We start from the raw sequence: 70,147 nt of genomic DNA, 5'->3' as shown, positions 1-70,147 counted from the left end.
ATATATGTTTATGAATAAGTTAAATTTAGCAAATAAGAACAGCAAGGAATGATAGTAAATAGAGATTCAAAGAGAAAACTATACGAAGCTTACAGACGAAGACCAGCAGCAAGGCAGGCAGGAGCAATTGATCAAACAGGAGCCAAACACATGATATTAGTGTCTCATGTCTCTCCAAGCTTCTTTGTCTTTTTACTCTGTCTTTTGCTCTTTGGCAGAACCAGCTGAACTACGATAAGCAGATGGTGGTATTTGTTGCCTGACACCAGAGTAGGCTGGTCGAGGGGAGGTTCAGGTCCTCCAAGAAGAGGCAAGAGTTCACTCCAGGGTTGGAGAGTGTGAAGAGACACACACACTCACCTCCGCTTCACCACTTGCCCATTGGCCAGATTCTTGTTGCCTGATTGAGACTATTTTTGTCAGGCTCTGTTCCATCCATTGGAGACCCAAGAAGAAGGGGACTGGAACAGTGTCCAGATAGGATCTCATCCTGGAGGACTGCAGGAAAATCAGGCAGCGCATTATGGCCAATGCAACTGTTAGGCAACAGACCACCCTGCAGCTGGTGGATGTGAGCCACACACCCTTGGTTCAGTGGCACAATAAGAGAGGGTAAAAAGACAGGACAATGCATTAGTGATACAGGGGCTGGAACTGCCTTGCCGCTTGTCTGTGGTGGCTGACCCTCTACTCCCTGCCAATGTGCGCCCCCCGTCTGCATACACCCCACCCCCAACCAGGCCCGGCTCACCAGTACCACCTGCCCAATAACTCTTTGTGCCAGGTGCAGATGAAGAGGAAGATCCCTTTAGCCCCAGCGGATTCGTCACCAGTAGCTGAGAAACAGCAAAACCCAGCGGCAACTCTTCCCTGCTCCACCCCCAGGCACTCAACGGTGATGCTGACGGAAGTGGCCTCCAGAGTATGTAAGCTGAGTGGAGTGGGAGCGGAGCGAGGAGTGGAGCGGCGTGATTTTGAATGGAGCTAGGAGCAGATTTTTTTAAAGTCGGAGCGTTGTGGTTTTAACTCACTCTGAGTACACTCCATCATGAGTACAATTTAAAGACCCCTACTATAACTGCATTTTTACAAAGAATTCACAGCTTGATACATATGGATCACTCAAATCAGAAAGAATATGAAGGTTATGATGACGGCAATGGACACGAGTGGGAGGTTACGGTTCTCAAGGTATTTGTTTGTACCTTCTAGATAGGCAACAGAAAATGATCGGGGTGAAAGCACATTTTAAACAAGTAGCACTTAATCACACACGCAATCGCTCTCAGTAATACATTCAAACAAATGTAATCTTACAGTGCTACATTATCTGTATTTGATTTCGAATTAGCAGAAATCTGGAATAAATGTAGCGACTCGTAGATAAAATAACTGATGAAAACGTACTATTATTTTCATTTTTCAAAACAAAACTTGCACTGCAAAAAACGGCAACGATATTTAACTTTTAATGCTGACAACCATGTAATAACCTTAGTATGTCATAGCAGGAAAACATTTTTAACACTAGTGTTCCAATAAACCAAGTTGAAACTATTCTCCTAGTATTATTTATTTTTTCATTTAATATATGTTATGAACAGAACTTTTGTGAGATTTCAAAGCATACTTAAATACTTTAGCTGCAAATATACTCAGGGAGGGAAGTCGGGGCTGTGTTTCTGATATCAGTGAGCTAAGAGTGGAGCACTCCATTCACATACACTGATGGCCTTACAGGGGCCTGTACTGGTTGCTGCTTCATAGGCTACTGGGGTCAGTCTTTCCTCTGCCTCTCCTGCTTCTACTTATGCTCCAATTCAAAAACTGACTCGCAAAGTGCAACTTGAAGATCAGGATGGCGCCGTGGAGCTCTCCAATTTTTTTGTTGTTTTTGCTTGTTTGTTCTGTGTTTAGTCATTCGTCTTCTATAAGTTTAACCAGAGACAAACGTGCGGTTAGACTGGTTAAGCTCCACGATCACTGCTTTTGCATCTGTTCTGGACAACGCGCTATCTGCCGGGCTTCCAGCTATTTTGAGCATATCGCATCACAGAGTTAATGGGGATAACGAGAGGTGGTGGATTGTATTTCTAGATTAAATAAAGTTGGTGTTGATGTTGTCAGTCGCTCTTTATAAACAGAAAACCTTTCTACTTGCCGCGGGAGCTTTCCTCTTTAATTCTCGTGAATGTGTTCATACCCCCAGACACATATTTGAGCGCGGTGCTGCAACAGCTGGCTAAACAAATAACTGAAATGGAGCAAAGGTTGGTACGCAGTTTTAACCCTTTGACGCGTACGATCAAACCGGTGTGATCAGTCTTGGCTGGTCCCTGGAGCCTACGATCACACCAGTGTGATTAGAACGTTCAGTGAATCACGTGATCAACTGCTAAATTCAAAATTTCAAACTTTTGCTTTTACTGCTTTCCCGCTTTGACTGGCACTGAGCCAGAGACGGACGTGCACAGCTCTCATCATTATCACAACTGTTCAGAGTATTTTAATGTTTATTTTAGGTTTCATTCACTTTACATTACACAATTTACACTTTACATTACAAATTACATTACACAATAAATATATAGTTTATTATTACACACGAATATTTATAACAACAAAATAACCTTTTAAACATGATGTAATATTAATATTTATTCGAGTCAAACACACCTTGTAGAGAAAACGGCCTTTTCACACAGCAAGCGTCAGCGACGCGAGCAGCGCATTTTTTTTCGGCGTGCGTGCATGTTAATCAATGAGTGGATTCACACCAGGAGCAGCGCGTGAGCCTCAAGCAGGAGCGTCGCGTGAGATGCAGTGAAGCGGGGGTTACTGTCATATATTTCGGGAGACATGGATGATCTTGCATGTTGTAAATCCAGCAGGCTCTGAGTCCAACTCTCCATCAGTGTTGTAAACAAATAATGGCGGCGCCCATAGCCCGTATATCTTACCGATCAACTAACATGATCTTTTTTTCTCTAAGTATTAAAACCACATTAGGAGTTCCCTTACATATATTTAACGATGTTAATAACTACAAGTTTGTAAATATTTTGTATAATAAATAAAAAAAGATTTGAACTGTCATGCATTGCGAGTCTTTTTTTCCCTCTGACAAATGATGTAGTGCTGACGTCACCGTTACCTCACACTCGCCTTTGTTCTAATTTAAAGACACAACTTTAATCAAGCTCACCAACTTCAGAGAAAATGACAGAAAATTTATATAAAAGACGACAACTGACAAATGAGGAAATTGAGGACATTTTTTTTAATTCTGATGAGGAGATTTTTGACAGCGAGGCAGAGAGTGACAGCGATGAAGATCTTCCCCCAAACCTTGAAGCTCTTGACAACATTGCAGATGAAGAGACGACACCAGTCCCAAATGAGGTAGAAGAGGTAAACTCATTGTTATGGAAGGCAACCAACCTTTTTAATCCTCCTGGGCCAGGCAATTTTGACAACCAGCTCTGTGGTGTGCAAAATCCACCAGAATCACCCAGTGAGGTCAATTGTTTTAAATTGTTCCTCACAGAAGATGTCATGGGAGAAATTGTGGAGGAAACAAACCGCTATGCCTCTGACTTGCAAGAAAGGGAAATTAAAGGAAAGCTGGTTAAATGGGTTCCAACAAATATCCCTGAAATGTACACATTTTTAGTGGCAGTTCTCTTAATGGGGGTGATAAAAAAACCATCACTTCGTGATTACTGGAGCACAGACCCCATGCTCTTGACCCCATTTTTTGGGTCTCTGTTCTCACAGGATCGCTTCCTTCTGCTCCTCCGCTGTCTTCACTTCGCAAACAATGCGACAGCAGTTTCCAATGACCCGCTGAAAAAAATCAGACACATATTTACTGCTCTCACCTCCTCCTTTCGTCGCATTTTTGTGCCATACAGGGATCTGTGTGTGGATGAGTCTCTGATGTGGAAAGGCAGGCTGGCATTTCGTCAGTTCATTCCATCTAAACGGCACAGATTTGGGGTCAAGTTTTTTGTTTTGTGTGATGTGCTCACTGGTTATGTGGAGGACATGATAATTTACACCGGATCTACCACTGACATCCAACATTACCCAGGACTTGGGATTTCTGGGTCCGTTGTGATGACACTTCTAGCACCTTACCTAAAAAAATGTCATGTTCTTTATGTGGACAACTGGTACAGTAGTCCCACACTTTTCCAGCACCTCTTGTCACTTGGCACTGGAGCTTGTGGGACTGTGCGCGCAAACAGGAAAGGGATGCCAAAGTTCACCTGTAAAATGAAAAAAGGTGAGGTGGAATTCGAAGAGAATGGGTCACAGATGGCAGTAAAATGGCACGACAAGAGGGATGTACATGTCCTTACCACAGTCCACCCAACTGGTATGGCAGCCACAGGGAAGCTTGATCACATCACTGGGCAACCAAGGATGAAGCCAGTCTGTGTGCTGGAGTATAACGAAAAGATGGGGGCAGTTGACAAAGCTGATATGATGACTGGTTTCCATGAATGCACCAGAAAGTCTACCAAGTGGTACAAGAAGATATTTTTGCATGTACTTGACACTGTTTTACTCAACAGCCACGTCGTCTACCGGCATATTACTGGTGAGAAATGAATACAAATCATCTAATAATAAATATAAACAAGATAAAAAGTGATAACATTTTTAATTAATGTAATCTAAAGTGTTAACAAATTCACAATAATAAACAGACCACACTGTCACATACTATTCTATTCTCCTCACTCCCTCCCTATTGATGTGCTCTACTATGAGTAGGAAAGGAAATCACCTCCCTACAATTCAGGACGAACCTGATGAGAGGGCTGCTGGAGGAGTACAGCACATTGCGCGGTCCAACCAAAGGAGGGCGTCCTGCCATAGACACTCCTCTGCGCCTTACAGCCAGGCATTTCCCATCTGAAGTCCCTCAGACCACTTCCCAGGGCAGCAAGACCAGGCGGCACTGCAAGGTCTGCCTCTCCAGCACACGCAAGGGCAAGCAGAGGCGCCTCACCAAGCACATGTGTGTGCCATGCAACACTCCCTTGTGTGCTGTCCCATGTTTTGAGGAGTACCACACACTGAAGCATTATTAAGCCTGTAAAAAGTCAGAGTATATTAATTAATTTATGATGATACTATTTTAATTATTTTTTTATTGTAATTATATTATTAAGTATAAAGGTATGTATAATAGTTTGTTTTAAACAAAAACATTTATCAAAAGTCAGAGTATATTTATAGAATTTTTGTTTGTTTGTTTATGATGATACTATTTTTATATTCATTGTAAATCTGTTTTGTAATTATATTAGCAAGTATAAACGTATTGTGTTAAAAAAAACATTTAACTTACATTAAAATAGATTTAATAAAACATACATGAAATGTGTACATTTTGTGATTTCTTTTTAACAAATGTCATACGTTTGAATTCTATGAATAATGCTAAACTTATACTATACATATATCTCACTAGCAAAACAGAGAAAAGCTACATGGTATGACATCGTTAAAGGGATAGTTCACTTAAAATGAAAATTCTGTCATCATATACTCACCCTCAATTTGTTTCAAACCTGTATGAATTTCTTTCTTCTGCTGAACACAAAAGAAGATATTTTGAAGAATGTCAGTGACCAGACAGTTAAAGGTATAGCGGAGGATTTTCTTTTTCCGGGTGGGTAGCCTATACTATTGGTCCACCTAAGTGTCAATCATTCTGGTGATATGTTTACGTAAGGCCGTCGTACGTGCTCGTCCCTATGTAGTTTTCGCTTTCTGCGCATGCACACTTTCAGTTGTATTATGTGTGATGAGTTACGGTTTCAGCCATTCCTTTGAAAATGGCTGAGGGTTGAAAGAGAAAAAATGTATACGAAATGTATGATAAGAAGAGAAAGGCCGCAGGATATAGAAACAAGACCAGAGTGATTTTGGGTGAATATTTCACACGCTGGCGTGCGCTAAAAGCACAGGTTGGGCTTCCCACTGATGCCGCAGTCGCGAAGATTCTACTAGACAGGTAAAGTTTGTCATGCTATTTGGAGAAATCCATTTAAAATCACTGCTAGTAAAAGTTAATGTAAGCTATCATGCTCTCTCATGCACATGTTTAATAGGCATTCCCTCTCGGGAGGAAATAGAGTGTTGCGCATGTGCATTTTAAAAAAAAAATGGAGAGGGTGGGTCTTCTCTAAAATTCGGAAAGATCCTCCGCTATACCTTTAACTGGAGCCATTGACTTCCATAGTATATATTTTTTCCTACTATGGAAGTCAATGGCTCCAGTTATCGGTCTGGTTGCTGACATTCTTCAAAATATCTGCTTTTGTGTTCAGCAGAAGAAAGAAATTCATACAGGTTTGAAACAAATTGAGGGTGAGTATATGATGACAGAATTTTCATTTTAAAGTGAACTATCCCTTTAAATTATATTTCCAACAAACATTTGAGCAAGCTAATAAGTAAGGTGTGACCATATATAATTGTATATATGTATTTCACACAGCTTGCTCAAATGTTTTGTATATAGGAAAATATAATTCAACAATGTCATACCATGTAGCTTTTCTCTGCTTTGCTATAGAGAGATATAAAACTCAGTAACAATATTAACTAAAACAAACAAGAAAATCGATGTAAAGGATTTAACGGCAAATATGTGCTTTGGTATATTCATGTTATAAAGTATCAATTCAACTGAACCCCCGACTTTACCTCCTGAATGCACGGATTACTGAACATATTTATTTGCAATTTGCAATGTTTAAAACAGCGCGTTGACAGACAAACAAACCGTAATGACCACATTATTGAGCACTGTCCGTTTTACGTTCTTTATTCATATGTATTGCATGCTTGTAAATAATTCTAGATGCTTCAGAATACAATTAAAAACTAAAATATAGCCTAACGTTACTCACCGATTGTCACGCGGCTGTTGTGAGGGAGATGCAAAGAACCATGTGCAAGCGAAATTCAAAGCGGGGGGGGGGGGGGGGGGATAAACAAAACAATATCAACCATAGTCGGTACACGCTAACAAATTATTTGAGAGGTTTTGAATGAAAAATAAAGCGAAACATTCAAACTACTCACCTGCAGACGGTTATCCATCGTGTGCGCCATTGTGACTGCGAAATTTCACGTGACAAGGTTCATGCGTCTCCATGGAAATTAGAACGCGATTGATTACAAAATAACGGTCGCAGAAAAAAACTCACGCCAGGCTGCCAGTCTGACTATTTTAGAACGTACGTGCGAAAGGGTTAATAATTCTTGGGGATTTTAACAAAGCAAATCTCTCCCGTGAACTGCAAAAATACAGAGTGCACATTACATGCATGTTACACCTCAATAAAGAATGCATATCACTCTGTCCCAAGTGCAGCTTTGGGGCTCTCTGAATCTGATGACTGACTAGTTTATTGAATACCGGCCTACAGGTAAAAACTGAAATCAGCTAAACCTGTAACAAGGATTGTAAAAAGATAGACTAATGAGGCAGAGCGTGATTTACAACCCTGCTTTGATTGCACTGACTGGAATGTTTTTGAAGCTTCTACCACTGATCTGGATGAGCTCAGAGACTGTAACATCATACATCAGTTTCTGTGAGGATATTTGCATTCCTACCAAGACATTCTTATCATTCAGTAATGATAAACCATGGTTTACTGTGAAACTCAAACAGCTTCGTCATGCAAAGAGGATGCTTACAGAAGTGGGGTTAAAAATCGTGTATAACCAGCCTGAAACAGACTAACAAAGGAGATCAGAGTGGCTAAAAATAACCACTCTGAAAAGCTGAAAAAACAAGTCAGCTGAAGTCAACAACCTGGCGTCAGTCTGGACAGGCCTGAGGACAATCACAAAGTACAAGTCACCATCCCCCAATTTCTGGAGAATCAACAAATGGCTGAGGATCTAAATGCATTTTACTGCAGGTTTGAGAAGCCTATACTCACACCCCTGCTATGATCTGCACTTCACACATACATAAACATCTCCTGCAACCCCCCTGCTGCCATCCAACCTGTGCTTAAGGTTTGTGTGGAGGCGCCGAGTCTACAAAAAACAGAAGAATAGGAAAGCTTTAGAACCAGATGGTGTCTCACCTGCTTGTTTAAAAGCCTGCGCTGACCAACTGGCCCCAATCTTCACGCAGATCTTCAACAGATCACTGGAGCAGTGTGAAGTTCCCTGCTGCTTCAAACGCTCCACTATCAGTTCCCCCCAAAAAAACAAATCACTGGACTTAATGACTACAGACCTGTCGCTCTGACATCTGTAGTCATGATCTCATTTGAAAGACTGGAGTTAGCCTACCTGAAGAACATCACTGGACCCTTGCTGGACCCCCTGCAGGTTGCCTACAGAGCATGCATATCTATATTCAGCCTGAACAATTAAACTCTCATAACTGTGTATTTTTATAGCATTATTTAAATATTTTTTTCTTATATTATTGTTATATTTAATTTCTACCGTCTAATTCCTATGTCTGTCTGCACTATGTATGTACTTTCTTCTGCACTGGTAGCTCCTATAACCAAGACAAATTGTGTACACAAAATTGCCAAATAAAGCTAATTCTGATTCAGTTTCTGATTCTTACAACTTGTGCAAGAAATACAGGCAGTTCACGACAGTGGAGATAGCACAGCCAATACAAGGGCGTTATATACTGGCAATTCCAAAGGAGCAGATTGGAGTAGATTAAAAAAGAAATTACACTGGGCTTGTGTGTTCATGTCTGATAGAAAATAAGTAAATGCTTCTCTCCCTCATTTTTTTTAGTGGTTTGCTTTGCTAAAGTGTGTGAGTGCAAAAGTAATAGGCACTTGTGAAAAAATACGATGTGAGGATGTTTTCAAAAATAAATGTATAAAATAATATTTAGAAAATAACTGGAGCAGAAATAAACTTAAACGAAAAAAACGAAAAGTGCATAAACTATCTAATAATCAGATATAAAATATCTAGAATCAGAAATATATAATTAATTCAATGTTAATTTATATTGTAGTATGCCATAACATAATTAATTTCAGCAATGTGAAAAACAGTTATGTGATTTTATGATTAAAACATAATTCACAGCATAAAATAACAACCTTAATTTCTGGCAACAGTGGGATTTTAACCGGGAACCTTGTGATCAACTTTACTCCTATATAAAATAGAGGGGAAAAAAATAGACGTAGACTTTCAAAAACTTCATTGGTGTTGGAGGACACAAGTCATAAAAGATGTAATAATAGCAAATACATAATAGCAAATGGCCCTTGTGGCCCTACAGAGATGTGACCTCTATCCGCTATAAATGAAAATGAAAATGTGCTTTAATCAAGAGTGGGTGAAAGGTGCTTCTTTGGCCCTTGGGGATCTTCTTTGACCACTTCCCTATTTTCACTGCCTGTGTAGCAAGATCACATTCTCACAAAAATAATATGTCAGTGATGAAAGAGGAACAATGAGAACAAATGAAGAGGAATTTGTACTTACAGAAAGGAGGTAAGCTGTGTATGTTAACAACTCTGTGTACGTGTATGTTTATAAAATAAATAGATACAACAGCTCATGCAACTAGATCTAACAGTTGTAGTAGTAGTAGTAGATGCTTTTTGTGCATCAAAAATATTATTTCTTATATATATTTTCTATAATACATATTTTCTTAAATTATTTAACATTTTTTAATTACTTTTTCGATTTTGTTTATATATATATATATATATATATATATATATATATATATATACACAGAGAGAGAGAGAGAGTCTATTTTAAATTCTTTTTATCATTTTAAGGATTCAGATTTTAGAAGTAAAAAACTTGTTATCAATGAGAACAGAAAATGTTAGACATTGTTATGTGCAGAAATCTGGAATAAATCTAAATCTAAGACTCGTAGATAAAATAACTGATGAAAACTTACTATTATTTTCATTTTTCAAAACAAAATTTGCACTACAAAAAACAGCAATGATATTTAACTTTTAAAGCTGACAACCATGTAATGCACTTGGTATGTCGTAGGAAAACATTTTGAATGTGCACATTCACATCAGAAATAATTGAATAAACTTAGTTGCATGTGCTTCATTGCTCAGACTCCGTCTGGTTGTTTCAATGGTCAGACTTTGCCTGAATGTCTCAATGCTCAGACTTCGTCTGGATGTTTCAATACTCGGACCTCGTTTGCATGCACAAATCTAACAAGCCTTACCACAGCAAAAACTGGACTATTATTGCCCGTTTACTGCAATCATAAGATTATAAGACAATCATAAGATTGAACAACAAAACATTGCAAGAGCAAGTAAAATAAGTAATATAAAATGTAAAAACAAATGTAAAAACAATAGTAATGAATACATGATTAAATGATGAATCAAATGACTGTTTATGTATAATCATACATGATTACTCAGAATTCTTAGATCCTTCAACATTTAGGTTCAGGATTGTCATCATCATTACATTTGTAAAATGGAGATAAATAAAAGTACGGATCATGTAAAACCCTTGTGAAATGCCAGAAGGGCATGTCTTAGTTCTGCCTGTTGGACAGAAAATGTTCTGAGACAAGAGCCAGAGGGATGATGAGAAAGTCAAGGGAAATAAACTAAAAACGGAACAGTTGTTTCATTTTGTCTTCTTGTCAAATGGGCATTTGTTCACTGCACATTATAGATCGGGGTGTATCTCCAGCTGGCTGCCGTCCTGGTGTCCCACCTCACCCTCCCATCTTATAAAATCAGAAGACAGAATCCTGAAACGTAAGTATATATGTGTAAGTGTGTAACTCCTAAAAAGATTCTGATCTCCATACAAACTATTCAACATATTGTATTTTCAGCCATCAAAGTGAAGTTTACTCAAGGACATGTTCCAATTTCTTATGGCAACTACATTTGGACTCTGGGCTTTAATGAAACAGAGAGCTCATCTGACCTCTCAGCCTCTGGGGTTCAACGCCTTCAGGTTCCTTTAGTGCTACTACATGGTTTTGGGGGTGGAGTGGGTCTCTGGGTGAAAAACCTGTCTACCCTTGCAGGGGAAGGAAGGCCTGTGTACGCACTGGACATGCTGGGTTTTGGACGCAGCAGTCGACCAACCTTTGGCAGGGATGCCAAGGATGCAGAGGACCAGTTTGTAGAATCCGTGGAGGACTGGAGAAAGGCAGAAGGGTTGGAACATATGATTCTCCTGGGCCATGATTTTGGAGGATATGTGTCTACTGCCTATGCCCTGAAATATCCTCATAGGTAAATGTTTGTGTGTTTTTTAAGTAACGGATAAACCACAGCTATCTGTAGATTAAACTTGTTACCCCTTAAGCCCTAACTGTCCCACCCATGGGACACCATCCCAAGAAAAAAATTCATAATCAAATTACTAAGCAACCACTGAATGTAATAACACAAAATAGGTATCATTTTAAAGCTTAGAATCACAGCTTTTCAATGCACCTACATTCCAACGCACCCCACTTCCTTTTTATTCAACTAATAATTCAACTAATAACAACTCATTTGGTTTTCAACCAATTTTAATGGTGTCTATTTTTGGTGTATTTGGTTATAGCCTATAACCTCTGCTGTCTTGGTTTTGAGTTAAACGCCTAAGAAAAATTGGTCTTTGTTTTAATGGTGTCTTTGTTTTAATGGAATAGTCGATGCTGCCACGCCCCCATGTCGCGCCCGTGATGGAAAGTTCGGATCGTTTTACTGACTCTATTGTTCAATCTCGTTCATCAAAATTAACTAATCTTTTTTCTAGTCATTTCAGGGGCTTTACATATAAAAGGCAATTCCCCGAACACAATCCACCTACGCAATCTTGATCATATTCTGAATTAAGAAATCATTATAATGCAGTCAAAAATAATTTACAGGGAACATTAATAATTACTTGAACTTCCGAGTCTTTTGTTCATTCGGAAAAAAACACACGTGTTGAAAGGTTGTGAGTCCTCTAACTTAGATTCTATGCCCGAGCCCGAACTTGGCCCGACCCGGGCCGATATTTCCCGTCACTATCCTCGCGCCGGGCTCTTGATCTATAGACTGGCACTCCCAACGCAATAGAGTGCGTCGCGGGACTAGATTTGATGGCCGAGTGCGAGCGCGGGCGGTAATGCACTCACTCTGTGTGTGCGGGAGAATAAAACGATTCGCGGGACTCCCGTAAACTAGAAATATCTATGAATAAAACATATAAAAACTAATACATTTGTATTTATCTGTTGCAGAAAAGCAACAAGAACAACGAAAACAAAAATAGAAACGATTTACAGGCCAGAGTTTCTATTTATAACGGTTTGCAGCGTTGAGCGATTTAGCCAATCACAGACATATACGTGTTGATTTCTTGAACGCAATGGCCAATCAGAAGCATTTAAGATAGACTCAGCGCTCAAAACAGACTTTTTGTTCAGTGCTGAATTCTGTAAGCTGGCAAATCCTCTAATTATAAGAAACAAAGTGTAGGCTATATATTATGAAAGATTCATTGTGCAGCCAGTTTCATTGATAATAACAGAGATGTGTGAGATTGCGATGAACTGATGTCAGCTTTTTAGGAGCAACAGCAACCTGTGCTTAAAAAAAAAAAGAAGTAAAAATCGAGAATCGAATCGAACCGTGATCTTAGAATCGAAAATGTAATCGAATCGAGGATTTGGAGAATCGTGACACCCCTAATATGTAGAGGTGTAACGATATTCAAACCGAACCGAAAAACCGCGATACAGAACCCACGATACGTATCGCGGTTCTCTCATGGCGTACCGAATATGAATATATATATATGAATGGACACCTGAAGGTATGTTGTAAGATACAGTATACTAATTGAAAGGCATCATAACTCGTTTAATCGCTCAATCAGTGTTTCAGCAGCGGAAATACGTCAATAAAACAGCTTTGTCACAAAGCATTATATTTACCTCAGCAGGCTAGTCATAATTACAGTGTCCACAGCTTGTTGGTTCATAGAGAAATGAACTCTTGCACTAAATAAATGCACTATATTAGCCTACATATTAGGCTAGATTTTACTTAACCTGTTAATGATATCTTAATTATTTAATGTATGTTTAAAATATCTTTAATGAAAATGACAGAAACTTTGTAAATTATTATATTTCAATAACGAATTAGAGTAAAAACATAAGTTATGTAAAATGCAAAAACTGCCTTATGTTCAGTTTAAATTTTTTCATACAATGTGTTGGGTGATGATTATTATATCTAAAAAATAAATAGCATCTGAATTTAGGCTAAAAGTCTAGGCTCTTATGTTAACCTTTAATGTTATTGTAATGTGTTGGCTCCATATAGTTTACAGCATTAGCAGACCTTTTTTTAAAATCCTTGCAAAACGTTTAATTGTAAGTGAAATAATTTAAAGACAAAGACAATTTTTTCATTAAACCACTGTTTTAAAAAAGCAATTTTAGCTTTCTAAACCCACCCCACCGAACCGTACCGAACTGAGACGTCAAAACCGTGGGAAGAACCGAACCGTCAGTTTTGTGTATCGTTTCACCCCTAGTCATATGTCATTTGAAAGGTCTCATGGAGTAGATCACAACAAGCCCAATTGTTTTGGGCTTTGACTAAACTTGAGTGAGTTTTTGTAAGTTAAGCCCTGCAAGACCCATATGTAAATAATATACTGATGTGGCATTCACGTGGCGTTATTCACTCGTAACTTCATGAAACATGGAAAATTGCACATCCTTATTTAAAGCAGATTCTCACGATTAAAAATAGCCTAAAGACACCATAATCCGTCACTCAGATCTAAATATATTCCTCGTTATGTTATAACACACAGAAAACAGCACAGATGCACATGAGTAAAAAAGTTGCTTAGACTTGGCGTTTTTGCGGGTAACTTCATGAAACATGCTCCGATCGTTAAAAATGGCACATCCTTATTTACAACAGACTTTCACGATTAAAAAAAGACCAAAGTCACCAAAATCCGTCACTCAGATCTAAAGATATCCCTCATTGAGTTATGACACATGTAACCCCACAGGCGTAAATAAGCTAAGTAAAAATTTGTTTAACAAAGCTTAAAGTAGCATTTAGGCTTTTAACTTCATGAAACATTCTCCGATCGTTAAAAATGGCACATCCTTATTTACAGCAGACTCTCACGATTAACAAGAGACCAAAGTCACCATAATCCATTTTTCAGACCTAAAGATATCCCTCACAGAAATATAATACATATAACCTCACAGTCACACATATAAGCCAAGTAAACAAATATAGCTTTAAAAGAGTTTTTAGGCTGGTAACTTCATGAAACATACTACGATCGTTGAAAATGGCACATCCATATTTACAGCAGACTCTCACGATTAAAAAGAGATCATAATCCGTCGCTTAGATCTAAAGTTCTCTTACGAGAGTATCTCTCGTACTGCGTAATATCTTACGCTATGGGGAAAACCTCTTTTCCACGAGATATTGAAGCCAAAAATTATCCTTAATTTTGAATTAATGTAAAACGCTGTGCGGCAGTGTGCAGACATAGGCAAGACAGCTCGCGCGCCTATTGGCTGCCCTGCGGCAACAGCAGCAGCCTATCGAGGGAGGCCCTGCACGACGTGATACCCAATGGGGGCGCTTCGCGCCCATTTCGTCATGTCCCGCCAGAATAGGCGTGGCCTTGGCCTATAAATACGCTAGACAGGCTGATACAAACTGATTTTCATCTCTTCAGCGAAGCACTACAGCATCGCTGGATCCGGAGTGAGAAGCCGCGCCGTTGACAGAAAGCCTTCTGCGGGACGAGCCTTCGAGCCTGAAGCCGCAGGCCTTCAACTCGCCGCCTTCAGCCGCCGTACCTGCTACGCTTTCCGGCGTCTCTATATCCTTAATTGCTAGAGTGTGTGTTCGCCGCTACGACTCACACTCTCACTGTTTATCTCTCTCTCCTAAAAGAGCTGCGTCTTTTTAAAGATGCAAAGGTCCTGCGCCTCGTGCCGAGCCACACTCAGCGACGGGGACCGTCACGTCATCTGCGTTTCCTGCCTGGGTGAGGAGCCTGCAATGCAGCCCGCGGTAGCGCCGCGCCGTAAAAAGCGCCTTGCTCAGCGCGATCCCGAGCCTTCTCCTGCCCGCCAAAGCTCGCTGGTTCGCCCGCCAGCATCGCTCGAGTCGCTCACCGACGGACAACGGCCGCCGTCTGCCGCCGCTTCCGTCATTGAGATCGACGAAACAGCCGAGGCCTGTTCTATCCTGGCATCAGACAGTGAGGATTGGGCGAGCTCTGTGGACCTACCCCCCGCTGCCTGCAAGCCTGCCGGAAAACGAGCTGGCATTGAATCAGAGCTGATGGGTCTGCTCTCTCAAGCCGTCGATAACCTCGGCCTCGACTGGGAGGTGTCCGCGCAGCCAGCGCGCAACCATCTGGACGGATGCTTCCTCAAAAAGGACCACGTGCCGTCACACTCTAGACCCGTGTCTTTTCTTCCTGAGCTTCACGAAGAAGTCTCGAGGTCTTGGAACGCCCCCTTCTCAGCCAGGATACGTACCTCTGTCTCTGCTGCATTCTCCACTGTGGACGGTGCGAAAGATAGAGGGTACCTTTCTCTTCCTCCAGTGGAAGCAGCGGTAGCATCACATCTCTGCCCGCCCTAGGCTGGACGGCGAGCGCAGACAGTGCTGCCATCCAAGGCCTGCCGAGTGACGTCAGCCATGCACGGTCGCGCTTACACCGCCGCCGGACAAGCTATGTCAGCGCTGCAAACAATGGCCATATTGCAAATCTTCCAGGCCGACCTTCTCTGTAAAATGGACGAGGAAGGCGTGGAATTGATCAGCATCGCGGATTTAAGAAGCGCTACGGACCAGGCTCTACACGCTGCGAAATCTGCTGCACAGGCGATGGGGCGGAACATGGCCTCTCTCACCGTGGCTTAGAGACACCTTTGATTGACGCTGTCTGAGATGACGGATTCAGAGCGCGCTGTTTTTCTCGACACGCCCATTTCGTCAGCGGGCCTCTTCAGATCTACAGTCAAAGATTTCGTGGACAGATACCAAGAGGTTCAAAAGACATCACAGTCAAGTCAAGTCAACCTCATTTATATAGCGCTTTTAACAATGTAGATTGTTTCAAAGCAGCTTTACAGAGATAAACATATAATTTAAGGTAACAGAGATTGGTTTGGTTTTATAGTGGTTCTTGAAAAATGTTTTTTCCAGCTAAAGTTAGTTTTGATTGATTCACTTACGTCTAAATGATCATTTGTTATTAAATTCGGGGCCGCTAAGGCCACACCGTTCTCTCTAAACAGACTTTAAACGTGAACCTGTGATAGACGCTGATGGCATTCACATGCGCATTAAGAATTGATTCTATAGTTATGTGCGTTTGAATATATGTGCGCAGGTTTGTAATTCCTTACAAACCATGCCTAAACAAACTACTTGTCTTGTCTATAAATTTTGATGCAGAATTTTATTTTATCTTATCACTTTGGGTAGGTACGCGAACCGAAAAATTCCACAACGCTTTAACTGTAGAGTGGTATAGGGATCCTCCATATGGAGAGGCCGGTTGGCACTTCAGCACTGCATTGTCATCAGGTCCAGGCGAAAGTCCTTCGTCAGATCTGGAAACGGCATGGATCCGGCAGGCTGCAGGAAAACCTCAGGATAAACAAAGACACTAAAATTAGCGTAGATGCCATTCTTCTTATGATGTAACGAGTACATCAGGATTTAAGGGAAGTGTTCCCAGTTCTGGCTGACCTAATCTAAGCAGCCTAATATTGAATTATAGAAGTCTATAGAGTGTTATGTGAATGCTAGGTCAAAGAGATGTGTTTTTAGTCTAGCTTTGAACTGACAGACTGTGTCTGCTTCCCGGACAATGTTAGGAAGATCTTTCCAAAGTTTTGGTGCTAAATAGGAAAAGGATCTACCGCCAGCAGTCGATTCAGATATTCTAGGTATTATCAACTGGCCAGAACTTTGAGATCGCAATAGACGTGAAGGACTATAATGCGTTAAGAGCTCGCTCAAGTACTGGGGAGCTAAACCATTTAGTGCTTTGTAAGTAATCAGCAATATTTTAAAATTTATACGATGTTTAATAGGGAGCCAATGCAGTGTTGACAGAACCGGGCTAATATGGTCGTACTTCCTGGTTTTGGTAAGAACTCTAGCGGCTGCGTTTTGAACTAGCTGTAGTTTGTTTATTAAGCGTGCAGGGCAACCACCCAGTAGAGCATTATAATAATCTAGCCTTGATGTCATGAACGCATGAACTAGTTGTTCCGCATTTGTCAATGAGAGCATATGACGTAATTTAGATATATTTTTAAGATGGAAAAATGCGGTTTTACAGACACTAGACACGTGACTTTCAAATGAAAGATTGGTATCAAAGAGCACACCCAGGTTCCTAACTGACGACGAAGACTTAACAGAGCAGCCATCAAGTGTTAGACGGTATTCTAGGTTATTACGTGTGGAAGTTTTTTGTCCAATAATTAGAATCTCTGTTTTTTCAGAATTTAGTAGTAGGAAATTACTTGTCATCCAATTTTTGATATCAACTATGCATTCCGATAATTTTGTGAATTGGTGAGTTTCGTTAGGTTTGGAAGAAATATAGAGCTGAGTATCATCAGCATAACAGTGAAAGCTAATTCCATGTTTCCTAATGATATCTCCTAAAGGTAGCATGTACAGAGTGAACAGCAGCGGTCCTAGTACTGAGCCTTGTGGCACGCCATACTGAACTTTTGACCGATAAGACATCTCTTCATTTACTGCTACAAACTGATAGCAGTCAGATAAATATGATTTAAACCATGCTAATGCAATTCCACTAATGCCAACATAGTTTTCTAGTCTATTTAAGAGAATGTTGTGGTCAATGGTGTCAAATGCAGCACTAAGATCAAGTAACACTAATAGAGAGATACAACCACGATCGGATGATAAGAGCAAATCATTTGTGACTCTAATGAGAGCTGTCTCAGTGCTATGGTGCGGTCTAAATCCTGACTGGAAATCCTTGCAGATACCATTTCTTTCAAGAAAGGAACACAGTTGTGAGGATACTGCCTTTTCTAGTATCTTTGACAGAAAAGGTAGATTTGAGTTCGGCCTGTAATTGACTAATTCTGTAGGATCAAGTTGCGTTTTTTTAACAAGGCGATGTAGCACTTGCTCCCGAAGTGCTCTAGTTCCGCAGCAGGTCGCTCGAAACAGCTGTCTGCCGGGAGCTCCCAGCCGCAGCCAACGCCACCCGCCGCCGCTGCTTTTCAGCGCCGTCAGGCCCGAGAACAGAGACTCTCGCTCTGCCGCACGCCGCCCCCCCCTCAGCGTGGGCCCCGGCCGAGGATTGAGATCAAGCCCGAAGTCCCAAAGCCTTCCTAGCCATCCTAGAAAAGCGACGGTGTTCAGATCCCGCTGCGGACGGATTTTCACCGAAACGATTCGCTCGTCCAGTTCTATGCAATGTGACTGTTCCAGTGTATTTAGCAGTCAACAAGCCGGTTTGTTTGCCAGCTTGCCTGCACACAAAAGCCGTTGTTACGGCTACCCAGATAAATCCAATAAAGAGTGTATTTTCTGGTGTTCCGGCCACGCCCAATGGTGTTATGAGTGTTGTAAGAATGCCCATGTCTCAGTGCCCATTCCCACACACAGACACAGCCCGCCTCAGTTCAGGGCTAGCAAAAATAAAATCGACTCATGACGATTGTGCGAAAAATGTAGTGAATGTGCCAACGTCACAGTGCCCACAAACACTACACGATGCGTGTCCCACGGTTTCTGTGAAAATGAAACCAGCACACATTCAGTCAGCACAAGCCGACGGTGTTCTCTGTGCAGTGAGTGTGCCCGCTGTCCCGCGCCCACATTCCCTCACAAACACGCTCAACCCTACGAGGTTTGTCCCGCTCGCTCTCTCTCCACAATCTGTTATAGAGAAACCGAGCGCGACCAGGCTGCCCGCCGTGATCGGCGCGCCCCCCGCCTCGCACGCTGTAAACACAGTGTTTATGTCTCAGCACACGGAAGCTCTGCGGCCGCCGCTATGCTGCGGCCAGAGCCCAGATTTAATTCTACCTCTAGCTATTCACGCATATGCGTGGGCAAAGCTTCCCGGGGTATCAGAATGGGTGTTGAACACAATAAAAAGAGGCTATTCGCTACAGTTCGCTCGACATCCGTTACACAGCGCGTGTCGAAACCACGGTAAACAACGAAGTATCTTATTTACTTCGAGCCGAAATTGCGAAACTACTGAGCAAAGGGGCCATAGAACCTTTATCTCAGGCTCAGAGCGAAGGGGGGCTATACAGCAGATATTTTCTGGTACCGAAAAAAGACGGGGGTCTCAGACCCATTCTAGATCTGCGACAGCTGAACAGAGTGCTTGTGAAGCGCCAGTTCAGGATGCTGACAGCCAGGAAAATCCTCGCGCAAGTTCGCCAGGGAGACTGGTTTATGTCAATAGATCTGAAAGACGCCTATTTCCAAATACAAATAGCGTCAAGTCACGTGCGATTTTTGAGATTCGCCTTCGAGGGGCAGGCATATCAATACACAGTCCTACCGTTCGGCCTGTCCCTAGCGCCCCGTATATTTACGAAGTGCATGGACGCGGCTCTCGCATCCCTGAAACTGCAGGGCATGCGAGTTCTGAACTACTTGGACGATTGGCTGATACTAGCTCGATCGCACTCAGAGCTCATAGAACACAGAACCACATTACTCGAGCATCTCGAGAATCTGGGTCTCACAGTCAATTGGGCGAAGAGTTCGCTGTTTCCCAGCCAGAAAATTTATTTTCTTGGAACAGTGCTGGACTCGCTGTCTATGACAGCACGTCTGTCGCCGGAGCGCAGACTGGACATTCAGCGCGCCGCGAAATCCTTCCGCCGTGGCTCTATAGTCCCTCTCAAAAGGTTTCAGAAAATGCTGGGCCTGATGGCATCAGCATCTTCAGTACTTCAGCTGGGCCTGCTTCGCATGCACCCACTGCAGTTGTGGCTGAAAGCGCGAGTCTCGCCCCGGGCATGGACCTCTGGTCTGTTTCGCCTCAGGGTTGACATGGAATGCGTTTCGGCTCTGTAACCTTGGAAAATGGCCAACTGGTGTCAGTCAGGCGTTAGTCTGGGGACTCCCTCGAGTGTGAAGGTGGTGTCCACGGACGCCTCCACCTCGGGATGGGGAGCGCTGCTCGAGGGCAGACCGTTCTTTGGCCAGTGGTCAGAACGGGATAGGTTTCTACACATAAACTGTCTAGAGATGTTGGCAGTCGACAACGCGCTACGGCGCTTTTGACCCCAGATAAAAGGCCACCATGTTTTGGTCCGGTCGGACAACATGTCAGTGGTGGCATTCATAAATCACCAGGGCGGCATCAGGTCCCGAAACCTTTACAGGCTGACGGAACGCCTCCTGGTCTGGGCTCTGCACAACATGCTTTCACTGAGGGCAGCGCATGTGCCTGGTCACCTGAATCTGGGACCAGACAGACTGTCCAGAAACAATGTCCCAGCAGGAGAATGGTCGCTGCACCCACAGATGATCTAACTTTTGTGGGAGACATTCGGCAGAGCGCAGGTGGACCTGTTCGCGTCCCAAGAAAACGCTCACTGTCCGAACTTTTTCTCCAAAAGCAGGGATACGCTGGCTCACGTATGGCCCCGCTGCCCCCTCTATGCTTTTCACCCCGTCTCGCTCCTGCCTCAAGTGCTGGAACGGATCAGGCAAAACAGATGCCCAGTGCTGCTCATGGCTCCGCTTTGGACGAACCAGACTTGGTTCCCAGCCCTGAATGGGCTGACCAGCACTGCCCCGTGGCCTATACCGTTGAGGAGAGACCTCCTCTCTCAGGCAAACGGCTTGATTTGGCATCCTCGCCCGGATCTGTGGTCCCTACATGCATGGGCCATCAACGAGTACCCGCTAATCTCCCGGAGGCAGTGTTAAACACGATCACGCAGGCTACAGCCTACTAGACGGCTCTATTCCTCAAAATGGTCAGTGTTCTCTGCCTGGTGTCAAGCTCAGGGCTTTTCACCCGTAGACTGCGGGGTGGCAGAAGTGCTCTCCTTCCTTCAGGAGCTGCTGGATAAGGGTAGAACCCCATCCACGCTAAAAGTATACGTAGCGGCCATAGCGGCGTTTGCAAAAGCGACGTCTAGCCAGTCACTGGGGAAAAATGACCTGGTCGTGCGATTCCTCAGGGCAGCTCGGAGGCTGAATCCTCCCAGACCCCCCTCAGTCCCTGTGTGGGACCTTTCTACGGTTTTGGAAGCCATGAAAGGTGCTCCATTCGAGCCAATCCATTTGTCAGACATGAAACATCTGTCTTTCAAAACGGTGTTTCTTATGGCTCTCGCTTCAGTGAAGCGCATAGGGGACTTACAAGCGCTCTCAGTAAGCGCTCTCATGTATGGAGTTTGGGCCTAATGACTCAAAAGTCATACTCAAACCAAGGCACGGGTACGTGCCCAAATCCCTCAACAAACCATTCAGGGCCCAGGTTATTTCCCTGTGCGCCCTCCCGGTTCATGAGGAGGAGGAGGATGCGAGTCTCCTTTGCCCAATCAGGGCACTGAGAGCTTATGTATCCCGCTCAGCTGTCTTCAGACAGACCGAGCAGCTCTTTGTTTTGTTCGGCGGACGCTCCAAGGGACTGGCCGCATCAAAACAGAGCCTATCCAGATGGATAGTCGATGCCATAGCGCTGGCTCCTCCATGAGAGGAGTGGCCTCGTCGTGGGCGTGGTCTAGCGGGATTTCCTTGCAGGATATCTGTATGGCGGCAGGCTGGGCCTCGCCGTCTACATTTATAAGGTTTTATAACCTAGAGGTTCCCGCCTTACAGGCCAAGCTGCTGTCGGTCTAGAATTCAGTACTATCTGCCCCGCTGCGCCGGCGCAGAATGCTGAGTTTTGCTTGTGCATCGCTCACTGATCGATAGAACAGCTCCATGGGTGTTGAATAACCTGTATTTATACCCAGTTCAGGCTGAAAACGTTCACCCTGTCTGCGTGAAACACTGTTAACATAACTAGCTCCTGTGGGATGCTATTTCATGGGGAATGATGCTTGTAGCCTCTCTTCTCCGACTCTCTGTGAGTCTACGGTGATTATGCACTATATGAGCCCCGGGCTACTGCCCTTGGGACTTTGGTGTCGGATCCCAGTACGCACGGCGTGTTGCATTGTGTTCCCCATAGCGTAAGATATTACGCAGTATGAGAGATACTCTCGTAAGAGAACGTACTCGGTTACTTACGTAACCTCGGTTCCCGTTCAGTCGATAATGGGATCTCGCTAGAGAGCCTGTCTTCTTCGAGTACTATTGAACGAGCCAATGTAATTGGCGTGCGTGATTCGCATCACACACTCCGCCCCTGCGGCGCAGGTATAAATACGGAAGTGGATGCACGCACTAGTTGCCTTTCGCTTCGGAGCCGATCGTTTGATGTCTCTGAGAGTGCTGTTGTCTACAACGAGCGAGTGTTTCGGTGTTCTTCAGGAAGACTCTCCCAGTGCTGGTGTTCTACAGCGCGAGTGCAGCGGTGATTGCGAGCTTTGAGCTCTCAACTGCTGTTTTAACAGCAACAAATTTCTAAATGTTTGTGTGTGTTGATGGCTGGTTAGAGGGCGGAAAAGTGAGTGCTTCTCTGTTTCAGTTCTCTGTTCAGTGTTGCCGCGGTCATTCCCCTGTGTGCTCCGGCACTGGTGACGGTCCTATTTTCTGAAAGAGCAACACGGGTGCGTTTGCGTCTTTTTCAAGATGTCATTCCGCCCGTGCGTTTCTGGGTGCGGTCGTTCCCTGTCTCTCTCTGATGGTCACAACTGTTGTGTCACGTGTTTGGGCTTACAGCACGCTGAGACAGCTTTTGTGGACAGCTCATGTTTTCACAGTGGAAACATGACTGTCGCAGTGTTGAGGGCGAGACTCGCCTTCGTTCGCGGAAAGCGAGTCCCCATTACCATGCCCCACCCTCGGGTGCTGTGTGGGATGGGTGACCGGAGGATAGTGTTGGATGTCCCGCCAGGTAACCATTCCCTGTGGGCTCCTCACTCCTCCCTTCCACTGCAACCACTGGAGCCTCCTGTGTTGTCTGCTGGTCCATCTGTATTGGGTGGACCAGCGGTTTCACTCGGGGCTCCCCTGGAGGACAGGACGCCGATTGCAGCATCGGAGGGTGAGCTGACTTCTAGAGATGATGACTCGGCTGCATTGTCTCCCTCCGGGAGTTCAATGTTGCCCGAGCCGGATCCAGAATTATCAGCTATGCTGAAACGGGCCGCCGAGGCTGCCGGGCTCGAGTGGAACCTCCACCGTGTCCCGTTCAGTCTCGGTTGGAATCTGGAGTTTGGTATCTTGGGGAAGGCCGTGCTGGTTCTCAGCTCGCCGCCCAAGTGCCTTTCTTTCCCGAAATCCATGGAGAGCTTATCAGGTGGTGAACAGCATCTTTCTCTGCCAGAAACTGCCTGAATAGCTTTTCCCCCTCATTACCCTTGATGGAGGAACGGTGAAGGGTTGCGAGGTGTCCCTCCATTGGAGCGGTCTGTCGACACAGGTGCACCTGTGTCCGGCGGCCGCTGCCTTTTGGGGGGATCCTCGTCTCCCCCCTAAGGCCTGTGAGGTTTCGTTCGTTCCGACGGGCAGAGCTTACAAAGCCTGTGGGCAAGCCGCTTCCTCTTGCGTGCCATGGCGTTGCTGCAGGCTAGGGCACCCATGGCATGCACGAGGGTAATCCAGACCGTGCGCTCATAGGTGAGCACCGCACTGCATTCGACCTCACCCTCTGGGGTACGGGTGTCGTAGCGTGCGTGATCGGTCTGGCGATGTCCACCTTGGTGTTGTTTTCTGCAGCCAGAAAATTTATTTTCTTGGAACAGTGCTGGACTCGCTGTCTATGACAGCACGTCTGTCGCCGGAGCGCAGACTGGACATTCAGCGCGCCGCGAAATCCTTCCGCCGTGGCTCTATAGTCCCTCTCAAAAGGTTTCAGAAAATGCTGGGCCTGATGGCATCAGCATCTTCAGTACTTCAGCTGGGCCTGCTTCGCATGCACCCACTGCAGTTGTGGCTGAAAGCGCGAGTCTCGCCCCGGGCATGGACCTCTGGTCTGTTTCGCCTCAGGGTTGACATGGAATGCGTTTCGGCTCTGTAACCTTGGAAAATGGCCAACTGGTGTCAGTCAGGCGTTAGTCTGGGGACTCCCTCGAGTGTGAAGGTGGTGTCCACGGACGCCTCCACCTCGGGATGGGGAGCGCTGCTCGAGGGCAGACCGTTCTTTGGCCAGTGGTCAGAACGGGATAGGTTTCTACACATAAACTGTCTAGAGATGTTGGCAGTCGACAACGCGCTACGGCGCTTTTGACCCCAGATAAAAGGCCACCATGTTTTGGTCCGGTCGGACAACATGTCAGTGGTGGCATTCATAAATCACCAGGGCGGCATCAGGTCCCGAAACCTTTACAGGCTGACGGAACGCCTCCTGGTCTGGGCTCTGCACAACATGCTTTCACTGAGGGCAGCGCATGTGCCTGGTCACCTGAATCTGGGACCAGACAGACTGTCCAGAAACAATGTCCCAGCAGGAGAATGGTCGCTGCACCCACAGATGATCTAACTTTTGTGGGAGACATTCGGCAGAGCGCAGGTGGACCTGTTCGCGTCCCAAGAAAACGCTCACTGTCCGAACTTTTTCTCCAAAAGCAGGGATACGCTGGCTCACGTATGGCCCCGCTGCCCCCTCTATGCTTTTCACCCCGTCTCGCTCCTGCCTCAAGTGCTGGAACGGATCAGGCAAAACAGATGCCCAGTGCTGCTCATGGCTCCGCTTTGGACGAACCAGACTTGGTTCCCAGCCCTGAATGGGCTGACCAGCACTGCCCCGTGGCCTATACCGTTGAGGAGAGACCTCCTCTCTCAGGCAAACGGCTTGATTTGGCATCCTCGCCCGGATCTGTGGTCCCTACATGCATGGGCCATCAACGAGTACCCGCTAATCTCCCGGAGGCAGTGTTAAACACGATCACGCAGGCTACAGCCTACTAGACGGCTCTATTCCTCAAAATGGTCAGTGTTCTCTGCCTGGTGTCAAGCTCAGGGCTTTTCACCCGTAGACTGCGGGGTGGCAGAAGTGCTCTCCTTCCTTCAGGAGCTGCTGGATAAGGGTAGAACCCCATCCACGCTAAAAGTATACGTAGCGGCCATAGCGGCGTTTGCAAAAGCGACGTCTAGCCAGTCACTGGGGAAAAATGACCTGGTCGTGCGATTCCTCAGGGCAGCTCGGAGGCTGAATCCTCCCAGACCCCCCTCAGTCCCTGTGTGGGACCTTTCTACGGTTTTGGAAGCCATGAAAGGTGCTCCATTCGAGCCAATCCATTTGTCAGACATGAAACATCTGTCTTTCAAAACGGTGTTTCTTATGGCTCTCGCTTCAGTGAAGCGCATAGGGGACTTACAAGCGCTCTCAGTAAGCGCTCTCATGTATGGAGTTTGGGCCTAATGACTCAAAAGTCATACTCAAACCAAGGCACGGGTACGTGCCCAAATCCCTCAACAAACCATTCAGGGCCCAGGTTATTTCCCTGTGCGCCCTCCCGGTTCATGAGGAGGAGGAGGATGCGAGTCTCCTTTGCCCAATCAGGGCACTGAGAGCTTATGTATCCCGCTCAGCTGTCTTCAGACAGACCGAGCAGCTCTTTGTTTTGTTCGGCGGACGCTCCAAGGGACTGGCCGCATCAAAACAGAGCCTATCCAGATGGATAGTCGATGCCATAGCGCTGGCTCCTCCATGAGAGGAGTGGCCTCGTCGTGGGCGTGGTCTAGCGGGATTTCCTTGCAGGATATCTGTATGGCGGCAGGCTGGGCCTCGCCGTCTACATTTATAAGGTTTTATAACCTAGAGGTTCCCGCCTTACAGGCCAAGCTGCTGTCGGTCTAGAATTCAGTACTATCTGCCCCGCTGCGCCGGCGCAGAATGCTGAGTTTTGCTTGTGCATCGCTCACTGATCGATAGAACAGCTCCATGGGTGTTGAATAACCTGTATTTATACCCAGTTCAGGCTGAAAACGTTCACCCTGTCTGCGTGAAACACTGTTAACATAACTAGCTCCTGTGGGATGCTATTTCATGGGGAATGATGCTTGTAGCCTCTCTTCTCCGACTCTCTGTGAGTCTACGGTGATTATGCACTATATGAGCCCCGGGCTACTGCCCTTGGGACTTTGGTGTCGGATCCCAGTACGCACGGCGTGTTGCATTGTGTTCCCCATAGCGTAAGATATTACGCAGTATGAGAGATACTCTCGTAAGAGAACGTACTCGGTTACTTACGTAACCTCGGTTCCCGTTCAGTCGATAATGGGATCTCGCTAGAGAGCCTGTCTTCTTCGAGTACTATTGAACGAGCCAATGTAATTGGCGTGCGTGATTCGCATCACACACTCCGCCCCTGCGGCGCAGGTATAAATACGGAAGTGGATGCACGCACTAGTTGCCTTTCGCTTCGGAGCCGATCGTTTGATGTCTCTGAGAGTGCTGTTGTCTACAACGAGCGAGTGTTTCGGTGTTCTTCAGGAAGACTCTCCCAGTGCTGGTGTTCTACAGCGCGAGTGCAGCGGTGATTGCGAGCTTTGAGCTCTCAACTGCTGTTTTAACAGCAACAAATTTCTAAATGTTTGTGTGTGTTGATGGCTGGTTAGAGGGCGGAAAAGTGAGTGCTTCTCTGTTTCAGTTCTCTGTTCAGTGTTGCCGCGGTCATTCCCCTGTGTGCTCCGGCACTGGTGACGGTCCTATTTTCTGAAAGAGCAACACGGGTGCGTTTGCGTCTTTTTCAAGATGTCATTCCGCCCGTGCGTTTCTGGGTGCGGTCGTTCCCTGTCTCTCTCTGATGGTCACAACTGTTGTGTCACGTGTTTGGGCTTACAGCACGCTGAGACAGCTTTTGTGGACAGCTCATGTTTTCACAGTGGAAACATGACTGTCGCAGTGTTGAGGGCGAGACTCGCCTTCGTTCGCGGAAAGCGAGTCCCCATTACCATGCCCCACCCTCGGGTGCTGTGTGGGATGGGTGACCGGAGGATAGTGTTGGATGTCCCGCCAGGTAACCATTCCCTGTGGGCTCCTCACTCCTCCCTTCCACTGCAACCACTGGAGCCTCCTGTGTTGTCTGCTGGTCCATCTGTATTGGGTGGACCAGCGGTTTCACTCGGGGCTCCCCTGGAGGACAGGACGCCGATTGCAGCATCGGAGGGTGAGCTGACTTCTAGAGATGATGACTCGGCTGCATTGTCTCCCTCCGGGAGTTCAATGTTGCCCGAGCCGGATCCAGAATTATCAGCTATGCTGAAACGGGCCGCCGAGGCTGCCGGGCTCGAGTGGAACCTCCACCGTGTCCCGTTCAGTCTCGGTTGGAATCTGGAGTTTGGTATCTTGGGGAAGGCCGTGCTGGTTCTCAGCTCGCCGCCCAAGTGCCTTTCTTTCCCGAAATCCATGGAGAGCTTATCAGGTGGTGAACAGCATCTTTCTCTGCCAGAAACTGCCTGAATAGCTTTTCCCCCTCATTACCCTTGATGGAGGAACGGTGAAGGGTTGCGAGGTGTCCCTCCATTGGAGCGGTCTGTCGACACAGGTGCACCTGTGTCCGGCGGCCGCTGCCTTTTGGGGGGATCCTCGTCTCCCCCCTAAGGCCTGTGAGGTTTCGTTCGTTCCGACGGGCAGAGCTTACAAAGCCTGTGGGCAAGCCGCTTCCTCTTGCGTGCCATGGCGTTGCTGCAGGCTAGGGCACCCATGGCATGCACGAGGGTAATCCAGACCGTGCGCTCATAGGTGAGCACCGCACTGCATTCGACCTCACCCTCCGGGGTACGGGTGTCGTAGCGTGCGTGATCGGTCTGGCGATGTCCACCTTGGTGGTCCAGTAGCGCCTTCGTTGGCTCAGCCTGGTTGGTATGGCGGATGCGGACAAGGTTCGGTTCCTGGTCTCCCCAATTTCCCAGGTTGGGCTGGTCGGCGACGCGGTGGAGAACTGCATCCAACAGTTCTCTGCCGCTCAAGCGCAGACGGAGGTCATCCGGCACATCCTGCCCCGGTGGCCAGCTGCTGCCTCCACCCGCCGCCGGTGGCAGCTACTCCGCCTGCTCGTCGCCGTGGGCGTTCCCCGGGCCACCGCTTCTGCTGGCCCTCCGCAGCAGCCTCGACCCAGGCCTTAGCATGGAGCCGGCCGCAGTAGAGACACCCAGTCCGCTCCAGGCGCTGCCAAGCCAGGTGGCAAGCGACAGCGAAAGCATCCCGGAGCGGGCCGCCCAGGAATGGAGGAGATGCTCTTGGAGTGGCACGATCACTCCCTCCCCCCGGGTGAGGACCGGGTGGAGCCTTTGTTTGTGTGTGTGTCTGTTCCGCCGCTGGCTCCCTAAAAAAAAAAAGCGGAGCAAGTGGTACCCACACTTCAAAGAGAGAGCAATTTCATCTGTTCCTGGGTCCCAAGAGGGCCAGTCTGGCGGGTGTGACCCTGTATAGCCTTACACCCCTCAGCTCCCCCTTGGTCGCCAGCAGGCAGCTTGGTGCGTTCGAGGACCCGGTCATCCGCCTTCTCACGCGCCCCCTGCCGCTTGTGGAGACAGGTAAGTGTTGCACAGCACACTAACACCACTCTCTCTACTTTGCTGCCCCACCTCAGGCTCGGCTACCTGTGTTGAGCAGACGTGCTCCTGAAAATTCAGTGATATTCATCACACCGAGTGTTGAGCATTGCTCCTGACTTGTGCGTGCTTATCTTATCCTGCTGGCGAAGGATTTGATATAGCCGCTCCTCCAGCCGGTACGAAGGCCAGTTGTAAACTCGTTCTTCGTGCTACTAGGTGGTGGGTCGTGACCATCTTGGCCCAAGATTGGTCTGCAGCTCCGACCTGAAAGACATGTGCTTAAAAACAGATCTCTACCTTCCGCACCGCAGGCCATCCTGTGGGTTGCGTGTAAGGGTGGAGTATCAGTACAGTGTCCTGCCCTCGAGTGCTCCAGAGCCCGTTGGGTCTTCAGGTCAACTGGAAGAGAGTAATCTCGCCCACGGGCTTAGTATCTCTTTTTCAGTTTTGGAGATGGACTCGGTCTAACACGTTTCTCCAATGAGAATGTGTTCAGCTGGTGTTTGAAGTGAGAAAGGGTCCCACTGGAAGAACTTTCAGAGGCTCCTGGGGTATATGGTAGCTGCAGCCATTGGCTTCCCCCATATGTGACCGCTTCAGTGCTAGCTTCATGATCGAGTCACTGTCACTGTCCGGTGTGTCTCCCCCGTCTTAGGCTGGAGCCACCCCAGTGGCGTTTCATATGTTAGACTGCCCGGTTTTCCGCCCAGTTCATATGTGTATTCTCCACGTTACCTCCCTCTGGGTTGGATGTGGCTTCCGCAGCGTCCCTTCCTTCCAATGTTCGGGGAACGCTTTCCCAGTGGTCCTGTAGGAACAGCAGTGACTTCCCTGGCCTAAGCCCTGTCCTTCCCCGCCTTAAATTTGCGGGGGCATCAGGAGGCTTTGGTTTAGGCACTGGAGGGTGGCAGCGTTAGTGGCGTGTTCAAAGGGTGATCCCAATTCAGTCGACCGTCGACTACGTCTGACGTTATCGACTGAAAGGGAACGTCCTGGTTGCGTATGCAACCCACCGTTCCCTGAAGGAGGGAACGGAGGACGTAGTCCCCTTGCCACTACCGCTGGACCACCGCTGACCCCGGGTTACTCTCGGCTCCTCAGCGAAAAAGCAACTAGTGCGTGCATCCACTTCCGTATTTATACCCGCGCCGCGGGGGCGGAGTGTGTGATGCGAATCACGCACGCCAATTACATTGGCTCGTTCAATAGTACTCGAAGAAGACAGGCTCTCTAGCGAGATCCCAATTCAGTCGACCGTCGACTACGTCCTCTGTTCCCTCCTTCAGGGAACGGTGGGTTGCATACGCAACCAGGACGTTCTCTCTAGAGAGGGAACAAGTACTGTGTATCTTGCCGTGCATACAACAGCGCTGGTTCGCTTCAGCGATGAAAACCAGTTTGTATTAGCCTGTCGAGCGTATTTATAGGCCAAGGCCATGCCTATTCTGGCGGGACGTGACAAAATGGGCGCGAAGCGCCCCCATTGGGTACCACGTCACGCAGGGCCTCCTTCGATAGGCTGCTGCTGTTGCCGCAGGGCAGCCAATAGGCACGCGAGCCGTCTTGCCTATGTCTGCACACTGACACACAGCGTTTTACATTAATTCAAAATTAAGGATAATTTTTGGCTTCAATATCTCGTGGAAATGAGGTTTTCCCCGTAGCGTAAGATAATACGCATTACTCGTTCCCTCTCTAGAGAGAACCAAAGTTACATTAGTAGCCGAGTACGATATCCATCATAGAGTTCCTCATAAACCCTGCAAGACCCATATGTAAATAATATACTGATGTGACGTTTTTCACTGTAACTTCATGTAACTTACTCCGATCGTTCAAAATGGCTCATCCTTATTTACAGCAGACTCTCACGATTAAAAAGAGACCAAAGTCACCATAATCCGTCGCTTAGATCTAAAGATATCACTCGCAGAGTTATAACACATAACCCTACAGGCGCACATTAGCTAAGCTAAGTAAACAAATGTATCTTCAAAGTGACGTGTAGGCTTATAACTTCATGAAACATACTCCGATCGTTGGAAATGGCACACCCTAATTTACAGCAGACTCTCACGATTAAAAAGAGACCAAAGTCACCATGATCCGTCGCTTAGATCTAAAGATATCACTATAACGTTATAACGAGTTATAACGTTGATCACTAGATATTCATCACGGAGTGTCTCACGTCTTTCCGAGATGCAATCGTGTTATCCACTGTTACCGGAACCGTCCAAGATTGTTATCGAACGTCATTGCAAATATTTTGGAAGCTCAACCAATTATATGTTACAGTCAGGCCTAGCAAGTAGGGCTGTGTATTGGCAAGAATCTGGCGATACGATACGTATCACGATACATGGGTCACGATTCAATATATCGCGATATATTCCGATACTGTTCATAATGCGATATATTGCGATTTTTTTTTTTAAAGTAGGACTATCATTTTAGAAAAAAGTATTATTTGAAAAAAGACATGATGTGCATAAAAGTCAAACAAGTTTACTTTAGGTAAACAACAATTCAGTACAAGCAAAATCAAACTGCCAGTTTGGGACTGTGCTCACAGGTTCTTGGTGAACACATTTTTATATGCTCAAGTAAGCCATAATAAAATAAAATAAATACAGACCCTGTAACAATACATAAAAAAAGAAATCTGAAAAATCACACAATCTCAAAAAAGAAAAGACATTGTTATGTCAATTAAAAAAAGTGCTTGCACTATTCCTAGTACACAACATGTACCCTAGTACATCCAACATGTTTTGTGTTGCAAAAACACTAACACGATTCCTAAAGGAAACATTGAAGAACTTAATGTAAATTGTCAGAAAATACACAGCCCCTGACTGCAATGCATATGCATAACAGGCTAATGCATAACAAAGGCTAATGCATAACATAAGGTGCAATCTGAGGTGCAGGATCCAACACATAACACTTAGTGTTATAAAAACACGATTCCTAAAGGAAACATTTAGGAATGTAACACTAATTATTAAATCAATGAAAAGGGAAGCTTATTTAATCTTAAGGTTTTTGTGGAGGAAAACCAGCTGATCAACATGCTCAGGCTTTAAGACACTTCTCTGTGCATTAACAATATCTCCCGCGGAGGAGAAAACTCTCTCCGAAGGGACACTTGTACCGGGAATGCAAAGAAAGCGCTTTGCTACTTTGGATAGGTGAGGGTACTCGTGCTCATGGAACTTCCACCAACTGAGAGGATTCTCTGGAAGTGGCAAAGGGGGTTCTTCCCTAAAACGTTGAACTTCAGCTTTTGCAGTGTAATGTGCAGATTTTGGCGTTGCATTATTTTTGGTAGAGGCAAAAGTAGGTCCAAGCAAGTCTGCCAAAGCACATGAGCTCCTTGGTCTCTTGTTGGGGGACTGGGTGGATACAGGGCCATTTGGCTGATCAACCTCCTCTGACCGACCAGCTTCCTCCATTGGACTTTCTACCTCCCCTTGCTGCTGAAAACATCAAATCAAACTAGTATTAGTTTACAGTAAATTTATGTACACCAACACTAAATCGTATCTTAGCCCAAATTCCTATTTTTTATTTGTGATTCTTTATTTAAACATTTTTAAATGTACAAATGTACAACAAAGCCCAAGATCCACGCATAATCATAAAATATTGAGATGAAACTTAATAAATTAAAATGAAATAATAAATAAAGTGACAAGAAAAATAAAATAAAACTATGATCAAAATTCATCCTATTTTTGTACATAGATTCAAGTCCAATTAAATGGAGATTATATTACTATTTATTTACACTTTAGGCCTTATGCGATCATATATTATTTCCTAATAATATTTAATAATATTTAAACATAATATTTTCCTTTGTGTGTATTTGATGTATTTATTTTTACTTACATTCTGTTGCTTGGTGAGGTCATCCACCACAGCATCAGTTATTTTGAAGTAGACATCATTGGCCTCTGCCTCGGAGAGAAAGGGTAGATCCTTAAACCTAGGATCAAGAGCTGATGCCATTCGCAGTGTATCCTGTTCATCAGCATATCTCTTTCCCAGATCTTTTGCTATAGCAGCCTTGATACTCTTCACGGTTTGTGTGTCATCCAGGTGTTCTTCTGTGCCTATGACAAGCTTTGCATAAAGTGGTGCAATGAGGGAAACAGTAGGCATGCTCTCCTCTGACATCACTAAGGTAGCATCCTTCATGGGCTTGAGTGCCTTGAGTACTGCTTCAGCACATGTGATGTCAGCATCAGTCAGTGTGAATATATCCTTCTCACTCTTGCGGACCTCTGTTGAAAGGAGTGCTGCACAGATGGCTGGCTGCTGCTCTAAAAATCTGTCCACCATATCATACGAGCTGTTCCACCTTGTAACAACGTCTGTGATTAGTCTGTGCTTTGGTAGCTTGAGCAGGTCCTGATTTTGTTTAAGCTGGTGGCTAGCTATGGTGCTGCGTCTGAAAAATGCAGTGACGCGTCTGACCCTGCCGAGTAGTCGATCCACTGATGGCACTTTCAGCGCTTTCTGTGAGGCGAGGTTAAGACTGTGTGCAAAACACCGTATGTGGCTCATGTCGGCAAGTTCAGCTGCCACATGCATATTAGCGGCATTATCCGTAACTAAGACGGGATCTTTTATGTCCAGACGCCACTCAGCAACGGCCTCTTTCAGTACGGCAGCGATGTTTTCTCCGGTATGGCTGTCGTACATCGCTCTCGTCTGCAGTACACAGGATTCCAGCTTCCATTCGTCAGTTATGTGATGAACCGTAATAGTCACATATGACTCAGTCGCCCTAGACGTCCAAGCGTCACATGTCAAGGCAACCTTCTCAGCTAAAGCTAGACATTCCAGCACGTTTGTTTTAACCTCCTTGTAAAGATTGGGCACAGCGATATCAGTGATGTGTTGCCGGGACGGTATAGTGTAACGAGGCTCCATTGTTTGCACCATATAACGGAAACCTTCGTTTTCAACCACACTGAGCGGACGCATGTCTTTACAAATGAAATAAACTACCGACTGGGTTATTTTGGTTGCACGAGTTGAAGTCGTTGGTAATTTTTGCGTCTGAACTTGAGCAAGGGTGAGTTGTGAGGGGTCGACTCGTTTAGCTTGCTGTTCGCTTAACTGAGTGTCTGAATGGTGTCTTGCTATATGTGCCCTCAAATTCGTGGTATTACCAGAGTACTTAATCTTTCCCAGACACAGTTTACAAACCGCATGGTTCTTGTCGATATCTGTAGAGCCCTCTTTACTCTGGAAACCAAAATAATTCCACACTTCAGCACGGAATGCAGCAGGAGCCGGTCTTACGCGGGGTTCAGCCATAGCTATGTTTTTAGCTTTTAGCAAAAAGTTAGACGCGGTTAGGCGAGAGACTAGTGGTGCGTCTCAGCATAGCCATCTAGTGGTAGGGATTTTAAACACAACATAAACTTGAACCATGAATATTTTTGCACGTAAACTAAAAAAAAAAAATCGATATTGCGTTTTTGAAAATCGATACAGTATTGCCAAGTAAAATATCGCGATACTTAAGTGTATCGATTTTTTCTTACACCCCTACTAGCAAGTGACACCTATCTTTATATTTGCGCAAAATGATGAATCAATCGGGTGGTGCGCGCAGAATAGGGCTGGGACGGTTACCGCATTACCGCGGTCACGTGACTCCAACCGCGGGTCTGGGCTCGTCACCGTCATCACCGCAAAAAAAAAAAAAAAAAAAAAAAAAACCTTGGCCTGCACATGTGTGCACGTTGTGTCTAATGACATGGATTCATTGATTCTAATGACATGGATTATGTCTAATGATATTGTGGCTTACATGGATTCAAGGTTTTCTAAACAAAACTTATCATCAAAAGATGGAGCAAATCCGACCTTTCGCGATTTGAGGAGCGCAATGTTCCATGACGCATAATAACATTCCATTCGTATTAGAGATACGCGGATAGGCTATTATTATTTCATCCGCAACCGCATCACAAAACTCATCATCTGTCCGCCATCCACCCGCACCAACGTTTTTGGATCAAATTTCATCCGCAGCGCTGACTGTTTTAAGGTCTATGAGCAATGCGTGGCGCTGCTGTCGCGAGGCTAGAAAGCTCTTGGCTGTTCTAGAAAGAACATTGATCCAATGCAGCAAAGATATTTAAAGGCTAAAGTCCCTAGTATATTGGTATATATTATATGGATAAATATGAATAAGTAAATAGCCTATAACGCATATCGGCAAACCTGACCTTACCTGCCTAAGCTACTGTAGACTAAAATATTATCATTTCGTTATGAATTTTGTTTAAAAGTAGACATTTAGGCCTAGCCTACGCCGAGTTTAGGGTTCATTTATGAGACGAGCTCCAGTTCACGCGCAAGAGATCGCACCTGCGCTTCCACGTTCTCCTGATTATATGTCTGCTATTTGCTTCTTATTTCTTAATTCCAGGCAATTAGTTAATGAAACAGTGATTAAAATTAAGGTACAATTTATACTAAATGAAATTTAATTTAAAGAAAGGCTTTCTACAAAACAAAACTTAATAAAGTGGTCAAAATCGTGTCTTACCCATCTTATGATCCTATCATACTCATGCTGTTCACTCTTCATATAATCGACATAGATTAAATAAAAAATAACACTATATTATGTAAACATAAATATGGAGTCTAATATTTGTATTTAAGACATGTTGCAATAGGTGTTATTTCATTTCCAATGTGAACATCATAATGTATTCTCCTGAAAATGATGAATTCAATGCGAATGTATCTGAGAATATTCTTAAATAAGGAAATCTATTCAGTGATTGGTTCATGCCAAATTACTGCTTGATGATCATTTTACTATTTCCAATTGTGCTCGTTTTTTTTTGGATGTAGGTGACAATATTTAACAAAGTCTGTCCAACAAAAACGACTTCTGGTGCGTGCGCGAAAGGCTGTCTTGGGGTTGGGGTCTGGCTATTTAAAGCGGTTTACCGCCATACCGCGGGAAAATCTTGCTTTTCAACCGCGGTTAAAAAAAATCCATACCGCCCCAGCCCTAGCGCAGAAGCGCTGCTCTTTGATACTAAAACAAGTTTGAGAAGCTATAACCAATGGTTGTTGGGTTGGATTGCATTTCAAATAAGAAAGATTTGCCAGCGTTGACAAGTTTGAACTGTCATTGATGTTTGCAGCACTAAATTTGACTGGAAGGGTTAACATGCTGGTTATGTTTGTCAGTTACCACTTGTTTAGCATTCTGTCAAATTTAAATCAGATACAGAAATAAAGTTAAGGTTACATATCCTATTGAATGGACTACTTGCACTGAGCTTCGTCAGAGTGTGAAACCCGATGAATAAGATCAGTACAAAACTCTGTTTATTTGTTTAAATATTTTAATCGTTATTCTGTCATTTTTCAATCAATCATTTCACTGTATGTGATGTACATGTTTGTCAAAATTCTTGCTAATATTCATAGTAGCGCATAGTATACCAGGACGTTCCCTTTCAGTCGATAACGTCGGACGTAGTCGACGTCAACTGAATCGAGATCAACCATTGAAAACGACACTAAAGCTGCCACATTCCAGTGTCTAGACTAAAGCCTCCTGATGCCCCCGCATTTTAAGGTGGGAAAGTACAGGGCTTAGGCCAGGGAAGTCACTGCTATTCCAACAGGACCACTGGAAAAGCGTTCCCTGTACAAGGAAGGAAGGGACACTGCGGAAGCCACATCCTGCCCGAAGGGAGGTAACATGTGGAAAACACACACATGAACTGGGCGGATGACTGGCAGTACAACATATGGAATGTCACTGGGGTGGCTCCAGCCTATGACGGGGGGAGACTCACCGGACAGTGACGGCAGAGCAGACTCTGCCGAGGGAAGACACGAGCTTGCCGCAGGGAGTCATACCGTGGAAAAATACACATATGAGATCACCGTAGGGATCGCAACATATGGACCCAGCCTAAAGGGCACTACACACCGGGACGAATATCGGCGTGCGTTATTCGCCAGCGTTTTTCAACGTGTTTTTTGTGTTCACACCCAATCGATTTTCGCTGACGATGAGCCGAGTGAACATGCAAATTCATTCCCTGACATTAGATGACGCTTAATGTAAAGCAGAAATACCTCAGAAATAACAGAAAATGTTGGAAAAAGATACAAGCCTATGTACATGAAAGACAATTAAACTCACCATCAAGGCCCATTTGCTCTGCAATACCACTCCATAACAGTTGTCTTTTATCAATATTTTTGTAGTCGCTGTCGCGTTTGTCATAAATTTCCTTATGCTCCAATACCAACGAGACCAGCAGCTCTACATTTATTTTGGCTTGCATCTTATTTGTCACATGTATGCTCGGCAAGACCGTTTTGTGTTTGAGCGCCCCCAAGTTGTGTTTTACTGTAACTTCAGAAGCTCTAGACACGTGAGCAAAAGCGCCAATCTCATTGGTCGGATAGTTTTTGACGTGGCGCGTCAAACCAAAAAAACGAACCCTAGGCGTTTTTAAAAAAATTAAGCTTTTACGCGTGCCGTTTTTCATGTCGGTGTGCACACTCACATTGGCACCCTTTGTTTAATCACGAGGCGTTAAACGTCGGTGAATATCGCGCGCGCGAAATTCGTCCTGGTGTGAACAGGCCTTAACACAGGTTCCACAAGCTTACGAGTGGTAGGCCTAACATGGGGAGTTCTGCCACGTCCGATGTCGGAGGGGTGCGGAGGAACTCAACAGGGTTCGGAAAAGGGAACTCAACTGGAGCAGAAATGGAGCACGTATCCAGTCAGTAGGAGGGGAATGGTGTAGCAAGCCGACACTTCGAAACGGACTCACGGTGAAACCGGCTTCATAAGAAGGGAGCCCACGGGAGCAGCGTTTTGACTATAGGTGTCGCCCAGCCCCCAACTCTAGAATATCTGTCAGCAAAGCACTCGGTGTCAATGCCTAGGCGGAGCACACACTCATTTAAGAGGAGCTCAACTCCTAAGTGGATCTGTGCATGTCGAAATTTTCACTAAGATGAAGGCAGCCACCATTCAATGGTCCAACTTCACTTGGAAACAGCCTTCCCTCTCAAGAGCTGGTCTGAGGTTGTAAGGCTTGTGTTCTGTGCACGTAAGCCGCAATGAAGCGGACAAACAGAGAAAGCCAGGGCTGGGTCTGCCTCCTCCGGGGAAGCGATTGCAGGCTCACCACCTGGTCCCAAAGGGAGAGGTAGGAACCTTGGGCACATATCCAGGTCGGGGTCTCAGTTCGTGAGAGTAAGCCGGCCTGAATTCCAGGCACAACTCGTTGACCGAAAGCGAGCAAGTTCATACGCTCTAGTAGAGACCAGGCGAGCAGGAGAACTTTTAAAAACTGAATTTTTAGCTCACTGCCTGCAGTGGCTCAGGGGCGGTCTCTGAGTGCAGTCGGCCCAAGAGGATAAAGGGGGGCGCAAGGCAATTCCCTTGCTCCCTCAGGAACCTGGCAATCAAACGTGCTTACCATGCTCCTGCATCATGATGTGCGTCAAGAAAACAGAGGCAACATCATTTTGAGGGTGGAGGAAACAGCCTACTCCAATCTATCTTGCAGGAAAGAGAGCACTGAATGACCGAACGCTCTCAGGATCTCCTCAAGGAGAGAAGACTCACTCAACGAATAGGTTCCACTTTCTTTGGCATAAGCACAATTTACTATTTTAGGGGGTGCTCGCAGAAGTGATGGTAACTACCACATGTTCCTGTAGTAGCCACCTGAACCTCCGTGTTCAGTTAGGACAGGCCTGGAATCTCTCCAGGAGTCCGAATGTGGGTGCCATCATGGCCCACCCCTGAAATGTATTCAGGGGAAGTCAGGAGGACTGTCGAGGGGACCTCGGTCTGGTTGGGCCAATAAGGGGCAACTGTCAAGACCTGCTCCACTCCTGACCTAGCACAATAGGTGCAAGCGGCATGCGCGCACAAGACAGGAGCACTGCTCAACACTACATGTGAAGATCACTGAGCTTCAGGAGCAACTCTGCTCAACACCTGAGTGTGAAGAAATTCACTGAGCTTCAGGAGCATCTCTGCTCAACACCTGAGTGTGATGAATTTCACTGAGCTTTCAGGAGCATTTCTGCTCAACATGTGAGTGTGATGAAAATCACTGAACTTGAGCAGGCACCAAACGACAATGAATTGTGTAACTGCTTTTTTAGAAGGCTCACTGGGGAGCGCATTTCTGCGGAGCCCGGGGGTAGCTGAGCCAGTGTCTGTCTAAGGGTTGTCCACTCAGACAGAAATAACACAACTGGCAGAGGGAGGACTCAGGAGAGGCCAAAAGATGTAACTGTGCGGCCCCGAAGTGGTACCTGCCCAGCTGGACCGCCAGGGGATGGAGTCTCCACTCTCCCTGGCCATAGCTGTCGTGAGGCTCTTTGGCAGCATGAATGAGCAGGCCGGAAGAACACTTTTCAAGACATTTAACTCTCTCCTCTGTCGCCCTCCACCATCACCCACCTCCTCTTTAACTGCTGATGACTTACCACTCGCTGCTCACATCAAATTCAAAGCTTTGACGCTTGCTTACAGATCTACCACAGACTCAGCTCCGTCCTACTTTCACTCCCTACTACAAGTCTACGTCCCTACCAGAAGCCTACGATCGGCCAAGGAGCGACGGCTCGTGGTGCCATCACAGCGAGGCACTAAATCAATCTCCAGAACATTCTCATTCACGGTTCCATGCTGGTGGAATGATCTCCCCACCCTCGTCCGTAATGCAGAATCCCTGACAGCATTCAAAAGACAACTGAAAACTCATCTCTTCCGTGAGTACTTAACATAAAAAAAATAAAATAAAAAAAGACTCTTCTCTTTTAAATCTTTCCTTCCCTTTTAAATCTTCCCTTGTCTGGCTTTTGCTACTCTGAGCAATGCCTGAACTTTGTATTTTGAGCAATTCTTGCGTTGTTCTTCCCTCTTCACGATGACTCGCTTGCTTTAGTCTTCAGATGTAAGTCGCATTGGATAAAAGCGTCTGCTAAATGACTAAATGTAAATGTAAATGTAAAATGTAACTAGTGGAATGAAGCGACCTCAGAAGCTTCTGACTCCAAGGAGGAGGTGACGGGAGAGTTGTGACATGCAAGGGAAGCTTAGCGCAACGGTCGCGATGTTCAGACCAGTACCAGTTCGCTGAGCAGCGGTGGCTCAAAGCGAGGTGCCAATGCAGTCGGAGGTCGCCCAGGCCTCCGTTAAAGCATGCTTTTTATACATGGCCCCTCAGACGGTGTTAGTGGACCTTGTTCTAGGAGTGGATTGGTCCGTAGAAACGAATGGTCTGATCACGGACTGAGGGTTTGTTTGGTGGCAGGCCGGGTGATCTGTTGTCACACAGGGCGTGCCGCTCTGCCACGGTCACCTCAGGACTCGATCAGGAAGCTAGTGTTGAAGCGGTCTTCAAATGGAGGAAGCCAAGTGGCTGAATCTGCCATATGCCCCAGGAGCCTCTGAAAGTTCTTTCAGTGGGACCCTTTCTCACTTCTATATAGCACCAGCCAAACACACTCTTTTCTTGAAGAGACGTGTTGGACCGATTCCTTCTCTAAACTGAAAAAGAGATACTCAACCCGTGGGCGAGATTACTCTCTTCCAGTTGACCTGAAGACCCAACTGGCTATTGAGCACTCGAAGGGTAGGACCCTCTACTGATACTTCGCACCTTTGAACGCAATAACACAGAATGATCTGTGGAGCGGAGGGATCGAGATCTGAAGTACTGTCCTTCAGGTCGAACGCTGCAGGCCAACCTTGGGGACGAAGCATTTGGAAATGTATCTGTGTTAGCAACTTGAATGGAGGCTTTGGAAAAAGGGCCCATTTCAATTGACACAGGTCCAAGATGGCAATGACCCACCACTCTAGGGTACAATGAAATACGGGTTTATAGGAACCGGTCTTCATATCACATGGAGGAAGAGGCTACATCGATTCCTTCGCCAGTAGAACTGCGACGTGCCCACACAGGACAGGAGCAATGCTCAGCACGTAGGTGTGATGAATATCACTTATCTTCGGAGCATCTTAGCTCAACACCTAGGTATGATTAGTATCACTGAGCCAGGGCGGAAGTCAAGCGAAATGAATCGCAAGCCGAGTCTGATGGAGACGTACCCGAGGTGGGGCAGTGAGGTGGAGGACAGGGACCCAGTTCGGAAGGCCCGGAGGCGGCCTGAAGCAGGGTCTGAGTGTGGTACATGACACTTTCCTGTCTCCACGAGACGGCCAGGGATGAGTGAGAAGGCTGATGACCGGGTCCTCGAACCGCGCCCAGCTGAAGTGCTGGCGAACAAGAAGGGGCTGAGGGGTGCAAGGCTTTACAGAGTCGCACACCGCCAGACTTGCCCTCTTGGGACCCAGGAACAGAGGAACTTGCTCTTTCTTTGAAGTGTGGGTAGCACTTGCTCCACTTCTTTTGGGAGCCAGCGGTGGAACAGACACACACACAAATGAAGACTTCACCCGGCTCCATGCTGAAGCCTGGCTGGGGGCTTCTGTGGAGGCCCAGCGGGAGCGGCGGCCGGGGAACGCCCTCGGCAAAGAGCAGGCGGAGGAACTGACACCGGCGGCGTGGTGGAGGCAGCACTACCTCAAGGGTAGTGAGGGGGAAAAGCTATTCAGGCAGTTTCTGGCAGAGAAAGGAGCCGTCCACAACCTCCATGCACTTCGGGAAAGAAAAGCACTAGGGCGGCGAGCTGAGAACCAGCGCAGCCTGCCCCGAGATACCAATACTCCAACCATGACTGAACGGGACATGTTGGAGTTCCACTCGCGCCCGGCAGGCTCGGCGGCCCGTTTCAGCATAGCTGACATTCCTGGATCTGGCTCGGGCAATGTTACACTCCCAGAGGGAGATAACACAGCCGAGTCGTTATCTCTAGAGGCCAGCACACCCTCCGATGCTGCTATCGACATCTTACCCTCTGGGGAACCCCAATTGAAACAGCTGATCGGTCCATTACAGAGGGACCAGCACGCTCAACAGGAATTCCATCGGCTGCGGTGTGATGGAGGAGTGAGGAGCCCACAGGGAATGGTTACCGGGTGAGACATCCATCACTATCCTCCGATCACCCATCCCACACGGCACCCGGGGGTGGGGCATGGTAATGGGGACTCGCACTTCACAGATGAAGGCGAGTCTTGATCTCAACACCACGACAGTCATATTCCAGCAATGAGAACATGAGCCGTCCACAAAAGCTGCCTCAGAGTGCTGAACTATATAAATATATATATATATATATACATACATATTTATATACACATAAATATATAGCCCAAACACGTGATGCAACAATTGCGACCGTCAGAGAGGAAAAGGGAACGACCACATCCAGAAACGCACAGGTGTTATGACATCTTGAAAAAGACGCAAACGCACCCGTGTTGCTCTTTCAGGAAATAGGACCCATCACCAGTGCCGGAGCACACAGGGGAATAACCGTGGCAACACTGAACAGCGAACTGAAACAGTGAAGCACTAACTTTTCCGCCCTCTAACCAGCCGTCAACACACACAAACCTTTAGAATTTGTTGCTGTTAAAACAGCAGTTGAGAGCTCAAAGCTTGCAAACACCGGTGCACTCTCGTCGTTGCCGTAAAGCATGTCATGATTCTCGCCGGATTTGTCGGGGGCGCTCCTCTCAAACTTGCATTGCTGGTTTTTCCAGCGGCGTCCCCCCAAGCTTTACTACCAGGATGATTCGCCCTACTATGAGTTTGTTTACGACCAAAATTATTTTGAAGCTGTTATATTAAGGTACAATTCTTGCATAGTGTCCCTTTAAGCCATTCAAATGTTGAAAGCTTAATAATATGCACTTTAAAAATGAACCATGGTGAACATATTTAGACACACTTTAAACCCTAATGTTCAAAATAATTAATTTGTTTGAGTAGGGTAAACAAATTAGATCAATTAAATTGACTTTTATGAGTATAGAACTCTTTTTCTTCAGAGTCCATAAAACTAACATATTTTAGGTAATAAAATTCCATATCTTAATTTAGATGAACTTAAATTTAACTGCAACTGGGATGGGATTTCTATTTCCCAGCATGCTTTGCTATGGCACTCAAAAGTGAGAGTAAATGCTGAAATTAAGTGTTATATCTTTTTTTTGGTGCAATATTAATTTTAAGTGGGAGATTTATTTGTGTTTAATTTTTAGCTATGCTAATTTAAAAGAGTTCTGTTATGTTGGGTTTTTTGGGGTGTCAATTGGAGCAAGAGCTTGGTTTGAGCACATATGTTGAATATTCTATATTATTGTACACATTCAGCAATTTCTATGCTTAATGCTGTCAAAGCATTGTGTAACCAATTAGCAAGATAGCATTTACTGAACTGGCTATTTAAAGCTAGCCAAGTTTTCACTTCTAAAAATATTTAAGTTAAGATTACATAGACATTTCAAGTTAAATGTCTGAGTTAGCTTACTCAAATATTTCAAGTTAATAGCAATTAAAATATACAAGTACAAAATAAAAATCTGCAAGTTCTGGTTACCAAAACTGAATTTCTTAACTTAAAACCTAAAAGTGTTGTCAATCTATTTGGGTTTACAGTGTTTCCAGACAGGTTAATATTAGTTTTTTTTTAAAAAGAGAAAGCGAGCAAAAGAGAGAGAGAGATGTGAGTGAGTGTGTGTGTGTGTGTGTGTGTGTGTGTGTGTGTGTGTGTGTGTGTGTGTGTGTGTGTGTGTGTGTGTGTGTGTGTGCGTGCGCGCGTGTGTGTGTGTGTGTGTGCGTCTGTGTGACCTTAAAATTAGTCACTCTACTATCAAAGCTGAGAGTTTAAAACTTAAAAAAACATAAACGTTACAACTTCCTTGCTGAGTAATATAATGTAGCGATTCAGTAGTGAAGTTAATCTTTATTAATAAAAGTAGTGGGGCAGTGTTGACACATTTCTGTACTCCTTTTCCTGTGTGTGTGCAAGCGCGATCTCCAATTTCTTTGTGTAAGTGACGTGTGTGTGTGTGTGTGTGTGTGTGGTTCAATAAAAGCAGCACATTAATATAGAACTTTGATTAAACTGACTGACCTGTTCATTCAATGGTTGTATTGCCCACCTTCCAGCCAATCAGAATCGAGTATTCAGACAAACTATGGCATTAAAGGTAAGGTAAGGTAATTTATTTATAAAGCACAATTAAAAACAACGGGTAGTTGACCAATGTGCTGTACAATTTTTGAAAACATGCCAAGGGCAAATGTACAGAACATTTATACAAAGCAATACATATTTCTAACAACTCTCACAAAACAAACAAGCTACCAACATATCAGCAATTAGATTTCGACAGAAAAGCCAGAGAAAAGAGATGGGTTTTTAAAAGGGATTTAGAAGATACCACAGTTGAGGCAGTTCTAATATGCAAAGGCAGACTATTCCAGAGTTTAGGAGCCAACACTGAAAAGGAACGATCACCCCAAAGTTTACGTCTAGATTTTGGGACAGTTAAGAGTTTCTGGTCAGAAGACCTAATGCTGCGTTCACACCGGACGCAAAGAGCGCGTCAGGCACGAGTGATTTCAATGTTAAGTCAATGCAAAGACGCGTTACGCGAGTAAAAAAATTCCTGCGGCGCGAATGAGGCGTAGAACGCGGCAGACGCGAATACGCCTCATTCTCGTGTCAAGTTCGCGCGAATGGCGCGAATTGAGCGTCTGGCGCGTTACGCGCGAATGGTGCATTTTGTGCATTAACGCGTTTGACGCGAATTCGCAAGTCTGCTGCCCGAGTTGAAAAATCTGAACTTTGGCGTCAATTCGCGCCGCGTTAACCAATCAGGAGCTAGCTGCCTGCTGTCACTCAGGAGGTAAAGTGACGTAAACTCCCGCTCGGAATCTTTCATTCCAAAATCACTGACAGCTATGGAGGAAAAATTTATTCTTGCTGTAAGCAGTCACCCAGAATTGTACGATTCCACTTCATATTTGTACAGAGACAGGAACAAAAAGGACCTCGCTTGGAAGAGGGTCAGTGAGGAGATTGGGGAACCTGGTAAGTTGTAAATACAAATTAATCTTTAATATTTGTCCACTTCTTTACGATAGAAATGCTACAGTCACTGTAATTTCTTGAACAAGAACATGTGGACATCAAAACATGTAAAAAGATGGCCGTCAACGGGTTTCGCTTCCGGAGTTTCATCGGATTTCGCCTCCGACGCGCGTAAATTTCACATCAAACTTTTGTTTTTTAAGCGCGTCAATTTCGCTCTTGACGTGCGAATGGATTCCAAGTGGTCAAGCGAAGAACTAGACGCGGTAGGCGCGAATTTGACGCGCTATTCGTGTCCGGTGTGAACGCAGCATAAGTGATCTTGATGGTGAGTATATCTGCAACAACTGAGAGATAAGGTGGTGCCATACCATTTAGGGATTTAAAAACAAACAACAAAATCTTAAAATCAATCCTGTAGCGGATCGGCAACCAATGTAATGAAAATAAAATTGGAGTAATATGATTCCGGTTTCGGGAACCTGGGAATTTGCAAGCGTGTCAACGTCGACTGATTAATCCCTGCATACAGGGCATTACAGTAGTCCAAACGTGAGGTCACAAATGCGTGCATCACTCTCTCTAAATCTTCAACTGACAAAAATTGCTTGACTTCTGTCAAGGTTCTTAATTGGAAGAAGCCTGATCGAACAACAGCGTTAACTTGTTTGTCAAATTTTAGTGAGTTATCAAAAATTACCCCCAAATTTTTCACCATTGATCGATCATAAATAGATAAAGGTCCTAAATCAACACAGGGGAACTCAGATACACTAGAGGGTGCAAACACAATAATATCAGTTTTGCATTCATTTAGATTAAAAAAATTAGCAGCCAGCCAGGTTTTCAAATCATTCAAAAATGCTAAAAGAGGCCCTAAAGAGTTATCATCCCTTTTTACTGGCATATATATCTGTGTATCATCTGCCTGACAATGGAATGATACTCTGTGTTTTTGAAAGATTTCGCCAATTGGAAGCATGTAAAGCGAAAACCAAATGGGTCCCAAAATTGACCCTTGAGGTATCCCAAACTTAAGAGGGGCAGATGAAGATGTTAATTCCCCCATGGTGACTGAGAAACTTCTGTTAGTTAGATAGGAATTAAACCAATTTAAAACCACACCTCGCATCCCTACCAACCTCTTCAGCCGTGCAATAAGAATTGCATGATCTGTGGTATCAAATGCCGCGCTCAAATCGAGTAACTCCAAAACTGCAGCATTTCCAGAATCCACAGTCATTGAAACATCATTAAGAACTTTTAAAAGTGCAGATTCTGTACTGTGATGTTTCCTAAAACCCGACTGGAATTTTTCAAAAAGTAAATTTTCATTCAAAAAAGACTGCAGCTGAATGAGAACTGCTTTTTCTAATATCTTTGAGAGGAATGACAATTTTGAAATAGGTCTATAATTATTTTAGTATTAAATTACATACTAATAGTATATAAATTAAAATTAGTATTTTTAATTAAAGGCTGCACCACAGCGTGTTTAAAAATAGCAGGCACAGACCCTGATACAAGACAGTTATTTATTGTATTTATAACACTAGGCCCAACTGTATCAAAAGCCTGTTTGATTATCTTTGATGAAACTATATCAAGTGGGGAGTCTGATGGCCTCAACTGGTCTACTATTTTTTCCAAACCAGAAAGTTGAAGAACTTCAAAGTGGTCAATCACCATAAGACAACATGGTATAGCTGGGACACTACAAACAGCAGGAGGAATTTGAGACCTAATTTTTTCGATTTTTGAAACAAAAAATGATTTAAAATTATCACACGTATCCATCGACATAACAGGCACAATTACATTAGGTGGATTTACGATAGAGTTTATAGTACTAAATAGTACTCTAGGTCTATGATAGTTTCTCTCAATAATATCAGAGAAATATTGTGCCTTCGCTGTTTTAACAGCACCTTGATATGTCTGCAAAGAGTCCCTTAATATCTCATAGGACACTTGGAGTCTGTCCTTTCGCCATTTAAGCTCTGCTCTCCTGCAGACTTGCCTAAGTGCGCGTGTAGTGTCATTTATCCAAGGCTCTACCTTAGTTTTTACACGCCTCACCTTCAAGGGTGCAACATCATCTAAAATAGTTGTGCATACAGAATTAAAAGAAAAGAGCAAAGACTCAGGGTCTGAATAGGATAAAAGATGAGCATCAGCCACATTATAATTGTTCTCAAATATCGTAGCGAACTCGTTAATGACACTAGTATTTATCCTACGACATAGGCGTACACTTGGCTGAGGTTTCTCAATCTGGCACGTAAAAGAAACCCCAAAAATAACTGATTTATGGTCAGAAAAGACAGCATCACAAACATCTACATAGGATACAGAAATGCCATATGACAGAACTAAGTCCAATGTGTGTCCATGCTCATGTGTAGGACCACTTGCGGATTGCACAAGATTAAAAGAGTCAATAATGAGATTCAAAAAGTCTTTCAAGGGGTCCGCTGGACAACACACATGAATGTTAAAATCCCCCACAATTAAAAACGTATCAAATTTCAATAGGATTTCCCCTAGAAATTCTGAAAAATCCTGAATAAAATCTTTATTAAATTTTGGTGGTCGATAAATCAACCCACACAACACTGGCTCATTGAAAGGCTTGCAGTTCAAAACTTGGAAAAACTTCAGTTTCCACAAGACGACAGTGGAAGCTGTTTTTAAAAACAGTTGCTAAACCTCCACCTCTACCTGTAGAACGAGGAGAATTAACAAATTTACAGTCTAAGGGAACAAGGTCGGCAAAGGGACTTAAGTCACCAGCAGATAGCCACGTCTCAGTCACAATTAAAACATCCAGTAGTTTCGATGTAAAGAAATCTTTCAGGATAAACGTCTTATTGCAAAGCGATCTCGCATTAACCAGTGCCATTTTGATTAATATAGAGTCGCCTGCCGGTTGTGATGCACGACACAATAGTCGAAGGTTACGGAGATCTACACCCCTACCTTTACGGAGATATGGCATCTTTTGTACAAGTTGTTGTTGGGTGAAGATTTACGGAACAATCTGCCGAAGCGATATATATGCTGGCTCCAATGAGCGCCTATCCCGGATAGCACAAGTCTATTTGATGTGATGTTTACATCTGGAAGACGTATTTTTAAGAGTGTTTGCTCATCTGCAATACGTCTATAGGACGTTTCCTGTCAGATGTCAAATAGACGTTTAGAAGATGTCTTTAAGATGTAATGATTTAGAATGCATGTTAAACTGACATCTTCTAAATGTCTATTTGATATCTGACAGGAAACGTCCTATAGACGTATTGCAGATTAGCAAACACTCTTAAAAATACGTCTTCCAGATGTAAACATCACATCAAATAGACTTGTGCTATCTGGGTATGAATAGATGATCGTCCCACGCGCCATTAAAGTCATGACGGTCGAAATTGGTCCTAGACTCCATCAACAGTTTTGCCTTAAGTTTGACAGAAAGCCCGCCTCGTTTCCCACGTCTTCTTCTACGCTTCTTCAATGGAAGAGCACAGGGGAGCCGATGCAGCGACAATGGTACAGCAGACAGGTCTGGAGGACGGTATGAAAACGATTCTCCCCGTTCTTTACCCGCCAGTTTAACCACAGTAATTCTGATATTTATGAACATTTGTCGTTCGTAAACCAAGATAGCAGTAACATCCTGGACCAGGAGTGAGACGAACAAAATAAAGACAAACAGAACAGGTAGTAGACGGCTAGCCACACACACCGGCATCATCTTAAAATGTACAGTGTACGTAAATAAAATAATATTTTAAAAATATTGAATCAGACAAGGATGCTTTCAATGTCTGCTATAAAGAATATTGTCTAAATTAATTTACACAGATTGAAGCACTTGGTGTTGGTGGAGCCATGGGGTTTTCCAGCAAGACCGAATGTTCAGGATCGTTGGGTTCCCATTTGGATTAAAGCCTTTGGCAATGCAATGAATCCATTCAACCCTCTTGGTCCGCTGAGGCTGGCAGGCCCACTGGGTATGAAACTGTTGTTATTGTTTACTAATTGTTTTACTATGGTTTTATTAAACCTATTAAAAATAGTTTTCAATCTGAAATGAAGCTGAAATAAAATAAAGTATAAAAGTTAAATGGAAAAAAGCTAAATTAAAAAAAAAAAGAAATGTTGCCTTGGCAAATAAATGAAATAAATAAGTGTAAGTTGAAGCAGGTACATCACTAGGCCCATTTAAAGTGTTTATTTATGAAAAACTAAATAAACGAAACTGATTTTAAACTGGGCAAAATTGTTTGTCAACTGTTTACATAGTAGTTAATATTTTAATAAAATAAACTAGTAGTTAGTAGTTAGTTAACCAATCGATCAATCAGTTAACCAATCGATCAATCAGTTGTTAAAGTATACACAACATTTTAATACTGCAAACACTTTTGTTTATTATTGATTTTATAAAACTTTAGACGAACTGGGGATCTCGTTTGAGAGACCAATCGACTTCTAGTGTAAACTAAACGAGCCAATGCACATTTGCATGTGATAATTGCAATGGCTGCTGTGCATGGCAGCGCGAGCATTTAATGAGCAGCAGGTGCGTCACATCTTTGTTTCTCTGCTGAGGAGCCGGACTTTGTGACTCGGCCGAACAGTGGAGGCTCAGCAACCATGGCGACGGGACGTACATCTCTCCTCTGAGAGAACTGAGAACCAGAACAACCGAGACGTTCCCCTTCTTCAGTCACTCTCAGCGTACTACAGAGGTGATACCGGCTCGACACGAAGGCTATAGAATCTAGCGAACGTTTTGGGTGTCGCCCAGCCCACAGCTCGTAAGCAATGATGTATGCAATGGTCGCAGTGCTGTCATACGGAACAGTCTGAGGGGCAGCCCACGAGTGACTCTGGTAGCACATCGGGACAAGCTCTTGGTTACCTTAGCCTCCTTCTGAACTGTGGAGAACCGCTGGGCACAGCCTCCAACAGTGTCTCCGAAAAAGGCCACATTGTGAGATGGGAGCATCGAGAAAGCAAACTTTGGCGATGTCTCGTACCTCTACAAGGTGTAGCCATGGGGTGCTTCTGGACCACCAGGGTGGACATCGTCTGACCGAGGGCCAGCGCTGTGACTTAAACCACGGTCAGTCACTATGCACAGCTCAACCCTGACTCAGAACTACCCTCTGCATTGAGTGTTTTGGCCTTCCACAGATTTGTAGGATGGCCATCACATGCAGGGAAGAGGTGATCTGCAATTAGCACATCTGCCCCACCACCAAGAGTACTGAGAGAGGAAAAACTGTTTCTGCAGATTTTGGCATGTTTGGTTTGCCATATTGGCACCAATATGCTTCCATACTGGCAATGTTTTTCACACACATCCGGGCAGGCACGGAGGTGGGTCAAGGCGATTACGCGCCGCACTGCGCCCCCAGATTAGCCCCGGAAAGTATGGCTGTCAAGTCTGAATCTGATTCAGCATGAGCACACACACCATTATATTGGGAACTCAGCATCATCTTCATTTCCAGAGCGTAACAGCCCTCTCTCCGATGCAGCGATCGACATCTGATTCTCCCCTTGAGCCCCAAATTAAATGCTTGGTCCCTCATGAGAAGGACCAATAATCCCATCCGGAAGCTGCCAGGCATGCAAGACAGTGAACGTGGTCGTCATCGTCAAACTTGATGGCACACGGCACGCTGAGCGCTCCAGCCCTTATGAGAAAGACAAGAGCAACAAGGTGCCGACATGGTCATGCTCTCATGCAAGAGCATAAACCACCCACGAACGCAGTCTCAGCATATTTGCGATGCTCCAGAGGAGAGAGGGGCCCGAGGAGGTGGTCTTGTCGGGGAACACTCACTGTAATCCTCAGATCACCAGTGCTATTAGCCAAAGTAGCCATTTTCTGGTGGCCACCAGAAGAGGAACTAGATCGGGGAATAGGCAAAGGGGCTCCACCTCATTTGAGGCACTTGAGTCTCGACAGTGGATCTAGAGCGGCGGGCGACACATGCACGCTGAACGCTCAAGCCTTTACAAGAAAGGGGAGACGAATAACGTGCCGACGTGGTAATGCTCTGATGAGAGAACATGAACCACCCACGAGCGCAGTTTCAGCACGCTTAAGCCGAGGCATGATAGTGCAAGCCTGATGTGAGCACTCACATTCTCACTGAAGGCGCAACCTTCTGAGCTGTGAAAATATTTGTTTTGCCGGCTCTCTGTGAGATTGTGGACAGCGCTGTCTGTGCTTGTAACACCAACACCAGCTTGAAGAGGCGTTCTGCTGAAGTAGCAGACTCGTTTTTTGAAGTTAAAACACTCTCAGATAAGATTGCAGAGCAGGAACAGCATTCACCATTTGGCTCCAAAGCGAAAGACAAAGATGCTACGCACAGCAGCTGGTGCAATTATCGCATGCCAATGTGCATTGGCTCGTTTAGTTTACACTAGAAGTGGATTGGTCTCTCAAGCGAGATCCCCAGTTCGTCACAATCACCTCTGATGTACGTAGAGGGTGACTGAAGAAGGGGAACTGATTGTCAGTAGGATTAATGAAAACTTCCGGACAGGTGCAGGAGCTAAACTCTTAATGAAGAGGAATAAACACCTCTGAGCTATGGCCATTGACTATATCTCAGTTCATTTTCTATTAAACTTCTAAGTAGCATTCAAGTAACAAGTTTATCTTGAAGAATAAAAGAGAATAGTTTTTTTTCAATTAAAATTTCTTTAAAGGGATAAATCACCCCAAAAATTAACATTCTGTCATCATTTACTCACCCTCAACGTGTTCCAAACCCGCATGAGTTTCTTTCTTCTGTGGAAAATATTAAGAATAATAAATGTTCTTAATATAATTTCCCCGAATATTAAACAGGAAACATAAACTAAGGTCAGGGGAATGTTTGCTATCAGGGGCCAGTTGCATAAACCTCTAAGACTAGTCTTATAGACATCAAGTTGTTTCTTTTTAGCTTTTTTAAATCAGATACATAAAAATGTAGATTGGCCTAATTTAATACCGAAAAGTAAGACTGACTGCTCCTGACTAACTGCTAGTGGGTCATACTAGAACTTAAGACACTGTCTCAACGTAATTGCTATGTTTATGCAATCGGCCCCAGTACAGTTCACTCTCCATCCAGACACAGGCCGGTCTTTAAAAGCCACACAATATCACTTAACTGAGCTGAATACTTGTTGTACTAGTACATGTGTATTTGATAGTAAGTTTATGATAAATCATGAGCTGAATTTGGTAAGTAGTTACCAGTGAATTAATTATGATGTGTAATACCTAATACGGTATTTGATCTTTCTTTAATAAATGTATTTCTCTTTCAGGTCCTTTGTTGCTTCAGCTTTTACGATCAGATTTTAAGCAGAAATACGCTTCTGTATTTGCCGACGACACTGTGGCTGATTACATATACCATGTGAATGCACAAACAGCCAGGTAAACTGTGAACCCGGGCAGTATACAAGCTATTTTCTGACCTAACAGACAGAGGTCATAATATAATTTTTTTTACAAATTTGTCTTGTGATTGGGCAGTGGTGAGACAGCTTTTAAAAACATGACAATCCCATATGGATGGCCTCAGCACCCCATGATGGACCGCATGGAGATGATCAGTCCCTCTCTTCCCATGACTTTCATCTACGGATCACGTTCCAGCTTTGATGGTCAATCAGGAAAATCCATTCAAGAAATGAGACCTGACTCGCACACAAAAATCCTTGTGAGTTTTATTCCATTGATCGCACTGTTTTCCCTCAAAGTCTGAACAGTAACAGTTTTCTTTTTAATTCCTCCAAGGTCATCCAAGGTGCAGGTCATTACGTATTTGCAGACCAATCAGAAGACTTCAACCAGGCTGTGCTTAAGATATGCAATAATGAATGCATATTTGAGAGAAAACAAGTGTGAATTAAAGGAGGATCAGATGAAGGTGATAAGGGAGAGATAGATGCCTGAAAGGTACTATATAGGAGGAAAACGAGGCATAAAATATGAAGGAAAGGAAGGAGGAAAAATTGCATGATCATTTATGGCTTTCTACAAATGTACATTTAAAAATTAATATATATACACAAATAAATTTATGCTCATGAACTACATTTTAATGCATCTGCAATATGAAAGCAACAAAAAGTGTTTTTTTATTTTATTTTATTTGGGAAAATCTTCTAATTAATTCATTATTCAAGCACAAGCAGGCACATTGTAAAAATAAATAGCGGCAGAAATGATCCATGCCTGATGGATGCCGCTGGGTGGGAGTAAGCACCAGTAGTGGCCTTTGATATGTTTGCAACAGACGTTATGAATGTGTGGCCACCAGGGGTTGTTTTACACGCCCTAAACTACTAATTAAATATATTCAGAACCTATGATTATACCATTAAATTGTCAGCTCAAAAGGCCTACCTGGTTTCACGCAAGTCACCCTAATTAAAGGACTCAGATAGAAGCTGGTGTATCAAAAATATACATTTATTTCACAGTAGTTCAATAATATAAACAGTTAGTTAAAGACAACCATGTAACACCCCATGAAACTTTCCTCAATCAAAACACCAACTGTTTAAGAGCATGTACCGAGTGTCCCTCCCGAGACGTGTCAGCATTTAATCACACCACACGTCACTCTTAATAAATAAAGTTGAGAAGAATACCATAGGTAAAATAACCACAGTTAAATCCAGTACACGACGTGATACACAGCAATATCTTAAATCTTCCCTTGTCTGGCTTTTGCTACTCTGAGCAATGCCTGAACTTTGTATTTTGAGCACTTTTTGCGTTGTTCTTCCCTCTTCACGATGACTCGCTTGCTTTAGTCCTCAGTTGTAAGTCGTTTTGGATAAAAGCGTCTGCTAAATGACTAAATGTAAATGTAAATGTAAATAACTGGACACACACTTGTAACGAATGGCCTTAATCAAATGCCCTAGTAATCAGAAAACCTTCCCCCTCTCCCCTGTTGTCATCGGCCCTAAAACCAGTTCTCTTCAAAGGCCGGTGTCACCTCGGCTCCACTGAACGATCTCAGCAAGAGACTGTGTCTGCAACCCTCAAAGACAGCACAGGAGACCAGACAGCACTACCCATTTGGTCAAAGACTATAGAGATAAACTTTCAATACACAAGGACACTCACTCCATTCATACACACAAACTTTCCCAAATGTTTAATAGTATTTCTCCTGTGTTTTGTGCATGCTCCTATGTTTTATTAGTTATGCCTAGTTATGATTCTTTAGTTATGTTAGAGTAACTTCCAATGTTGATATCCAAAGACGATGAATATATCACTGCTTTAATGTCTTCAAATCCCCTCTTCTTTGGTATCAAAATAATCCTCTTTTGATTTTATAATCAATGGTGTACAATATGTTCCCTTTCAGTCGATAACGTCGGACGTAGTCGACGCGACTGAAATGGGATCACGCTAGGGAGCCTATCATCTTCGAGTACTATTGAACGAGCCAATGTAATTGGCGTGCGTGATTCGCATCACACACTCCGCCCCCGCGGCGCGGGTATAAATACGGAAGTGGATGCACGCACTAGTTGCCTTTCGCTTCGGAGCCGATCGTTTGATGTCTCTGAGAGTGCTGTTGTCTACAACGAGCGAGTGTGTCGGTGTTCTTCAGGAAGACTCTCCCAGTGCTGGTGTTCTACAGCGCGAGTGCAGCGGTGATCGCGAGCTTTGAGCTCTCAACTGCTGTTTTAACAGCAACAAATTTCTAAATGTTTGTGTGTGTTGATGGCTGGTTAGAGGGCGGAAAAGTGAGTGCTTCACTGTTTCAGTTCTCTGTTCAGTGTTGCCGCGGTCATTTCCCTGTGTGCTCCGGCACTGGTGACGGTCCTATTTTCTGAAAGAGCAACACGGGTGCGTTTGCGTCTTTTTCAAGATGTCATTCCGCCCGTGCGTTTCTGGGTGCGGTCGTTCCCTGTCTCTCTCTGATGGTCACAACTGTTGTGTCACGTGTTTGGCTTACAGCACGCTGAGACAGCTTTTGTGGACAGCTCATGTTTTCACTGTGGGAACATGACTGTCGCAGTGTTGAGGGCGAGACTCGCCTTCGTTCGCGGAGAGCGAGTCCCCATTACCATGCCCCACCCTCGGGTGCTGTGTGGGATGGGTGACCGGAGGATAGTGTTGGATGTCCCGCCCGGTAACCATTCCCTGTGGGCTCCTCACTCCTCCCTTCCACTGCAACCACTGGAGCCTCCTGTGTTGTCTGCTGGTCCATCTGTAATGGGTGGGCCAGCGGTTTCACTCGGGGCTCCCCTGGAGGACAGGACGCCGATTGCAGCATCAGAGGGTGAGCTGACTTCTGGAGATGATGACTCGGCTGCATTGTCTCCCTCCGGGAGTTCAATGTTGCCCGAGCCGGATCCAGAATTATCAGCTATGCTGAAACGGGCCGCCGAGGCTGCCGGGCTCGAGTGGAACCTCCACCGTGTCCCGTTCAGTCTCGGTTGGAATCTGGAGTTTGGTATCTTGGGGCGGGCCGCGCTGGTTCTCAGCTCGCCGCCCCAGTGCCTTTCTTTCCCGAAATGCATGGAGAGCTTATCAGGTGGTGAACAGCATCTTTCTCTGCCAGAAACTGCCTGAATAGCTTTTCCCCCTCATTACCCTTGATGGAGGAACGGTGAAGGGTTGCGAGGTGTCCCTCCATTGGAGCGGTCTGTCGACACAGGTGCACCTGTGTCCGGCGGCCGCTGCCTTTTGGGGGGATCCTCGTCTCCCCCCTAAGGCCTGTGAGTTTCGTCCGTTCCGACGGGCAGAGCTTACAAAGCCTGTGGGCAAGCCCCTTCCTCTTGCGTGCCATGGCGTTGCTGCAGGCTAGGGCACCCATGGCATGCACGAGGGTAATCCAGACCGTGCGCTCATAGGTGAGCACCGCACTGCATCCGACCTCACCCTCCGGGGTACGGGTGTCGTAGCGTGCGTGATCGGTCTGGCGATGTCCACCTTGGTGGTCCAGTAGCGCCTTCGTTGGCTCAGCCTGGTTGGTATGGCGGATGCGGACAAGGTTCGGTTCCTGGTCTCCCCAATTTCCCAGGTTGGGCTGGTCGGCGACGCGGTGGAGAACTGCATCAAACAGTTCTCTGCCGCTCAAGCGCAGACGGAGGTCATCCGGCACATCCTGCCCCGGTGGCCAGCTGCTGCCTCCACCCGCCGCCGGTGGCAGCTCCTCCGCCTGCTCGTCGCCGTGGGCGTTCTCCGGCCGCCGCTCCTGCTGGCCCTCCGCAGCAGCCTCCACCCAGGCCTCAGCAGGGAGCCGGCCGCAGTAGAGACGCCCAGCCCGCTCCAGGCGCTGCCAAGCCAGATGGCAAGCGACAGCGAAAGCATTCCGGAGCGGGCCGCCCAGGAATGGATGAGATGCTCTTGGAGTGGCACGATCACTCCCTCCCCCCGGGTGAGGGCCGGGTGGAGCCTTTGTTTGTGTGTGTGTCTGTTCCGCCGCTGGCTCCCTAAAAAAAAAAAAAAAAAAAAAAAGCGGAGCAAGCGGTACCCACACTTCAAAGAGAGAGCAATTTCATCTGTTCCTGGGTCCCAAGAGGGCCAGTCTGGCGGGTGTGACCCTGTATAGCCTTACACCCCTCAGCTCCCCCTTGGTCGCCAGCAGGCAGCTTGGTGCGTTCGAGGACCCGGTCATCCGCCTTCTCACGCGCCCCCTGCCGCTTGTGGAGACAGGTAAGTGTTGCACAGCACACTAACACCACTCTCTCTACTTTGCTGCCCCACCTCAGGCTCGGCTACCCCGCTCAAGTCAGTGATAGTCATCACATTAGGTGTTGAGCAGACGTGCTCCTGAAAATTCAGTGATATTCATCACACCGAGTGTTGAGCAGTGCTCCTGACTTGTGCGTGCTTATCTTATCCTGCTGGCGAAGGATTTGATATAGCCGCTCCTCCAGCCGGTACGAAGGCCAGTTGTAAACTCGTTCTTCGTGCTACTAGGTGGTGGGTCGTGACCATCTTGGCCCAAGATTGGTCTGCAGCTCCGACCTGAAAGACATGTGCTTCAGATCTCTACCTCCCGCACCGCAGGCCATTCTGTGTGTTGCGTCTAAGGGTGGAGTATCAGTACAGTGTCCTTCCCCTCGAGTGCTCCAGAGCCCGTTGGGTCTTCAGGTCAACTGGAAGAGAGTAATCTCGCCCACGGGCTGAGTATCTCTTTTCTAGTTTTGGAGAGGTACTCGGTCCAACATGTCTCTCCAATGAGAATGTGTTCAGCTGGTGTTGAAGTGAGAAAGGGTCCCACTGAAAGAACTTTCAGAGGCTCCTGGGGTATATGTGACCCGTCACAGAAACCAGGGACACAAGTCGGCAGCACAACTTTCGAGCAAAATGAGAAAGAAGAGTTTTTTTTCAAAATTGGTGATTTTCAATTTTTTGGAGAATCTGTTAATTGAAATCACGAAGAAGCCTCTCCATGTTTGAGATAGCAGTATTGGTATATTTAAAAGCTTACATTTTGAGGTTGAAATCGGCTTGTTTTCGGAGATTCTAGCATGCAGTAGGGGCGTGGCGTGTCATTGTCTGTGTGTATTTCCATACTGAATAACCCGGCGCTTTTGCCCCCGCCCTCCAAGTCAACCACATGGCTACTTATTATGCTGTGCTCTGGCCAGCTCTCTCTGATATCAAAATTCAATGAAGATGGATGCCGCAAAGATTGTCGCAGACGAGATGAACCGTCTGGCAGTTACACCGAAAATGTTTTCGCCGCACTTCGTGGGCTCGGGAAACTGAACCGGAGGTATGGGCGCAGCGCGCTCGCCCTCAGTGCTTCAATACGGCGGCTCGGCTCGCTGACAGCGGTGGCTGGCTGTTTCATATGTGACGGAGAATCGAAATAGAGGATGCAGTTAAGACCTTTGCTGCTGCGATGAAGGCCTGCCGTGCGTGTTTCTGAAATGTAAGTTAAGCTTCATTTGCTCTTTAGTCGTTATTTAAGATGCTGAACCTGCTGATGATATAATGTGCTTGCGGACATTTCATTTGTGTGTGTATACGCACATAAGAAAGTGGTGTAAAGAGATTTGCAACAGTAATTTGAGGAGGTGAAATGTGATTATTTGGAAAATTGCAGAAATGACTGCTTAAAGAAAAATGCCAGCAGGCATTTGCCTCCTACATAAACTTTAATATTGTTGACATTTTGGGCACACGAGCGTTGCGTACTATTTGCGCTATATGTAGGCCTATGGCTTATTGGTCTTTGTTTGTTGTTGTTGGTTTTGCGTTATATGTATATGGCATATTGGTCTTTGTGTGTTGTTGCTGGTTTTGCGTTATACTGTATGTATATGGCATATTGGCCTTTGTGTGTTGTTGCTGGTTTTGCGTTATATGCAGGCTATATGGCATATTGGTCTTTGTGTGTTGTTGCTGGTTTTGCGTTATATGTATATGGCATATTGGTCTTTATGTGTTGTTGCTGGTTTCGCGTTATATGCAGGCTATATGGCATATTGGTCTTTGTGTGTTGTTGCTGGTACGTTGCAAATAGAGGGGCAGCACAATTGTTTTTCGCCTAGTGCGGCAGAAGTGCACTCATTCGAAGTGCAAAAAAAGCTGTAAAGCACATGGAGGAGCTTTACAGGGGGTATGGCTTATCTAAATGAGATGTAAATGAGCCCTATTGTCACCCCCAGCAGCAGAGACAGGTGAGAACTGCACAATCTTTAGCTCGTTTTCTCCTCTTTGAGCTTTTTTAAGTGCCTACTTTAAAATGGCCACAACTTCTCCAAATATTATCAGATTTCCACATGTTACACATCGTTGGAAAGCTTGGATATTACACTCTCAGAATCTATGAATAACTCAAAATGCCCCAGAACCGACTTGTGTCCCTAGTTTCCGTGACTGGTCACATATGGTAGTCGCAGCCTTTGGCTCCCTCCATATGTGACCGCTTCAGCGCTAGCTTCACGATCGAGTCCCGAGGTGACCGTGGCAGAGCAGCTCACCCTGTGTGACTATAGTTCATCCCGGTCTGCTGCCAAACCCTCTTCAACAGAGCGGCCATGTACAAAGGGCGTGTTTTAACGGGGGCCTGGGCGACCCCCGACTACACGGGCATTCGTGCCTCGAGTTGTTAGACATTGCGACCGTTGCGCAAGCTTCCCCTGCATGTCACAAACTCACCCGTCACCTCCTCCTTGGAGTCAGACGCTTCTGAGGGCGCCTTATTCCACTCCTCCCGCTTACTCAATCGTGCCGCCATCGAGCCTCACGACAGTTATAGCCAGGGCAAGTGGAGACTCCATCCCCTGGGTCCGGCTGGGTCATGACCATTCCGGGGCCGCTCAGTTGCCCCCCCGGTTTTATTTTTCCGCCAGTGTTTGGGTAAACCGAGCGGACTACCCTTGGACAAACACTGGGACTCAGCGGCCCCAGGGGCCCGCAGAAATGCGTTTAACCCCAGTGAGCCTTCTAAAAGTGACTGCGACTCATGGTCGCCTTGCGCCTGCAAGTCAGTGAAATCATCACTCTTCATGTTGAGCAGATTTGCTCCTGAAACTCAGTGAAGTTCATCGCACTCTGGTGTTGAGCAGCAATGCTCCTGTAGCTCAGTGAGTCCATCACAGGTAGCTCAGTGAATTCATCACACGCAGTGCTGAGCAGAAATGCTCCTGGTGCTCAGTGAAGTTCCTCGCACTCAAGTGTTGAGCAGAAATGCTCCTGAAGCTCAGTGAGTTTATCACACTCAGGTGTTGAGCAGTAATGCTCCTGAAGCTCAGTGAACTTGTCACACTCAAGTGCTGAGCAGAAATGCTCCTGTCGCTCAGTGAGGTTCTTCGTACTCAAGTGTTGAGCAGAAATGCTCCTGAAGCTCGGTGAGTTTATCACACTAAGGTGTTGAGCAGGAATGCTCCTGAAGCTCAGTGAACTTGTCACACCCAAGTGCTGAGCAGAAAATGCTCCTGAAGCCCAGTGATCTTCACATGTTGTGTTGAGCAATGCTCCTGTCTTTTGCGCCCGTCACTTGCACCTACTTGCCATGTCAGGAGAGGAACAGGTCTTCATAGTTGCCCCTCATTGGCCCAACTAGACCTGGTTCCCTTCAACAGCCTTCCTGACTTCCCCTGGATTCGGGGACGGGGCACGATGGCACACGCGTTCTTCCCCCGGAGATTCCGGGCGGTCTTACATCCGAACGCGGAGGTTCAGGTGGCTATCACAAGAACATGTGTTAGTTACCATCACTTCTGCGAGCACCCCCTAGAATTGGGTAGCGTGCTTACGCCTTTAGAAGTGGAACCTAGTCGTTGAGTGCGTCTTCTCCCCTGAGGAGATCCTGAAAGCTTTCGATCACTTCAGTGCTCTCTTTCCTGCAAAATGGGTTGCAGTAGGCTGTTTTCCTAAATCACCCTCAAAATGATGTTGCCTCGGTGTTTAAACGACGCTCATCGTGTTGCAGAAGTATGCAGAAGCACGTTCTGATCGTCAGGTTCCTGAGGAGCAAGGTCTTGTAAATCCTTGTGTCCCTCTTTATCCTCTTGGGCCTTGTCCCTGGTGCGACTGCACTGCAGAGACCGCCCCTGAGCCACTGCGGGTAGTGAGTTAAAAATTCTGTTATATCAGTTCTCCTGCTCGCGTGGTCTCTACTAGAGGGTAGGGACTTGCTCGCTTTCGGTCAACGTATTGTGCCTGGAGTCTGGGCCGGCTAACTCTCACAAGCTGAGACCCCGGCTCGGATTGTGCCCAAGGTTCCTACCTCTCCCGTAATAGGAGCAGGTGGTGAGCCTGCAAGCGCTGCCCTGGAGGAGGCAGATCCAGCCCTGGCTTCTCTGTCCGATTCGCTTGGACGTGTACAGAATGCAAGTCATAGACCTCAGACCAGCTCTTCAAATATCTGTTGGAATTCAGCAGAGAGGGAAGGCTGTTTCCATGCAAAGTTGCACTTAGTGCTTGCCTTCATTTCGGCAAAGATCCGAGATGCAACATGTCCACTTAGGTGTTGAGCTCCTCTATGATGAGTGTAAAGTGCTCCGCCTGGGCGTTGACGATATACTTTGCTAAACAGATTCTAGAGTTGGGGGCTGGACGACACCTAGTTGAACCGCTGCTTCCCGTGGGCTTCCTTCTCATGAAGCCAGTTTCACCGTGAGCCCGGTTCAAGTGTCGGCTTGCTGCGCCATTCCCCTCCTATGGACTGGATACGTGCGCCTTTCTACTCCAGTTGAGTTCCCTTAAAATTGAACCCTGTTGAGTTCCTCCACACCCCTCCGACGTCGGACGTGCGGAACGTCTGGTGTTAGGCCTACCACTCGTAAGCAGTGTGGAACCTGTGTTAGGCTGGGTCCATATGTTGCGGTCCCTTCGGTGACCCCATATGTGTATTCTTCCACGATACGGCTCCCTGCGGTGAGCCCGTGTCTTCCCTCGGCAGAGTCTCTCTGCCGTCACTGTCCGGTGTGTCTCCCCCCGTCTTAGGCTGGAGCCACCCCAGTGACATTCCATATGTTAGACTGCCCGGTTTCCGCCCAGTTCATATGTGTATTCTCCACATTTCCTCCCTCGGGTTGGATGTGGCTTCCGCAGCGTCCCTTCCTTCCAACGTACGGGGAACGCTTTCCCAGTGGTCCTGTAGGAACAGCAGTGACTTCCCTGGCCTAAGCCCTGTCCTTCCCCGCCTTAAGTTTGCGGGGGCATCAGGAGGCTTTGGTTTAGGCACTGGAAGGTGGCAGCGTTAGTGGCGTGTTCAATGGTTGATCCCATTTCAGTCGCGTCGACTACGTCCGACGTTATCGACTGAAAGGGAACGTCCTGGTTGCGTATGCAACCCACCGTTCCCTGAAGGAGGGAACGGAGGACGTAGTCCCCTTGCCACTACCGCTGGACCACCGCTGACCCCGGGTTACTCTCGGCTCCTCAGCGAAAAGCAACTAGTGCGTGCATCCACTTCCGTATTTATACCCGCGCCGCGGGGGCGGAGTGTGTGATGCGAATCACGCACGCCAATTACATTGGCTCGTTCAATAGTACTCGAAGATGATAGGCTCCCTAGCGTGATCCCATTTCAGTCGCGTCGACTACGTCCTCCTTTCCCTCCTTCAGGGAACGGTGGGTTGCATACGCAACCAGGACGTTATGATAAATTGCATCATGATATTTTTTTTACCATACTTTTGTGTAAAGACTGCACAAATTCTCCATGCCAGCATGAACGTGCAAATGGGGATAAGATGGAACAAAGACTTTCTCCCAGTCATCTTTGATTGGTCACCTCACCAAATGAACTGAGAGGACCTCTCAATTGGTTCACGGGGTCTATATGACCCCAATCGATTTTTCCTTAAAAAAAAAAAAAAAATGGTTCCCTTCATCTCATCTCAATAAGATTTTGTAACTTTTCCTACATTATCTATCTATACACACACAAAAAAAAAACTGGGCTTGATTCGGTTGTTCTATAGGTATGTAAAAAAAAAAAAAAAAAATTACAGTTCTGGTCTTCGGGGTCAATATGACCCCACATTGAAAAGAATGGGAAAATGGATAAAAATGTGTTTATTTTTGATTTTTCAAATCCAGAATAAATCTGAAAATTTCCATACCGCAATGAAGTCCTGGTACTAGAGCGCAAATGCAATGTGACAGACACAGACACACACAGAGACACACACACAGAGACGCACGCAAGCACACAAAATAGAAAGCATTTTTATTGAAACCGGCAAATAAAATCAATAATTCCAGCATAAATCTGAAAATTCTCACACGTAAATGAAGGCCTGGTAGATCGCTTATACAATGTGGAATGAACATTATCACAAACACATGTGCGCCTACACAGACACAGACAAAAATACACACACAGATAGAGAGAGGTGTGACTGCAATAGAGACCATTTTTATAGAAATTGGGAAATAAAATCAATAATTCCAGCATGAATCTAAAAATGTTCACACAAATGAAGGCCTGGCATTATAGAGAGAAAAAAAAAACAATGTGGAATGAGCATGATTACACACACACATGCACGTGCACTCACACAAACACACAGGTGTGTTTACGCTTCACTCCGGTTCATATCCGCCTATAGCTGTTTGTTTTTTGTTTTTATTTACTTTTTAAAATTAATTTCTTATTCTAAAGTTAATAATTTTATACATTTCGATTATTGAAATATGTAATTGCAATCAAGTATTTTCTTTTAGAGGTAACATTTGGCATTATTGCAAATGTATTACTGCAAATTTATATAGCATTATTGCAAAAACAAGATACTTCAAAAGACCTTCAACAACAAAAATAATTCTAAACTTTGACAAAATACTGATTTAGTGTATTTTAAACGTTTAAATGTATATATTCATAACAAAAGCTGTCATAAGATCATTTAGTCACATCCAGAAAAATGAATGGATCTCTATGGGGCCTCTGCTGGATGCATATGGTTAATACACTTTCAGGCTAAAAATATTTTATCTACAAAAAAACATCTAACCAGCAGATGGAAGAATTATGCATCTAACACCTATATCAATATCCAGAAACAACTCCTATTTAAATTTGATCATCATTAATGTATTTTTTTCAGAAAAATTTAATATTTCATACGTATGCTAATGGTGTAGTTGAGGAATTCTGCAGTAAATAGGTAAAAAAGCACTTTGTATCTCCCAAAACACAGCATTAATGAATAGATCAGAAGTAAACAAAAATAAAGATATATTATTTGTATGATTAAAAATGTATATTTTTTGTACAATTACTTGTACAATCAAATGTAAACAGGAAATGAAGACCATTTTAGGGTTAAGAGTTTCTGATTAGTTCAGATCTTTGCTCAATCTCTTTGAGACACCATCCTCCTGTCTTCTTCCGGCAACTTCATCTTCAAGTTAACTTCTTTGGATTCAACGTGGACCACCCCAAGAGCACAAAACGAACGTTTCAGCGCACTACTTGCAAAATCATCAATCTCAAGAATCTCCTGTATCTGGACTTGTTCCGCAACCAAAACCAATGCAAGTACCCGTATGCAGCCTTTAGATGTGTTTCTAAGTTATTGTGCACCTTTAAGGTGACCCTGATTCTCTGATGTTTCTTGTAGGTCGTGGTTGTATTCTTGCCATTCTCTTTTCTTCTCTCTCTTCACTTTTCTTTACTTTCTTGATTCTGTATACAATCTTTGCTTAGCTTAGTTCTGAACCTACCGTAGTTTTGTTAGTTTAACCATTATATTCACACTTCATTGTCTCTGTGTTTGCCTCTCACAAAAATATCAAACTCACTTAAACATCTTGATCTAGCTACCTATGCTTTTACCCTGTTAGTGCTTGATTTACTCTAGCTGGAAAAGGTTCTTTCTTGGCCAGGAAATGGCCTTCTTTCTTTTCCTAGAATGAATAATTGATTAGGCTTTGTTCATTTGATGAACTGATTAAATAAGTGTACTATTAATTCTGCTACAGTCAATTCTAAAACATTCAGATATGTATAATTATAATTCATTAAAGTTAATAATAATAATAATAATAAATAAATAAATAAATAAATAAATAAATAATATATATATATATATATATATATATATATATATATATATATATATATATATATATATATATATATAAACATATATTTTAAACTGTAACTCGTAACACACTTTAGTTCTAAAAACAGTTGTATTAGTTATTTGACTTAGTTTTCTATTTAGGTGCACACATTTAGTTAACTTTGTCAAGTTAGCTAATTTCAGGTTCATTATCTTTGTTTAAGTTAACTTCTGTGAAATTAATACCTTTCTTTTTGAGTTACCAGTTCCTGCCTGAGGAGTTGCTACTGGGGGTCTCTGGCTGAACCCCTTTTCCACCAAAAAAGAACTGGTTCGGAACTGGTGCTGGTTCAAAGTTGGTTCGGAGTTGGTTCAACTTGCGAACCTTCTCAGAACCTGTTTGTTTTTACACTGACTAGAGCGCCCAGCGAACGACTTTGTTACGTCAATGTGTACGTCGCCATACATCTTAGCTAGAAATGCTTGCAAACCTACAACATTACTTTGTTATTATCTCTAACTCGTGAACCAAAAAGGCTTTAAAAGCAATTATGTAAGTCTTTTAACCTTTTCCTTTGATATGTAATCTTTTCTGATTAGTTATGTACCCCTGTCTTGTCTTTTTTTTCATTTATTTGTTCAATATTGTGACTGCTTTCTTCTTTGCTTACATAATGTTTTCAATAAAAAACACAAGAAACGCTTGCGCCAAATTCAAGCATAACAATTACAATGGCGGACTACATCGTGTTTCTGCAAATGTTTCTCCTGCTTTGCGATCCTATATGGTCAGAAAAGATGTTTAGAACACATCTAAACCCGCCCCCAGCCCCCGACGTAAGCATGACGTGGCAAAAGAACGGTTCTAGTCCAGCAAAGAGTTGGTGCCGCTTTGGAACCAGTTTTCCTTTTCCCAATCATGGGGGTGGCAGAGTATTTCATTTTTGAGTTGTGTTCTTTTCAAGTTTCAAGTTTCAAGTTTAGGGTGGAACGTAGTTAAAACAAAGAAAACGAAGAAATGTCGTGCGTTAATATCAGACTCGGAAAGTGACAAGGGAAATCAACTGGCACAAGGAAGAAGAAAGAGTATAAAGTAATGATAAAGTTTGCTACCGACTCTGTGAGTAACATAAACCCTTTCAAACTTACAAAAGCAATTAAAGAAAGTGTAGGGATTGTAGAGAATATACAAACTTTGAAGGATGGAAGACTCTTGTTATTTTGTAAAGATAGAAGCCAACAAAAAGAATCTTTGGGAATTAAATCAATGATCGGACATAAAATAGAATGCTCAATTCCAGAAGAGAGAAACTGGATTAGAGGTGTAATATCTGGAATTCCTTTGGATATTTCAGATGAGATGATCAAAAGAAATGTAAAGGGAGCAGCAGTTAAGGAAGTAAGACGCTTGAAATGTTTCAGAAACAATGAGAAAACGGACAGTCTGTCAATTATGTTGGTCTTTGATGAGTTCAAATTACCAGAAAGAGTATTTTTGGGATTTGTCAGTTATGGAGTCAGAGTATACATTCCTCCTCCAATAAGGTGTTTCAAATGCCAAAAATACAGACATGTGGCTGCCGTATGTAGAGGCAAACAAAGATGTGCAAGATGTGGAGGAGATCATGAGTATGGTAAATACAGACAAAGTAAAACCCCAAAATGCTGTAATTGTGGGGGAGAGCACAGTGCAGCTTATGGAGGTTGTGAAGTAAGGAAAGATGCAATTAAGGTCCAAAACGTAAGAATGGAAGAAGGAATATCATTTGCTGAAGCAATTAAAAAAGTAAAACAACCCTCTAAAGTAAGCATAGTAGAGGAGGCCCCTGTTAGGGTATAACCACAACCAAGTAAGATGCCAAGACCAAGGGAAAAAATTGAATTGATTGAAGACAAAGTTTCATTCATAGCTTTTGTGGCAGAAAGTGGTCAATTGTTCAGCTCAGACTGAAAGTAGATCTGAAAGGATTAAGATGATCATTAGAGCTGTAACGAAACCTGGGTCAGGCTTTGGGGATACGTTTTCAAAAATTAGTAATTTCACAATTAATAATTATTCATACGGTTTGACCCAGATAATCATACATGTTAAATCTCCCAAAAAGGGATAATATTTCCCTGCATCTGCATTCATATATGTACTTAGGCAAATAACCAAAAAGGATAATAATTAATTGCATATGTAGACTATATTTTACAGACAGGTTAAAATTAGCTCAATTGTATATCAATACTTAATCAAAACAGATTATAATTAAATATTTTATAAATCAATTATGCCTATCATCGATCGATCGTCGGTATAATGTTTAAGGGGATTAATTTGTGACCGAATCATCTTTTTGTCCAGCAAAAACCTGATCATTCGATCTCAATCAAACCTCACAAAATTATACACTACGACTTTCAGGATAAGCTATCCCTCTGGCCAGAAGGGACAACTTTCCTGTTCTATAACGATTCTTTAAGTAGGCTATCAATAAATTTCTAAAGCACGTAGCTTTGGATCTTTATACATTAAAGGGACTTATATGAGCAAAAAGACAGAATCAATAAATGAATATAATGCATTTAATAAAGGCAAAGTTACGTATACCTGTTACGACATGGGCAGTATTTCAATTAAATGTATTTTAAATACGTATTTAATTACTTTAGTGTATTTTGTAATTTGTATTTTGCAGATGTGGACAAAATAAAATATAGTTTGTAACAAAATACTTTGAGGGAGTGTATTTAGAGTATTTTAAATACTTAAATACTTAAGAAAAATCACCATGGTAAATGATTTTGCCACATTTTCGGTCTTATGTTGGCAATGGCAATGTCCAGGTTAGATGCACGAAAATCACGTGACACCCTGCAGACCGGGCTCCCTCCAAGAAGTGAATGAGTTTTGAACTCTTAAAAACGACATTAGGGAAAAGTGTTTTGTGAAAAATAAACAGTCTACACACACGCATATTGCACACTGAACGGCATTATAGAGAAAATAAGTGTGCCTTATGAGATCAATGCACTGTGTTGTCATTCATAAAATTAAAAGGACATCATAGGCCCTACCTATTATGAAACAGCGCGTCTGTCGTAACTCCACTGAAATCTCCATGCTAAGCAGGCGTTCACAATATAACATCCATCTGCAGTTTTTACATGGTTTTAAACGTGTTACATAAGAGAAATATTGATATTGATTTTGTATAAAATAATCATCAATCCTATTGTTTTTCAGTAATTGCGCACGCAGCACGATTCTACTATGGAAAAGGCATACGAGGTCAGGGAAGTTAGAGTCTCGTGTGTAAAACAAACCCATACGTATTATAATTAAAATGGAATTTTGATTTTGTGACACAATTTCTTGGTGTTATTTTTAAACAAAAATCGCTGCAAAAGATGCTTTCCAACAGGTTTTATCGTAGTTTTTGTCCAACTCCATTGACTTGTATTGGATGTTCTGTGAGGTACAGTATTACTCAGCCGCCGAAAACGGAAATGGGGTTGTTTGTATTCTTTCTGTAGTCTTCCAGTCGCGGTATCGTAGGCTACGCTATCCAAACATTGGCAAAGGTGCAATATCGCCACCAACTGGGCTGGAGTGTCTATTATTCAAGCACTCAACGGAAGAATGTCCGGTTGTTAGGCGTTTGGAAAAATAGGTCCGAAGTTTTATAACGAATGGTAAAACACCTGTTGGAAAGCATCTTTTGCAGCGATTTTTGTGTGAGCATATCAGTGAACACCTCAGACCACTCGGTGAGTTTCACGTCTTTGTAAACTAAAGTTTAATGTGTTTTATGAATGATTCTATCAGTGCACCTATGAAACCATTGTGGATGTGGCGGGGGTGCTAACACAGAAACCGAAAATTCTCGGGACAGCAGCATTTGTCCAAATTTCAATCTTAACCGTTCGATTTAATCAGAAACGATCTTAAAAAAGGGATTAAGTGTAAAACACCGAACTTGTCCTTTAAGGCATGAGTAGAGTAACGGTGAAGACTCCGACCCCTAACCAGATGAACTGGATAAATTTTGTGAAAGTTCTGATCCAATCTGACTTCTGACCTATTATGCCGCCTAAATCATAATCGAACACTGTTCGTTTGTTGGCCAGAGGAGGACTGAGCGACTGAGCCTGGGTTCTCCCAAGGTGTTTTTCTCCATTCTGTCACCTGATGGAGTTTTGGTTCCTTGCCACTGTCGCCTTTTTTTCGCCTTTATTCACCATTGGCTTTTGGCTTCCTTAGTTGGGGACATTTAACATTTAATTTTGAATTTAACAATACTATTACAACTTTACTTTCCTGTTATCTCTGTAAAGCTTATTTGAAACAATTTCTATTGTAAAAAGTGCTATATAAATAAAGGTGACTTGACTTGACTTGACTTGATAATATGGCTACGTAGCCTACATCAAACACGTTTTGCTATTAAGGGCAGCCTACCACACCATTGATGTGAACTTAGCTGTACATGCCATTTACGTCAGAGGGAGCTATTTCAGGTCCTGTCTACAGAGATTTAGTGAAATGCCCATACTTTTTTATTTTGCTACTTCGCCATTTTGAATTTACACATTTCTCATATTTGTGTTATTGCTACTATTTGTGTTATTGACCTTTCAGTAATAAAAAAAAAGACTTACGATTATTGTGGGAGTATTTTTGTATTTTCAAAATACTAATTACTTGTATTTTATTTAAATACATTTTTCACATCAGTATTTTATTTTGTTACATTTCATGACCCAGTATTTGTATTTTGTAACAAAATAGTTTTTGTTCCCTTTCAGTCGAGAACGTCAGACGTAGTCGACGGTCGACTGAATTGGGAGATCGCTAGAGAGCCTGTCTTCTTCGAGTACTATTGAACGAGCCAATGTAATTGGCGTGCGTGATTCGCATCATACACTCCGCCCCCGCGGCGCGGGTATAAATACGGAAGTGGATGCACGCACTAGTTGCCTTTCGCTTCGGAGCCGATCGTTTGATGTCTCTGAGAGTGCTGTTGTCTACAACGAGCGAGTGTGTCGGTGTTCTTCAGGAAGACTCTCCCAGTGCTGGTGTTCTACAGCGCGAGTGCAGCGGTGATCGCGAGCTTTGAGCTCTCAACTGCTGTTTTAACAGCAACAAATTTCTAAATGTTTGTGTGTGTTGATGGCTGGTTAGAGGGCGGAAAAGTGAGTGCTTCACTGTTTCAGTTCTCTGTTCAGTGTTGCCGCGGTCATTCCCCTGTGTGCTCCGGCACTGGTGACGGTCCTATTTTCTGAAAGAGCAACACGGGTGCGTTTGCGTCTTTTTCAAGATGTCATTCCGCCCGTGCATTTCTGGGTGCGGTCGTTCCCTGTCTCTCTCTGATGGTCACAACTGTTGTGTCACGTGTTTGGGCTTACAGCACGCTGAGACAGCTTTTGTGGACAGCTCATGTTTTCACGGTGGGAACATGACTGTCGCAGTGTTGAGGGCGAGACTCGCCTTCGTTCGCGGAGAGCGAGTCCCCATTACCATGCCCCACCCTCGGGTGCTGTGTGGGATGGGTGACCGGAGGATAGTGTTGGATGTCCCGCCCGGTAACCATTCCCTGTGGGCTCCTCACTCCTCCCTTCCACTGCAACCACTGGAGCCTCCTTGAGTTGGCTGGTCCATCTGTAATGGGTGGGCCAGCGGTTTCACTCGGGGCTCCCCTGGAGGACAGGACGCCGATTGCAGCATCGGAGGGTGAGCTGACTTCTAGAGATGATGACTCAGCTGCATTGTCTCCCTCCGGGAGTTCAATGTTGCCCGAGCCGGATCCAGAATTATCAGCTATGCTGAAACGGGCCGCCGAGGCTGCCGGGCTCGAGTGGAACCTCCACCGTGTCCCGTT

At 44.7% G+C, this 70,147-nt stretch overlaps 2 protein-coding genes across 4 annotated transcripts; one reads left to right on the top strand and one right to left on the bottom strand.

Moving 5' to 3' along the window:
- Positions 1-2,495: 2,495 nt before the first annotated feature.
- On the bottom strand, positions 2,496-7,140 carry LOC143701940 (uncharacterized). The gene is made up of 5 exons (XM_077195625.1): positions 7,104-7,140; positions 4,818-5,104; positions 4,365-4,446; positions 4,141-4,271; positions 2,496-3,979 (listed from the first exon to the last, which is right to left on the bottom strand). Exons 1-4 carry the CDS (start codon positions 7,135-7,137, stop codon positions 4,210-4,212), a joined length of 465 nt encoding a protein of 154 aa, XP_077051740.1. The 5' UTR covers positions 7,138-7,140; the 3' UTR covers positions 2,496-3,979; positions 4,141-4,209.
- Positions 7,141-9,404: 2,264 nt separating this feature from the next.
- abhd5b (abhydrolase domain containing 5, lysophosphatidic acid acyltransferase b) lies at positions 9,405-53,275 on the top strand. Of its 3 annotated transcripts, XM_077195557.1 has the most exons (8): positions 9,441-9,525; positions 10,708-10,793; positions 10,874-10,918; positions 11,072-11,282; positions 48,609-48,757; positions 52,089-52,200; positions 52,300-52,486; positions 52,564-53,275. In XM_077195557.1, the coding sequence occupies exons 1-8, from the start codon at positions 9,485-9,487 to the stop codon at positions 52,672-52,674; spliced, it is 942 nt and encodes a 313-aa protein (XP_077051672.1). In that variant the 5' UTR covers positions 9,441-9,484; the 3' UTR covers positions 52,675-53,275. The 3 variants fall into 3 exon arrangements, with proteins under 3 accessions (XP_077051671.1, XP_077051672.1, XP_077051673.1); XM_077195556.1 differs by having other exon boundaries at positions 9,405-9,525; positions 10,874-11,282; XM_077195558.1 differs by lacking the exon at positions 10,874-10,918.
- Positions 53,276-70,147: the final 16,872 nt, after the last annotated feature.

Source organism: Siphateles boraxobius, unplaced genomic scaffold (genome assembly GCF_051911475.1).
Source record: "Siphateles boraxobius isolate OS27281-9 unplaced genomic scaffold, OSU_SipBor_1 33, whole genome shotgun sequence".
NCBI classification, from domain to species: Eukaryota; Metazoa; Chordata; class Actinopteri; order Cypriniformes; family Leuciscidae; genus Siphateles; species Siphateles boraxobius.
Note: the sequence above shows the minus strand (reverse complement) of the source record. Positions and strands in the feature narration are given on the sequence as shown.

What these genes read in the sequence shown, in the direction of transcription:
- LOC143701940 (XM_077195625.1), bottom strand. Translation starts at nt 7,137, where the DNA reads ATGGCGCACACGATGGATAACCGTCTGCAGGTGA. An exon ending in GGATAACCGTCTGCAGGTGA is followed by an intron (nt 5,105 to 7,103) that starts GTAGTTTGAATG and finishes GACTTTTTACAG; the next exon opens with GCTTAATAATGCTTCAGTGT. An exon ending in TACCAGTTGGGTGGACTGTG is followed by an intron (nt 4,272 to 4,364) that starts GTAAGGACATGT and finishes TTCATTTTACAG; the next exon opens with GTGAACTTTGGCATCCCTTT.
- abhd5b (XM_077195556.1), top strand. Translation starts at nt 9,485, where the DNA reads ATGAGAACAAATGAAGAGGAATTTGTACTTACAGAAAGGAG. An exon ending in GCCCTGAAATATCCTCATAG is followed by an intron (nt 11,283 to 48,608) that starts GTAAATGTTTGT and finishes TAATTTACACAG; the next exon opens with ATTGAAGCACTTGGTGTTGG. An exon ending in GTGAATGCACAAACAGCCAG is followed by an intron (nt 52,201 to 52,299) that starts GTAAACTGTGAA and finishes GTGATTGGGCAG; the next exon opens with TGGTGAGACAGCTTTTAAAA.